This window comes from Hyaena hyaena, unplaced genomic scaffold (genome assembly GCF_003009895.1).
Source record: "Hyaena hyaena isolate Hyena2069 unplaced genomic scaffold, ASM300989v1 scaffold_759, whole genome shotgun sequence".
NCBI classification, from domain to species: Eukaryota; Metazoa; Chordata; class Mammalia; order Carnivora; family Hyaenidae; genus Hyaena; species Hyaena hyaena.
The window spans coordinates 529,939-602,027 of NW_024081389.1; positions in this window are offsets into that span (position 1 = coordinate 529,939).

The window sequence follows — 72,089 nt, forward strand, 5'->3', positions numbered from 1 at the left end:
TCACTAAGCAAGCCATGGAGACCAACAAAGCAACTAAATCCTTAGGGGTACCCCGCCTGGGATTCCCCCTTTGGGCTGGAGTTTAAGGGTAGGCATAACCCTGAATGAGTACATCTCATTTACTGCTGCATATCTGCATGTGTTTGTTTATTGGTCTCCTTCATATTTGTTCATAACCACTTCTCTGAATTTGCCTTGAAGTTCACCTCCCGCAGAATGATGATCTTGGCTGGATGTGCATATGGAAAAATTTAGCCAGTAAATACTTTATCAAACCTCCTTCCTTCAGGTACAAGAAAAAAGTTCAACATGAGTACCAGTTTTCTTTAATACAAAATGGAGCAATTTCTTTAACTTTATAATGAACGAAAAAGAACTTAAGGAATCTCTTATAAGAAGCCCAGTAACGTTTAAATGGAAACGTGTACTGTGCAATTCTAATATTTCATTTTGGTCTGGGAACCTGAGAGCGTTGTACTTTATTTATATACCTTGTACTAACTAGCTGATAGTTACTCTGGTAGTGACAGATCTGTATCATATTCTCCCTTGCTACCCCCTAACGACCAAAGACATTTACTTTTACCTGTCCAGTTGGGTGCAAGTTCCGAATGGTACAGCAAAGTCAACAAGACAAGATATTTGAATTGGTTTTGCTTGAATACTCCTGGAGCAAGAAGTGAATTGCTAGTCCTTGCTAGAAAAAAAAATGCATATAATACTGCAATCAGGAAATTTAATGAATGCTACTGTGGCTGTTGGCACTCTGTACAGGGTTCTCCTAGGGATTTTTCTAAATGCAGGACATGCCCTAAATAGATAACGACATGATGAACTGGATTAGCTCAGATGAAGTCATTACTGTCTATTTGTAAATAATAAACCTTTTAAAGAAGCATATGAATGAAAGCATATTTAACCAATAGACTACAATGGCTCCTAAGGGGCTTTTTGGTTTGATTGGGAAAATAAATAAAACATGCTTTCTAAAATTGCCAAAACATATATTGACCTGCTAGACCACAAGGAAAAATTACAAGGTTCAGAAAACTTGTATTTAAAAATAAACAAAGGAGGGGCGCCTGGGTGGCTCAGTTGGTTAAGCGTCCGACTTCCGCTCAGGTTGATCTCACGGTTCTGGGTTCGAGCCCCGCTCCGGGCTATGTGCTGAGTGCTAGCTCAGAGCCTGGAACCTACTTCGGATTCTGTGTCTCCCTCTCTCTCTCTCTCTCTGACCCTCCCCTGCTCACACAGTCTCTCTCTCTGTCTCTGAAATAAATAAAACATTTAAAAAAATGTTTTTAAAAATAAACAAAGAAAAAAAAAGTAAACCTGAATGCAAATCCTCCCTAACCAGCAGCTCTTGGGAAAGGAGCTTTAGAAGTTTTCACATTTTATAACACTGAAAACATGTTCTCTTTTGACTTGCTGAATGGATTTTTGCTGGAGATGGGAGTAATCTATAGCAGGCTGTCCTCAAAACAGTCAATGCCCCTCTCTTGCTGTTTCTCTTGCCATAAGTTAACGTGAGCCAACAAAGAACTCCTTATTTTTGCTCACCTCTCACTTTTCGATTCCCGAAACAATGTTTTATTGCCGGTACTGAAAGCAAGACCGAAGGACTCCTCCGTGTGAGTTGACATTACCCCTCCCCCCAGCAACACACCTGGTCCTCCTTCTTTGAGGCATTTAGAAGAGGTAAGGCTCAGTTCATAGTCCTGATTTTGTTGGAGGATCGCAGACTAACGGTGGTCCTGTGGCACTATCTAGTAACCTTTCGGCAGGCTGTCATGAGCCTGCTTCTGGGAGGATGAGGTGAGTCTAAAATTCTACTGACTTTCATTTGGCCCAGATCCCACCTTGTCATGTCATGGCCGACTCTGGTCACAGCCTTCTCGTTTCTGGCTATATGAATATCATCTCTTCCCTTCAGTCAGCCTACAATGTTTAAACACCCTGTCCCTTTTTTCGCTCTCACATCATACCTTCTAAAATCTTCTCTGACTTTTCTTTGTATTCGTTAGTGATTTTAAAATTGCTCACCTGGATGGGGCCCATATTATTCTTTTGTTGTCATGATATGTGCCTTCCGTACTTCTCTCTTCCCATTCTTTTTAACCTCTCTCACATTCTCAGTGAAGTGGCTGGAAATTACTTGTGCTGAGAAACCAGAAGGTAATACTGCACCGTGGGCTCATTTGTATGCAAGTCAGTGGGGAAATCTGAAAACTGTGTTATATGTTTCTCTCTGATGTGCACCACTGGATATATCATTCCCATATAGACTTCCTCAGTAATTTTTTTTCTTTATTCCTATTTCAGTACCGTCTCTTAAAGCAGTCCTTGAACCTCCTAAAAAAAGTTAGCTGCTCCTAAAAGTCCTTACACTTCCTTCTTAGAAGTGATACTAACAGGTACAGCTGGGGGGCTTGGTCCCTTAAGCATCCGGATCTTGATCTCAGCTCAAGTCATGATCTCACAGTTCCTGATCAAGCCCCGTGCTGGGCTCTGTCCTGACAGTATGGTGCTTGCTTCAGATTCTCTTTCTCCCTTTCTCAAAGTAAATTAATAAACTTCAAAAAAAGTAATACTAAGATGTACTAATGTACTTCTTGTACTTCTGCATGTGCTTTTGGCTGAATGCTTTTAAGTAGGCTAATGTGTAATATGGCCCGTTCGACACATTTTTTCCTCCTCTAGAAATACAACCCCATTTTCAAGAAATTCTTCATGAAAACCAAATTTTGTAACCAATACATTATTGAGGCTATGGCAGGGTTTGGAAACACCACCTATTGGTCTCTTCACAGCCTCTCCAGCAATGCTCCTTAGACATCCCCACTGAGCCCTAGGTCTTCCAGAATAGTGTTTGGAAAATGCTGCTCTGAACCATAGAATGACTGTGGATTGGTCCAGTGGAGAATTACTCAAACTCTAGGATTAATGAAATACAATTTTACCACCAGTCACTCCCGTACCCACGCCTGCTGCCATCGGTTCTTAGCAGCTCTCACCTTGATACTGTCACCTTTCCATGGGGAGTAAGGTACAAAAGCTTCCACTGCTGTCCTAGATCCAGGTCACTGACCCATGAAGGCTCTCTCACAAGTCATTCATGACGCACCAGCCATTGGTTACCACATATTCGGTTCCTTTGTTTGTAGAGTATTCAACAAATGATATCTTAATGATTTGAAATGCTGAATATAGTTTCTGAATTGCCACAAGGAACTTAGTTTTGGGAAAAGCTACCTCACCCAATTATGAAAATAACCATATTTGTACCTCCTCACTGGATATTCTCTGTGAGGTTACTCTTTGACTGAGTTTACTCAGTGAAAAGGCAGGAAGAGAAATATAGTACAGAGAGGGAAACAGTACATTAAAATCCAGGCATCTGTAGATACATTTATTTTCTGGCTTTATATTCTTATTGATCCTTTTTTTTATTGATTAATTTATTTTTAAGTCTCATACACTACAATGACTTCTTGATGTACAGTGCTACAAATTTTTAACACATGCATATGTTTGTGTAACCAACACCACAATCAGGACATAGAACAATCCCATCATCCCATAAAACTCCTGCATACCCTGTCTTTATTTCCCCTTTATTTCTGATCTAGAATTCTGAGTTGACAGTTCTTTTCTGCCAGCACTCTAAAAGTATTTTGCCACTTCTTTTTCATCTTCATGGTTTCTGATGGGAACTCCGTTGTCATTTGAATGTTTTTCCCGTACAAATAATCCATCATTTTTCTCTGGATGTGTTCAAGAATGTTTTGTCTTTCAATGGTTTTCATAGGTTTGGTTATGATATATGTACACAGAGATTTCCTTGGACTTTTACTGAATGAAGTTTGTTGAGCTACCCCCAACTGTAGATTTGTATCTTTAACAAAACGTGTTAAATTTTTAATCATTATTTATTCAAATATTTTTAAAGCACCATACTCCTTCTTCTCTCCTTCTAAGAGCCTGATGACACACATATTAGACCTTTTATATTGTCCCATAGGTCCTCAAGGGTTGGCTTATATATATTTTTAAATCTCTTTTTCTCTATTCATAATTTCTATTCATCATTCAAGCTTACTCAAGTTGAGACTCAATTTTGTTTTCATTCTGCTATTGAGCTCATCCAGTGAGACTTTTACTTATTGTATTTTGAGTTCTATGATTTCCATTTGATTCTTCTATATAACTCCTACTTCTTTGTGAAAACTTTCTCTTTTTCCATTCATTTCAAGAGTGTTTGTGATTGCTTATTGGAACATTTATATAATAACTGCTTCAAAGTATTTGTCAGATAATTCCAACATCTGTGTCTTCTTCGCATTGGTATCTATTGTTTGTCTATTCCAGTTAGAGTTGATGTTTTCCTTGTGTCTCCATATCTTGAATAACACTGGATAGTGTCCTGGACATTTTGAGTATTATGAGACTATGAGCCTGTTTAAATTTTTGATGGAGAATATTAATATTTTTAACAGGTAATCGGCATGATGAGATTTAGTCTGCAGGTTCCATCTAGCTTTGCTTCTGTGGGCTGTGGTTGCCATGTCTGTTCAGTGTTCAAAACTTTTGTAGTGTTATTCAGATCTCTGGGTAGCAATCTACCTGTTGGTTCAGTTCTCAAACTCTTTGCATGGTGGTTTGATTCATACATGCACAGCTTAAGTGGCCCCAGGTGTTCATAAACAACTTAATGAAGTAGGTTTCTTGAGGTTCTCCCTCTCTGCCATCTCTCTGTGACTTTCCTCTTCCTTGGGGCTCCCCTTTCTGGTACTCCAGGCAGAAATATGAGCCTATAATTCTTTTATCCTGCCATGTATGTCCATGACTGCATTGGGAGCCCCAAAACAGAAGGACAGAGAGAGAGTGAGAGAGAGAAAAAAAGCAACAAAGGTTCATTTCACTTTTTGGGATCACAGCACTGTCAACTTGGAGAGGGCGGTTCCACTCCTTTTGGTTTCTGTGGTCTTCCTTTACATTGCAGACAAGGTGGAGTGTGCTTTCCCCATCATTTCCAAGACATAGGAAATCCCAACCTGCTACAATCCCGATTGTAGCAATCGTACTTCTGTCCATGCTCTCCTCTCTTTCTTTCTTTTTTATTTATTTCTAGGAGAGAAATAATGTTTTATTTATTTCTAGGAGAGAGAGAGAGACAGCGTGAGCAGGGGAGGGTCAGAGAGAGAGGGAGTCACAGACTGAAACAGGCTCCAGGCTCTGAGCTGGCAGTCAGCACAGAGCCCGACACGGGGCTTGAACCCACGAACCGCGAGATCATGACCTAAGCAAAAGTCGGACGCTTAACCGACTAAGCCACCCAGGTGCCCCTCTCCTCTCTTTCTTTATGTGCCTTCTCTCGGTGGTCATGTCAGTGTTTATAGCTTTATTCTGCCTTTGAATCTCAGATGTACTATGTCTACCTCCAGCCTCACATTCAGCTCTTATCTCATATTTTCAATCACCTGATGAATATTTCTATCTAGACACCTGTTTCCTTCACATACAACACATAGAACACCGATCCTGTCATCTTTCCCACAACAGATCTTCCTAACTTCACTATTTCTGTTTGGAGCACGATCACTTGTCTTCTGTTCACCAAACTGAAAATCACCTTTCACTTATTTCCCCTCACTTTGCAAATACAACTAGTTGCCAAGTCCTATTTATTATTTCTTTGGCATTTTTTATTCATTTGTTTATTTCCATCCTCTGAATATTAGTGTAAGCCCTTAATATCCCATGTCAAAATAACAGTGGTAGACATTACAACTAATATTACTGCTACTGCTACTGTTCACTATCACCAACACCACCATCATGATTCATTGCACATAAGTCCTAATCACAATCCTGAAGGGTAGGAATTGATATTCTCAGGTCACAGATAAGAGAACCAGGATTCTGTATCTGGCTAAGTGGAGAGTGAGAGCTAAAACTCAACCCAAGTTACACTCAATATGTCCCCCTCAACACATCATATTGCAAAAATCTACTTACAGACCAGGAAGAAGGTTTTTTTCTTTGAACAAAGGTACTGTCTGCTTCTTAAACAGGATAGTGTGCTCAAGGGCTCCAGCTGCCCAATGGGGTCCCTTTTCTAACTTACATAAAGGCATATTTATGCTGGTAGTAGACGAAATTTCAGAAAGGAGGGGAGGATCTTTTCCAGGGCAACATAAATAGTGCATTTATTGAGATGGGTTTGGAATTCTGGTCTGTCTGTCTCTCGTATGAACTCCCTAGACCCAGTTTCCCACAAAACTCACCAGCACATTCGCATCAGAATAATCTTCCTATAGTATGGCTTTAATTGTGTAATTTTGCTGCATAAAGACCTTCAATGAATTCCCATGGCCTTTACGATGAAGGTTGAATTACTGGCTTAAAACGTGATGATATGATCTCAATAAAACTGCCTCATATTTCTCCCTAACTTGTCTAGTGTTGTAATCCAAAAAGAAGAATCTAGTATTCCTAGATGTGGCATAATTTTGTTTGTTTGTTGCTTTTGTTTTTATTATTTTCTGTATGAGAAAGTCTTCTCTCTCCATTCTTGTCCACTGCAACTGTCTCATTCATTCTTTTCTCTACTTTCACTAGAATCATTCCATCATTGCCTCATCAGAATTGATGCTCTCTGGTCTTCCAGTAGATTGTGTGTATGTGTGTGCACTTCTCTTATATCACTGTAGTCACGCTGTGTTATCTATGACTATAGTATATTAGCTCTTTCCTAAGAAATTCAGATTCAGGTTGCATCCATATTTATCACTGAATTACTATCATACCTAGCAGAGTACTAGGTATATAGAGGTGTCAATAAATATCTCTCGAGTAGTAGGCTGTATTAAAACTAAACTAGGATTTCAGAAACTGTGGCAAAGGTAATATAAGGGCCCTGAAAATGCCACCTTGTGAATTTTAAAGAATAGTAGTTGGACTACATTTTTTCAAAAGTTGTTGTTGACTTAATAGAACCTCAGGGATGGGCATAATTTTATGTTACTTAGTTCAATTGTGAAAATAGTACAGGTAGACAGATTCCTAGAAGTGGTACTACTAAGATCAAAAATGTTAATACATATATTTAAAGCATTCGAGATTTCAGTACATACAAAGTCTCTTTTGTTTTACAAAAATTGCTCAGAAATATAGTTGCTTTGTTTTTATCCATTAAATTAAAATTGAAAGTGCAGCTGTTCTGACTCTATGTTCTATGATATTGATAAGACTTATTTATTTAGCAGTGTTCCTATTTGTGGCCATATAGGATCTTGCAAAAGGTTATTATGATACTAATTCTGAAATGGACATTTTGATATATAAGCTTTTTTTTTTAAACCACACTTCTTTTTATTTCCCAAGACAGGTTTCTAGAAGTGAAGTTGCTAAGTTTAACAATAAAGACTTTCTTAAAGCCCTTAACATACAAAATGCTTTATAGAAACCAAGTACCGATTTACACTCTTCCTAACAGTATATCATAGTGCCCACCTTACTGCATCTTCTCCATCACTAACTATGCCCACATTACTGCATCTTCTCCATCACTAACTATGGTACTGAGGAAAAATCACTGCCAATGTAACAAGTTTATTAATCTTGTTATTTAATTATGTACTTTTAGTAATTACGGATGGGTCTCTTTCAAACACCCATGGCCCATATTTTACCTAAAATTTGATCCCGTGATTTTAATAAATGATAGTCACAACCCAATTTTTGTTCTGCCAGTGGATTTTGGTCCTCGTGGACCACTGTTATGCTGAATTAGAAAAGGGTATTGAGTAATACATCGATAGCTAATTTTGGAATTTGTGAAGCATTTCAATGTATTATATCATTTAATTTTTCAACAATTCTAGGAGCAGGGAAAGTAAGACAATTCTCATTAATAAGCAAGGACATTCATATAAAGTTGTTTAGGCTGTTAGTGGTAGGACCACATCACAACATTTGTACATACCTAGGACACAGACCCAAATCCAAATCTTATGACCCTTAAGCTGGCATCCTTTCTTCAAACTACAGTAACACCTGCGTTCAACAACAGAGGAGCAGCATGGGCATTACCTGGGAGCTTTTCAGAGCTGTAACCTCTCTGGTCTGGCAGCTGTGTATGCACATTGGTATCTGTGAAGTGCTCCTTTAGACCATGCTGACAGCACATAAGTAGTCAAGTGCAGATAAATAGGCAGTATCTGTATGTAAAAGCAACAAGGAGGAAGTAAATTATGTGTCTCAAGATTCTTCAAACAATTTATAAACTAGTCATGGAATATTAAAGGAAAAGATATTTTTCTCAGCCTTTTTAAAGAAAAAAATTTCATCTTATTTTTTAAGTTTATTTATTTTTGAGACAGAGAGAGAGAGAGAGAGAGAGCGAGCAGGCACACATGGGAGCGTGAGTGGGGGAGGGACAGCGAGGGAGAGAGAGAGTCCAAGAAGGCTCCGTGTTGCCAGCACAGAGCCTGACATGTGGCTCGAATCCACAACTCTGAACTGTGAGATCATGACCTGACTGAAATCAGGAGTCATTCGCGTAAATGACAGTCACCCAGGTGCCCCTAAACAAGAAAATCTTGGATTAAAAAGACTTCCATAGTGTCCATTAAGTAGTCTTTTTCTCCAGAAAAATATAGGCATTAACCAAGAGTTTTGCCTACACTTTGAAATTTTGGTGAGCCCATATGAAGTATTTTTCCTTCCATGTATAGGAATTACTGGTAGATTTTTTTTTTTTTCCAAACACAAAGATCACTTTTCTAGACTTGCACATTAAGCTCCATCTGACCCCAAACACACACACAGAACAAGTATAACTGCTGCTGTCTCCAGTTTCACCATCATCAATACAGACTCGGGCTTAATGGTTTACCTGCTACTAATAAAAGTAATCGTAGGGGGAGGACATATTGCATCTTATCAGTCAAGAAAGGAGGAGTTCTATTTTAGAACCTGCTATGAAGTGTTTGAGTGATGTTGAGCAATTCAGCTAACATGCCAGGTTCTCCTCCCTTATGATAAATAGTAGTGTGGAGACCAAGTTATAATAAGGGCATTTCCAAACCCAATAGGCTGTTATTTTTTCTTCTAAGGAAAGTGAGCACCCCAGACGAATGGGTGTGGGATGGAGGAGATGAAGTAGCCAGTGGGGAAAAAGAATAGAAATGCAAGGCATGGACGAAAAAGATAAATTTTGTTTGAGTTATAATTTTGCCCAGAACCAGACCTCAGTTATGGGCAATAGGTTATAATTTGTCATCACACTGGGCACTAAACTTTATGGTGAAGTTTGTCACTATTATATATATTCTAGGAATCTAACTTTAATGTCCATTTGATGTTCCTCCAAATACAGAAATTAGTAGATACTCACATCTCATACAGAAATGCTGTATATGTATTTTTTGCTTTTGATGGACAGTATTTATTTAAATGTGTCCTTTTTAGAACTCAGACAGAGTGCTTGATACTGTTGCATTCTGTGCCTACGAATCTAAGTAACACGTCTCAAGAGGCCCATGCACAGGAATTTCTTGTCTGTAAAAACAATGCCTCATGCGATTCTGGTAGATTTATAGCTGTACAGTACCCTGGTCAAATTTGGCTTATTGCTCTGAATCCATTTCAGTAATAATGATGCTGGTAATGCCGTAATATATTAATTTAATAGGATAGCATATTGAACCCTAATTTCTAAGAAATAAATACATTATCCAGCCTTGGCATCAATGAGCATATTATGCCCAAAAGAAGAGGAAACTAAAAAGATGTCTCACTAGAATTATGTGTAATTGTCAATTATGGCAAAGTGGATAAAGATAGTTGGAATATTTGTAATAGTAAATTGAGCAGCTGCCTACTTTTGATCTCTGATTCTCTCAGTATTGTATTTACCAGCTTTAGAATTTGCATTTTAAGTTTTTTTTATTTCTGAGAGAGAGGGAGACAGCGTGAGCAGGGGAGGGTCAAAGAGAGAGGGAGATACAGAATCTGAAGCAGGCTCCAGGCTCTGAGCTAGCTGTCAGCAAAGCCCGACGCAGGGCTCGAACCCACAAACCGTGAGATCATGACCTGAGCCAAAGTCAGGCACTTAACCGACTGAGCCACCCAGGCGCCCCTAGAATTTGTATTTTAGCAAACCATAACGGACCAGAGCAATAGCGAGGCTAACTGCAGGATCTAACATGCAGTGTATACCTTCTCTATGTTTAGAAAACTTTATTTTTAGAGTAAATAAGTGTGTATGATGTGCCAAGAACTACAGTCATGAGATGCACAAATGTTCTGACAACTCCCCTTCTAAACTGTTTCTAGTAAGTCTTGCCAGGTGAAACTCACCCAAACAAAAAACATTGTCAAAGACTCTGGTAGATCTTAGACTTTATCTCTTTTATGTTATGTGTCTGCACAGCTAGAATGAATGGGGATTGTGTATGTGTGTACGAGCCGTGTGTGTTATCATTTTTAATTATATTGTGAGTAAAATTGCCAGCAGGCAAATGGTACTACCTGACTAATTATCTTATTTTGAAGAGGTATTGGCTTCAAAAAGGTACTTGAACCTACTCTGTCTTTCGTATGATTAAAATGTGTAAAATATAGTATGCTCTTTCATGCGATTTTATGCTATCAAAAATTATATTCTACCTACTAAAATGCATGAGTACAAAACTCAGTATTCATAATGTTTTTCAAATTTTAGATACCAAAGAAGAATTTAAAGAACAACTATCACCTTAACATGGCTCTTAACCTTTGTATAACTCAGACCTGATCCTACCTCCATTTCAGATGCCTTAGATAACAACAAAAACAAGTTAACACAAAATGAAATCTTTTACAAAGAAAAATTGGTGCAGCCTCTATTTTCTTTTTTTTTTTTTTGAGGTTTTAGAATTTATTATCTTTGGTATTAATATAATTTATTTATTTATTTATTTATTTTACAAATAGTTTATTGTCAAATTAGTTTCCACATAACACTCAGTGCTCATCCCCACAAGTGCCCTCCTCCATGCCCATCCCCCCTCCCCCCCACATCCATCAGTCCTCAGTTTTTGTCAGCATTCAAGAGTCTCTCATGGTTTGCCTCTCTCCCTTTCCCCCACCATTTCCGCCCTTCTTCTCCCCCTTGTTCCTCCGTCAAGTTCCTCCTAATCCTACTATACGTGCAAACATATGATATTTGTCCTTCTCTGCCTGACTTATTTCGCTCAGCATAACCCCCTCCAGGTCCATCCATGTTGCTACACATGGCCAGATTTCACTCCTTCTCATTGCCATGTAGTATTCCATGGTATAGATAAACCACATCTTCTTGATCCATTCATCTGTTGATGGACACTTAGGCTCTTTCCATGTTTTAGCTATTGTGGAGAGTGCTGCTATGAACATTGGGGTCCATGTGCTCCTATGCCTCAGCATTTCTGTATCCCTTGGGTAAATTCCTAGCAGTGCTATTGCTGGGTCCTAGGGGAGTTCTATTGCTAGTTTCCTGAGGAACCTCCACATTGTTTTCCAGAGGGGCTGTACCCGTTTACATTCCCACCAACAGTGTAGGAGGGTGCCCGTTTCTCCACATCCTCGCCAGCATCTAGAGTTCTCTGATTTGCTCATTTTAGCCACTCTCACTGGCGTGACGTGGTATCTCAGTGTGGTTTTGATTTGTATTTCCCTGAGGAGGAGGGATGCTGAGCATCGTTTCATGTGTCTGTTGGCCATCTGGATGTCCTCTTTGGAGAAGTGTCTGTTCATGTCTTCTGCCCATTTCTTCACTGGGTTGTTTGTTTTTCGGGTGTGGAGTTTGGTGAGTTCCTTATAGATTCTGGATATTAACCCTTTATCTGATATGTCATTTGCAACTATCTTTTCCCATTCCGTTGGTTGCCTATTAGTTTTGTGGGTTGTTACCTTGGCTGTGCAGAAGCTTTTAATCTTGATGAGGTCCCAACAGTTTATTTTTGCTCTTGATTCCCTTGCTTTTGGGGATGTGTCAAGTAAGAAGTTGCTGCGGTGGAGGTCAAGGAGGTTGTTTCCTGCTTTCTCCTCTACGATGTTGATAGTTTCCTGTCTCATGTTCAGGTCCTTTATCCATTTAGAGTTGATTTTTGTGCAAGGTGTGAGAAAATGATCTAGTTTCATTCTTCTGCATGTTGCTGTCCAGTTCTCCCAACACCATCTGTTAAAAAGGCTGTCTTTTTTCCATTGGATATTCTTTCCTGCTTTGTCAAAGATCAGTTGGCTGTATACTTTTGGGTCCACTTCTGAGTTCTCAATTCTGTTCCATTGGTCTATGTGTCTGTTTTTGTGCCAGTACCATACTGTCTTGATGATAACAGCTTTGTAGTAAAGGCTAAAGTCTGGGATGGTGATACCTCCCGTTTTGGTTTTATTTTTCAGCTATTGGTTTTATTTTTGGCTATTCGGGGTCTTTTGTGGTTCCATACAAATTTTTGGATAGTTTGTTCTAGTTTTGAGAAGTATGCTGGTGCAATTTTGATTGGAATTGCATTGAATGTGTAGAGGAGCAGCCTCTATTTTCATGTTTCTTTAGATGAAAATAATCATAAATTTATTGATCCTCCATATAGAAATTTTGCCAAAAATGAGGAAATATATTGTAGATGCTTATGATATAACACTGTTTTCTTTATAATTTCTTTTTAGAGAAACACCATTATATTCATCCACAAAGAAAAATTTAGGTCAACTAAACTCAGTAAATATAAGGTTATTTTAGTAAATATAATTCAGTAAATATTAGGTTCAGTATAAGGCTTGGGTTTCATTCCCCATGTCCTTGGGGGTGTTTTCAGGCTTCTGCTTGAGAGTCATTTTCTTCCATCTCTGCTCTGTGTCCTTGCTTCCCTGCCCAGCCATTATTCTCAATTAGCAGTAGCTATGGGCAGTCATTATCTATCGAACCCATTTAGAAACTTGGCCACAGACTTCATCAACTCCAACCTTTCAAGGATACTGAATTTGCTGGCAAGAAGCATGGCCTTTGAATAAACAAGTCAGGTTTGCTCATAAGTATCACATTTTCAGTTCCAGCCAATATTCTTCTTTTCTCTGGGAGTTAGCACCTGATTAGAGCTGTTCTTTTTGCTAATTCAGCTCTCTGGATAATAAATATTTTATCTTATCAATAAACATGAATGTCTGTGATCCAAAGATATTTAGATCCTTAATGAGATAGTACATCTAAATTGGTTAATCAGAGTGTTTTCTGGCAATTTCTGAGTCAAAGTTACACTTCATCTCTGGTTAGCCTTTGTAATATTCAAGCTGAACAACTTAAAATTCTTAGTTCAAACTACTTACAATCTGTGTTAATCAAAATGCTGTAATTAAATTGGGCATGGACTTATTCTGTAACCTTATCCACTTTGCATTTAAGTTGTCTCTACATGAATGTTTGACACTAGTACAGTCTTTAAATATTAATGCACAGGGGGAAAAAAAGAAGATGAAAGGAACAGTTGGAGCCAAGAGAAAGTAAAAGATAGCAAGGGGCAGTTATAATAAAAAACCTTCAGAAAGTTAGGAGAATATGCAAGGAAAAAATAAACTTGTCAAAGCAGTTACCAGCCGAAAGTAGCACAATTTATACACAATCTAAAGCTCGAAGGAATGAGTAGCCATAACAAGCTTTTGTGCAATGAAGATTAGAATCTCTGTGAAGCAGTTTCCTGTGTTGTTTTCCTCTGCTTTTGAATTTTACTTTTAAATGGTTGCAGAGCGACAACAGGTTAAAAACGAAACAAAGCAAACAAACGGAAAACATGTTTTTTTTTTCTTTTATGCACGGGAAAACAAAACACACCTGAAAAGTCTGGCTTTGTACCTCTCACATCAGGTTCTCCGGAATTTGAGGAGAAAATAGTGTAGCACCGAACAACATCACCAAATCACGTCTATTTGTGCTCCACACACAATGAAAGACTTCTTAGCATAATCTGCAAAAGTTTCAAGTGGGTGCATCGCCAAATACTTTGGCTTTTCCTGTGAAAAAAAGGAAGAAGGAGAGTGTATGAAACTAACCGCATAGCTAGTGTCTCTCCTTGCACCAGATGGAGAAATTATATTTGTTGAGACACTGCACTGTTGAGATTCGAGGAGAGAGTATGCCCTCAATTTCACTGCACTATGCTAGTGTTCATTCAACTGATGAAGTTCTCAACTCAAAGGGCAACATCCACTTTGTTCTAAGTTCCTGCTGGAATGGAAAAGCTGACAAGGGAAAACTTACACAAAGGATATTGTGCTGTTAAAGTTTGTTCAAAGCCACACTTGTCAGATCTCTTTGAAATGAAATTGAAAAGGAAAAACCAATTTTCTTTGAGGACAAAGTTCATCTCATTTGGTGTGCTGCACCTGTCTAATTTTCTTCTCTGAGAAAGAAATCTTGACTACGAAAATTTGAAAAAATAGTTTATACTTGCGCAGGTATGTATCATAATGTTTAATTCAGACTCGTGTTACATTCTGAGAAAATAAATATACGTGAATTACTGCCTGTTTGAAGCTGTGATAAATGCCTAGGTTGGCTGAAATTATTAGACACATTATTCTGTCTCCAAAGTGTCTCTGAGAGGCAACAGTCCGAACTACCCGGAAATGAGAGCTCTCTAACGTTTTCCTTTGTTAGTGATGCGTACATGTACTGTATGATGCCGACTGAGTACATTATCAAACTAGAAACTAAGATCCCCCAGAGGTATTCCAGGGAAATATCTCACGTGCTTCCAAATTTGGGGGGAGAGAACAACATCTATTTTTAGGGTGGCGTGTTTGTGAATATTACAATTCACAATTGATTTTTTCAATGCCACCAAATAAGTTTGTATCAACGTCAAACAAGACAATTTTGCATGTTTGAAGTTATAATTCCCTGTAAATAGGAATGTTACATGGTTGTAGGTCAACACAAAATAAAATATAAAATATGAGTGAATATTTTCTGGAAAGAAATATAGCTGTGACCTCAGACAAGAACTTGGGTTCAACATTTAAATAACTCAAATGTTATTTTAGTCTACTGGGGGCAAAAACGCAAATGTAATCCTCTCCTTGAATGGATCTTGTCTTCTACTTATTTGCCTGTAGTTTTCGCTCATCTCTGTTTTTATGTCCACTTTCCTTATTCAGCCTTACCGATGTTGTAGGCTACATGTTTAAATATAAATCCCACGTATAAAAAATAAATGTATGATTAAAAATGAGGGAGAATGGGAAGGAAAGGAAAATTATAACTTATCTGTTAGATCATGGGAAACAGACAATCTTGGCTATTGCCAAATTCTCCTCAGAAATTTGTATTCCCTAGCTTCCTTCTCTATGACTGTTTTCCATTTGGAACTACAGCCAATACCTTTATATTTGCTCTGTGTCCAAATGTGGAACCAGCTGGGTTTCTGCGATTTTGTTTTTCTTCTGTTTGTATATCTCTAGAAAGTTGTTTCACATATCCACACCCTTTATGTAAAATTTAAAACCTTTTAAATGCAGCCTTCCCATGACCTTGAGAAACAAAGACCAGCTACTGAAACTTCTGGACAGCAGCTACCTTCCTTGTCTAATCAAAACTCAAACAACCAACATCCTGATAATCAAAGGAGAATCTTCTTAGAGTAGAAATTATTCAACTAAGTGAAAAGCAAGCTTACTGATTCTAGTCCCTCTTTTGTTTAATTTTTATTTCCTTTGTGCTCCATCTGTTATAGAGTAAATGTGTTTCACTTTAGTGAAAATATCTTCAGAAATTAACCATGCCTCTTACAGTTTAAAAGTTGCATGTTATTTGTATTCAATATTTGTCAGTAACATAATTTATTATGTGCTTGTGTATAAATTAATCCTCTGTGGGGTTGCCTTCCAAATCCATGCGATGAAGGGAATGTCTTCTGGAGAACAGCATCCAAGCCTCACACAAGGTGCACTTCCCTCAGTGCTTACTTATACGCTCAATAAATATTTGTTGCAAAAATGAACGGCTGTGGCTTTCCCTCTTCTCCTTGAATGTCACTCTTTTTGGTTTCTCCCTTTATCATGCCCATGATGCTAAAGTCATGTCACAGGAAAGAGTGTTATGTCCTCCTTCACAGTCCACATGACTAATTAGATACTCTTCCGCCTCCAGGGATAGTGACATGAAGCACACGCTCTTCCTGAATTCTAATCCCTTCCCTATTCTGGGACACTGTGAATAGTCTATGTGCTTATTTCACTAATGAGCTTTCTCTTTGTACATTTTCCATCTTTAGAGTGGGTATTAAAGGATTTCTAGCAGAAAGGGAACCAGCAGTAGCTGCGCTGTATTTCGTGTTTCTATAATGGAACTGGTCACCACGATGTCTGCTTCCGATCCTCCTCCTTCTAGGAAGGTTTATGACTTCGGATCAAAGTGGAGGCCCCCATTTACTGCATATATCATCATATCAAAGCATTGGTACAAGAGCCATTCTCCTGCCCAAACTCTTATGTACAACCACTCATTCAATAGATATTTCTAGCCCCTACTGTGGGTTTGATACAATACTATGAGAACTTCAAAGAGGCATCAACAAAGTAGTTCCTCTACCCTCAAAAGCAGAGAGATTTTGTGTTTTCTAGAGGACTTCCACCTTAATTATCTCATTTGATTTCCTACAACAGCCCAAGAGGGGGAAGCAAGATAATTATTACTATACACATTTTCCAAATGAGGAACCTGTAGCCTGGAAATTGAAGCCACCCTACCAGTTATGTCAGGACCTCAATAAAGCACCTAGGGGTTTGATTATACCATTTAACAACTCTCCCTTTCTACATCATAGAGAACTAAACATTTTCAGTGGCGAATTGCCTCTCAGGTTGTACAAGAATATTTATTCCAAACGTTTCTTCCTTATAGAAGGTAAGGCAGGCCAATAATTAAAAGTACTTTGGACCTAAATGGAACCATTCAATTCCCAAGGGTTGCAGTTTCTAAGCCAGCCATACTTCAAAGCACAATGTATTATGTGAGGATTGGCAATAGCAATTCTCAAGGCTGTGGAGTTTGGAAGACAGCTGTGATACACATTCCCACTTCCACTGTCCCAGCCCAGGTCATTATCCTCTTACTTCACTAACCTTTTACATCTATCATCTATCTTTCAGTCTCCCTTCCCACACACATTTACATGCCGTTGCCAGGTAAGTCTTCCTAGAATACAATTAAATTCCAGTAATTATGCTTCTCAGAAGACATAGATGGCTTCATGTAACCTACTGAATTAAGTCCCACCTCTCAGCTGACCACACCTTCCCTTTCCACCTTTCACCTCACCTAGAAGGAAAATACATAATTTATTGCTTCTGTACATATTCATCTCTTTTCTGCCTGGTGTGACTTTTTGTTTTGTTTTGTTTTGTTTTGTTTTGTTTTGTTTTGCCATTCCTCCTGCCTGGAATACTTACTTTCTTCCAGACCCTTCACTAACTTTTAACAAATACCACATAAGCCTTTCCCTGTGGCTCCAACTGGGAACAAATACAACTTATTTTGAACACACACAAAACCTCTCTGGAGTCTCTTCCCAGAAACTAAGGAAACAGCACAGGTTTTATGGACAAACAAGAAGATGGATTTAGGTTTAATCCTGACCTGGTCAAACTTGAGCAAATTATTTAGTCTCCGAGCATCCATTTCTTTAGGAGGAAAACCATTCCATGCTTTTTGGGTGAATATTAGTGATTATCCATACACATATTTTTGGTCAATCCTTAGCATATATTAAGACTCAGTAAACGGCTGCTTTTATTTTTAGATTTGGTTTTATATGGCAGTTATGTCTGTACATATTATGTAAACGCCCATATGTTGTCTGCTTTCTGAAAAGGCTGAGACCATAATTGTTCCTTTTGTTTTTCATCTTTGTGATGACGTGGGGCTTGACACACAAAAACACTTCGTAGTGATGGTCATTATCCCCTATGCACACCTACTTAATCCTAGCAGAATTATAGACAATATTCACCATTTGTGAATTGTGAGTCCCTAGTAACCCTAACAATGCCATGGAATATACTCTTGTTTTCAGTTTCAGAATAAGAAAAACAGTTGGCTGAGTTTATGAATCTTCTCATTATAGCTTCTTAGTTAAAATTTGATCATATAAGGAATTTAAGAAAGCTTACAAGCAATTAATACAGTCCAGGAAGTCAAGCTCTCAGTGTTGTGGCCTCTAAAAATGGATCAGGGCCAGAAAATTATGTGCTGTATTTCTTCAGAGTATCACTAGGTCTGCTTTTATGTCATCTAGGCTATGCCAACCAGGGAGAGCATGAAGTGGTAAACCACAAAGGTTATAAAGTTGACTGCACCCAAAGTAAATTGGAACAAGTTCCATCAGAAATATGCCCTTTGTTGGATTGAAAAGAAATGGGATGTCACGAAGACTTATGGAGGAGATTAGATGGTATAATTGTAACCCTCTCTGTGAAGGAACTAAGAGAACATCAATGATAGTAACAATAATAATAATAACAATAATAATAATAATAATAAGGTGCCATTAAAAGAATCTTTTCATTCTTTTCCTCTTAGATTTTGAATTGATATATCTAACAGAACAAAGCTATTCATCTGTTGGGATAAAGTGTTTAGGAAGTAAGTGTGCAGTATCTGGCCCTGATTTCTAAGTGAGGACAAGTGTTTTATAATGCGGTGGGAAAAAACATTCTGATATTTAATGGACACTTATGCATCTAGAATTTTTGTTACCAGCAAGTAAGTGAGAAGTAACTAAACATTTCTATTTGGGGAAAAGATTTCACAGGTAAAAACCTCTAAAATGTTTATAATCAGTCATTCTCATACTTATGGATCAAGCTAATTACAATATGAGTAGACTAGAGGTAGGAACTTAGAGGTGGACATACTTGTTAGGAGGCTGTTATGGTGATCCATAGGACAAGTATGGTGGTCAGATCTGTGTAAGGGGTAGTGAATGGGACAAAAGTATGGAGTATCTGAGCCATTCGATTTTACATCAAGCCTCAAAGAGTCTCAAATTTGGGCTGCTGTTTTGTGTTCATCTTCCAAATGTGTGCAGGGAAATCAGTGCCTCATGAACAACTGTGTAGCCAATTTGGAAGTATTTAATACCCTTCTTCTAATCCTAAAGAAATAGGAAAGTGATAGATATATATTTGATAGATATCAGAGTGAGGGGCTTCAAGGTCTCCACTTTTCCTGGGTCATATGAATGCTTACATAGGCCTAAAGTTAAAGCCAAAAAGAAGAGAGACTAGAGACTAATTCAGGTAGAAAAATCAAAGAGCGTTGATACTTTTTGGGACATGGGACAGGGAGGGAAAAGGCATACTCTAAGAATTCACCAAGTTGCTGGATTGGACAGCCACGTGGATAATGGAACCATTTATTGAGAAGAGGAACAGAAGAGGAAGAAAAGATTTTGGAGTTGGTAAACATGTTAAACTTGCTTCTGGTCATGTTGTTTGAAGTAGGGGCAGAAAGAAAGGGAGATAGAGAATCCAAACCAGGTTCCAGGCCAGATCTGAGTTGTCAGCACAGAGCCTGATGCAGGGTTTGAACCCATGGACCATGAGATCATGACCTGAGTCAAAGTTGGATGCTTAACCAACTGAGCTATCCATACACGCTGGGAAGAGTTTTTGCTGGATTCGGAATCATCAGCATATAATGTTAAATGAGATTTTCCAGTAGAAAATCACATAACTCAAGAAGAGAATGGAACCCTCAGTAAACCATCTGATCTTCAAGCAAAGAAATGAATGTCTATAGAAGGAACAACCAGAGGTGAGGGTGTCACTGAAGTCAAAAGAAGAGACTCTATATGCTGGCAAGGATGTGGAGAAACAGGCACCCCCCCTACACTTTTGGTGGGAATGTAAACTGGTACAGCCCCTCTGGAAAACAGTGTGGAGGTTCCTCAGGAAACTAACAATAGAACTCCCCTATGACCCAGCAATAATACTGCTAGGAATTTACCCAAGGGATACAGGAGTGCTGATGCATAAGGGCACATGGACCCCAATCTTCATAGCAGCACTCTCAACAACAGCCAAAACATGGAAAGAGCCTAAATGTCCATCAACTGACAAATGGATCAAGAAGATGTGGTTTATCTATACAATGGAATACTACATGGCAATGAGAAAGAATGAAACCTGGCCATGTGTAGCAACATGGATGGAACTCGAGGGTGTTATGCTGAGCGAAATAAGTCTGGCAGAGAAGGATAGATACCATATACTTCCACTTATAGGAGGATTGGGAGGAACTTAACGGAGGACCATGGAGGAGAAGAAGGGGAAAAATAGTGGGGGAGAGGGAGGGAGGCGAACAATGAGAGATCCTTGAATGTTGAGAACAAACTGAGGACTGATGGGGGTGGGGGAGAGGGGAAGGGGGGTGAGGGGCATGGAGGAGGGCACTTGTTGGGATGAGCACAGGGTGTTATATGGAAACCAACTTGATAATAAACTATAAAAAAATAAATAAATAAAAACAATAAAATTCATTTTTTTCTGGTTATATAAAAAAGAAAAGAAGAAACTCTTTCAAAAAGGAGCCCAGTAAGTGTTAAATGTTGCGATTTCAAGTAAGTTAAGTTCCATGAAGTTTCCATTTATTTTACTTAAGAAAAAAAAGCATGGATGACTTTAGCTTAAGAAGCTTTAGTGGTGTGAAGGGGTCTGCAGGCCAGCTTTCTGTATAATACAAAGCATCTCATTAAATTTAATCTTCTATAATTAAGAAGTTTGTGCAGGGCCGGATAAAGGACTTGAAGGAGAAGAAACTTTTTTCAATTTCCTCTGTTTCCAGTATAGTCTATGTTCTTTTATTTGTTTCACCGATAAAGGAATGGTTGGTTTGCACTGGCAAATAAGAACTTTTTATACACATTTTTTTATACATTAACTTGTAGTAGTTATAGTTCTGGGATTTTATGCTAGGCCTCCAGTGACCACAAACAAAAAAGTTTTTATGTAACTCCGATGTTTACTTCTCAGGATTAAAAAATTCAAAACTCATATATAGTAAAACCTTGGATGGCAAGTAACTTATTCTATGAGTGTTCCTTCAGACGAGCAAACATTTCTAATAAATTTTAACTTGATAAACAAGCAATGTCTTGCAACATGAGGTGTACATGACACCGAACATCAGGTGATCACCCCTGAGCCAATGGTTCTTGAAATTCACTTTGATATGCAAAGTGCCTTGGATTATAAACATGTTTCTGGAAAGAATTATGCTCACAAACCAAGGTTTTACTATATTTTCCTTCCTTTTGCTATACTATACTCAGCAAATCTAGTCATTGGAATTTGCCTCCACACACCTATGGGCAATGAAGAGATTCTTTAACAGATTTCTACATTAAGGGTCATAGATATTTTATTACTTTCAGAAGCTAAAAAGTAGGAAACAGGAATGTTAGCCATGAAAACAAGAATGGTTTTGGGGCACCTGGGTGGCTCAATTAGCTAAGTATATGACTTTGGTTCAGATAATGATCTCGCAGTTCATGGGTTTGAACCCCGCATCGGGTTCTGTACTGACAGCTCAGAGCCTGGAACCTGCTTCAGATTCTGTATCTCCCTCTCTCTCTCTCTGTTCCTTCCCCACTTGGGCTGTCTTTCTCTCTCTCTCTCAAAATGAAATAAACATTAAAAACATTTTTTTAAATATACAAAAAAAGAAAATTGTAATGTTTTAATTCCAGTTTTTCAGTTTTTCAAAATATAGGTTGGAAAAGATTTTGAAAAATACTAGTGTATCAACTCCTACCTTTATAGAAACTTTTATGAGTCTGGATAATGAACTATAAGAAATATGCTGCTCGAAGGAAAGAAATGTTTTCTGCTTCAGAGAATAAAGTGGGTTCTATCTCATCAATATGAAACACTATATAAAATTAAATTTTCAATTCTCAGGGTCTATAAGCTACAATTAGAATTACATGAAGTACTTTAGAAACTGCTTACTTTTTATGTCATGAATAAAATATGACTTCGAAGGACCGAAAGTTTGGCTACAGAACTCATTAAAGTAATACCATATAAAGAAAAACTACTTTGAGGTGTCAGCTGTCACAATAATGATATTTAATTTTTGTATAGGGGCTTTACAATTTATGAAGAACTTAGAGATCTGATATCTCATGTAAATCTCAGAATGATCTTATGAATTGGGAAAGGCAAATAAAATTACCATCACTTAATAGAAAAAGAAACGGAAATTCCATCTTATTGTGCAATTTGTCTAATTACGCTGAGTTTAGTAAGTGATAAAGTTGGACTAGGATTCAGGTCTCCAAATTCCTAAACCAATATTTTCTACTAGACATCAATAGCAACATCAAATGCTGAGTTAAAAACAGTAAAAGAAATAAACTTTTCTCTTGAGGTGTTTATGACTGGGTTCGGGAGGCCAGATATGTAAACATGAGAGATCAATATAAACAATACACAATCAAATGCTAAATATGCTTCAGATATAAATGAATGAATGAATGAATGAATGAATAAATAGGCAAGCTTTATTCTACAAACATCTGACTTAAGTGGTGTCATAGTTTGTAACATATCTTTCTTAGAAGTGTTGTAAGTAATGGCTCCTGTGATAGTTCATTTCATGTTTCAACTTAACTGGGCTACAGGATACTCAGCGGGTAAAAAATTATTTTGGGGTGTGTTTGTGAGGATGTTTCTGGAAGAGGTTAACACTTAGACTGGGTAGTAAAGACTGAGAAAAGCAGATGGCTTTCACCAGCGTGGGTAGGTATCATTCATTTAGAACAAAAGGTAGAGAAGGATGAATTTGCTTTTTTTGCTTGAGTTCAGAGACCCATCTTCTCACCCTTAGATGTCATTTTCCCTGGTTTTCAGGCCTTCAGACTCAGGGTGAATTCACCTCAGGGTGAACTTTCCTGGGTCTCCAGCTTGCAGACAGCAGATCCTGGGACATCTCTGTATCCATGATCACGTGAGTCAATTCCTATAATAAATCTCCTTTTATACCTATCCATCTCTCTACCTATTATCTCTAGTTTATTTGTTCTGTTTTTCTGCAGAACACTAATCCAATTCCCAGTACCTTCTACTACCAAATATTTCTTAAAAGCAAAACAAAACAAAACAAAGCAAAACAGAAGGAGAGGTCCTGACATCATGAATCAGATTCTTTGAATTTCATTGCATTTGAAAACATATATCCTCTGTAAGAAGAAATCAAAATATGGATCTATGATGTCAAATGGAGAATTGAATCAGGGCCTCTGTGTGTGTGTGTGTTCTCAAAGCCAGAGTGTTTGAAATGTCTTAAAAATATGAAAAATAAACTTCATTCAATTGTCTGTTTTTGCTGTAGCTTATCTACTAATCTATGATGTCCAAGGTGCTTCTCTATCTAATCTAGAAACATCTTGTCATATTCTTGTCATATTACAAAAGTTTATATTTATTGATGGTTTAATCCAAATAGTATTCAGAACGACATGACCACTGGATAATGTCTTAAGCTTATTCATGATAACCATGTTTTAATAAGGCTTATCTCTTAATTAAATAGGAGATTATAGACCATGATAACATGCTAAATATTTCAGGGGGGTTGTAAGGAAGATGAGATACGTGAAAAGTACACGCCATCGCCACCAAGCAGGAAATAAAACATGACTCAGCTAGAGATGCAGAGAAAGTAATGGTAACAGAAGTGCAGAGAAGGAACAGAGATACATCACAGAGTGATGGAGCAGCAAGAGAATGCCTCATGGAGGAAGGAGGTTGTAGTTTGAGTCTTAACACATAAACAGGGCTTACTTAAACACAGGTGAAGAGGGAAAACATTCCAGTTGCACAGAAATGGATGGATAAATCTTAAAGTGTGGGAGGTCATGTAATAGAACTTTCTGAGTAGAGAAAAACCCCATAATGATAAACATTTTGATTATAATTATTTGCACACCTGCAGCATGACAGAAGCTTTAGACCCATCATTTAGACCCTCTCAAACCATGCAAACTCTTTTCTTTTTTTTAAATGTTATTTATTTATTTTGAGAGAGACACAGAGAGACAGAGACAGAAAGAAAGAACATGCAGGGGTGGGTCAGAGAGAGAGGAAGAGAGAAAATCCCATGCAGGCAAGCACCGCCAGCACAGAGTCCCGGCAGAGCTCGATCTCACAAAACGTGAGATCACGGCCTGAGCTGAAATCAAGGGTCAGATGCTTAGCCAAGTGAACCGCCCAGGTGTCCCTATTATACCTTTTTCTGTATGTGTGTGTTTTTCCTATGAAGTATGCATGACCCAGAGATGTTCGACAAACTAATCAACATCCTATCGTAAGTGGTACTACAAGGACTTGCATACAAGTCTAGGTGATGCCATAGTCCAGTTCAGTTCTTCCTGCTATATAATGCTGTCTCCCCCATGACACAAAAAGAGCGCCCTAAGCTTACAGAACTTCACAACTCTAGCCCCATAAATCAGAACCAGAAATATATTAACACAAAAGCAGAATAAAATCTCAGGATAGATTTCCTTTTTGCTTTTGTTAAATGGGGCTTCAGTGGAAAGAGAAAGGCTAGGAATGCAGATGCCTTATAGTCATACACTGGGCCAAAGCAAGCATAATTCCAACTGCAGTTGGGCCATCAGAAATCAGATTAGGAACAGAGTTAAGAATACTCGAATTTTATCAAGGTGCAAACCTTTTTTGTTTACCCTGAATCACCTCACCCACACACCGTGGAGGGCCCTTGGTATGGTCACACAATTAAATGTCAGGAGACCAGTCTCCCTGAACCTCATTAACCTTCACCATTTCCTATCTTCTATACATAGTAGATGTCTACATTAGTCATTTCTCAGATTTTCTGTTTCCAGACTTCATAAAAGAAGAATTTGCAAATAAGTTTTTATCATCATTAACAATACTATTGCTAAAGGGCATATGTGAAGTTTTATGATGGTTTAGCACATTAATATTTTACAATCAGGCTTTAACATGCTTTTATCGTTTTTACACAAGATTAATATCCTGCCTGAATTAGTTTTATTACATGCATTTTCAATTCTCACTAAGCTGATTTTCCTGCACAAGAATTTAAGATTTTTTTCTTATAACTTTTTTCTTTCTCATTTGTAGGATTTAATATGTTTTATCCATCTTAATTTTTTTTTGCCACAGTATTGCAAGGATTTTCCTGTTGTGCCGCCATTTGCAATGCAGTTCCATTAGCTAATCACACACTTTCAGTGTTAAATCTTTCATTCTATGGAACATTTACAGTTTTGTTCTCTCTGAAGCCTATACAATTACTGTCATGTTTGCAAGTCTAGGCAAGAATGTGGATTTAGTAAATAACTGACAAATTTGATAAATACCGATGATCTAATCAGGTGATTCAGTATCATATTTTTACTTCAGGGCAGATTAGGCCTTTTGTTGGGAGAGTACCAAAATGGGCACATTGTATCATATCTGGAACTACTCTAAAATCCTAAGAAACCTTTTTAAAGTAAAAAAATAAATAATTAAAATGTGAAATTAGCACCTCTCATTCTGAAGTTGTGAGACCTAAATCTAACTGACTCCATTTTAGAAAAAACCTCCATCTTGAAGATGAACTAGATCTGAACCCAGATCCAGGAAACACCGCAGGAAGTACTTAGGCAGCCTGCCCTTAGTTACTCCCCTAGCAACACCAACAGCCCATCAGTTTAAAGGAGGCGCCTATGTCCCAAGACGTTCCTGTTGGCAGTTTGCGGTCAGGCCAGATGGGCCGAGCCAGTCGGGTACTGACAAGACAGCCTGTGCTAAAAATCAACCTATCAGGAGACTGCCAAGCTGGACAGCCCCGAATTCCACTGTAACACAGTGAAAGCCCCTTGACCCTGAGTTCGGGGCTCCATACCATCTAGTCCCTGCTGGAGCTTGAATAGAGACCCTCATGTGCTTGCATCGGAATCGGCTCCTCGGTGGTCTTTGGGGTTCTCACGATCTGGGCATAACAAAGTCTTGTTTGGGCAATCTGACATCTCCCCACTATCCATATTATTGAATAGCATAGGATAGACATTGCCTTTCAGTCTGTTCTACATTTTGCACATCAGAATGTGAAAATCAATGTCTGGGGCAGGGGAGGTCCCAAAGGGGACTAAGTTTACTCATGGTTGAATTCTAGCTTAGTCTGGACATAAAATAATTGACTAGATGGGAGGATTTAGCAAGAGTCAAGTAACAAAATGGCAGAGAACAACATCTACAACCATGGAGTTATAACAGTACGGATACAAAGTTGATTTTGAAAAAAATCAACCAGTTATGTTCATGCCTATCTTCTCCTCAGTTGCTATGATCTTCTCTTATACTGACCTCTGAAGCAGTGCTTCACAAAATACACCCCTTCACCAAAGCCTTCCACATCCTGTCTTAGGATTACTGGATCACCTGCTGGATGTCTGGAGACACAATATAATTAATATTCATGGCTAAGGTTTTAATACTTGAGAATTACCTCATATCCCCCACCCTCAAAGGGAAATTACTGCATAAATGAAACTCTCATCACCTTGATCCAAAGCATTCAGTCTATCATTTTTTTGCTGGCCAATGAAGTTACACTGACAAGGAACAAGAGTAATTTCAGATGACAAATTATGCACACGTAGACAAAGAGGTGAGTGAGGCTACAGGTCAGTTCCACAGACAGTGTTTCCTATTATCATCTTTGTTTGTTCTCCCCCTTCCCCACCCCAGCAATTAATTTACTAATTGGCCTTCGGTTAAACTCAGTTAATACCTCCCCCCCCACCTTTTTTTTTCTGGAGCTGTTCAAGCAGAACAATGAGAGAAATAGGATTTCAGCCAACAAATTCCTCACTCCTTGAATCCACTCTTCCCACTGGCTAATGCTAAAACAAAACAGAAAACTGGTCCATACAGTCAAGGTTGGAAAGAATTCAGCTACTGTAGAAATCATCTTTCATTATACTCCTCCACCCAAAGGGAAAGGATGACAATCAGAGGCAGAAATAATTAGATCGGCTGGAAAACCTGGGTTAAAACCTGGGTTCTCTTCTCTACGAAATGAAGCCAAGAAGTATACTAAAACTATACCATAGAGAAATTTTATAGCAAAAATCCACTTTCAGCTAGGATATCCCTACGTGTTCTGTATGAACAATAGGCAGTAGATGGGATCATGAAGGCACACGTAAAAGAGAAAACTTACTTATGGAAAGCCAAATAATTTTGGCGACGGAGTTGACAAGAATCAAGACCAAGATTTTCTCTCAGCTAGAGGAAATAGGATCGTCTGACTTATATACAAAGCAGAAATCTTTGTTCTTTTCATGAAGCAGGAAGGGAAAGTCCCCTATGGCAGTTGGTATACATGTTAGCTGTTTCTTGTGCGCTAGAGAAATGAATGTCATTTTTATGAGGAATGGAATAACTACTTTCTGAACCCCATTAGGATAGCTGGTTGCTTCCTGATGCATACTAACTAATTTGCTCACAAACAAGATGGTGGATGAGAGGCATAATTAATATCATGTGGACTGAGAGAAAACACTGTGGGGAGTTTTGAATTGTGGCAATGCAGATAAGGTAACTCCTAAGTGCCAATTCAATTACTATTAGAATTCATCTGAACTCTCCACTCCACTTCATATTTAATTATTTCAATAAAGAAGTGTGAGTGATTTTTATCATTTCCCTTCAATTCCCCAATGCACTTATTTCTTCCCTGGACACATTTATTCTACTGTATTCTCGACTGCCTTAGTGTATAGATTTGGAAAATGAACTCAAAAGACCAGAAAGCAGAGGATAGTTGGTATCACATGTCTTTGCCCTGTAAATTAAAAAAAATGTTTTGCCAGTTGGGGTTGCTTCTTTCAAAATGTAATTCTTTAACTGGGCAACGCAGCCTTGGCTTTTGTTTCTCAGCTCTTTGTCTGGAACCCTGTGCATTTGCTTTTGGAAAGTCAGCCTCTGCTTAGCAAAGGTTTCTCCCGGCTTCTGTTTTTGAACACTGTATTAATTTATGGCACCTCCATGTATTATTTTTCATGAAAAAGAAAAATAAGAAATCAAACATTCAGCAGCGTCTTACCTCTTAAAGTCTGTACCGATTATCTACTTATTCTCAGACTCCCCATGATATGACCAGGCGCAGATGTGCTTGATTTCATGGTGATAAACGCATCCTCGACAAACAAGGAGTGAGCCCCTGTTGCTGAAGAACTCTCCATCTAAATGCACTGGCACCTGGAGGGAAAGGGGATGGTACATATAGTCCTAGTCCATATTTTTTAACTAACTCATAATCAACACAGAGTTGTTAGTTTTCAAAATGGCCTCTTCTCTGAATTCTTGGTCTATGAAATCAACAACTAAACAGTTTAACTTTGCAATCTGTTCCACAGAGCATTAAGAAAACAGAGCATCTTCTAGTTCCCAGACTCTAGAGCCAGTGATACCCAGTTTTCACCAGCACTGACTCCCTGGTCAAATGATCAATGAAATTCAAAGTCTTAAAAGAAAGGATCCAAAAGTGCCTCCTCCCCTAAAGCTGAAACTGCCACTAACATATCAGGGCAATTGTTCTGAACCCTCTTTGAGTCACTAGAGAGAGTGGATGGTGCTTTTCAGGTATAAGAACAGAGCTCTAGGGTCAGACTACCTAGGGCCAAATCTTGGCTCCTACACTTACTGAGGGTGCAAATATGAATTAAATGAACTAAGGGTTAATGTTCTAAAATAGACCAAACCATACAGAACAGTAACTGCATGGAATAAGTGTTAAATAAACATTGGCTGCTATTATTGTTCACAAGACTTGCCTTTTGGTGACTTGTTTTTTCTTCACTGGCAGCTCTCTGTGCTCACTTCATTCTGTGAAATCCATTGAGGGTAGGGTAAAGGAGCACTGAATGGATGTATCTTGCATGTAACTTTCTACTTTCTGTGGTTTATCTTATCTAGTCCTATCATTGCTCTGATAGGGGACAAAAAAATGCAAGAAGCAGGAATGCCTTCAAGATTTCTGTGTAAGACACACTTATGGACCAAATTCAATTGGAGGAGGAGGAAGTAGAAGAATTGTATGGACACTTTGTATACAAATACATTTTTACTCAGTATGTTTATTTGAGGTCACTGAGAGGACATGGATGTAAATTACCCAAAGCTAAAAATTCCTCCAACTCAGTCACTCTCTGGTGTTGCCAATAGTAGGAATGAGGTTGAATACAAAGAGCTCTGGAAAGAGACATACAACAATGTTTTGGTGAATCAGTATTGCTACTTCTGCTGAGACATAATAAAATATGATCCACTGTCCTAAGTCTCCGGAACCCTATGAGTCCTCTTCTATCTTTTCTTTTCCTCCTGTGCATCCTCTTTCAAGTCTCCTCTCCCTAAAAGGCCTTGTAAGGAATGGAAACCCACAATGGTTCTAGCCCTGTCTTGGCAACACTTAGCTTTCCCAGGTGAGATGGAATTCTGCAAAAGAGCCCCTGGCAAATAGAATTTGTATCTTATTCATTAGGATTGTTCCCCCAGTTCCAGGATGTGCATGCAATAGCTACAAGATTCTATAACTTGTACTGGACTGTCCATTGACTTTATACCATCGTTTCTTTCCTAGTCCCTGACACATACAGCTCATTAAGAATGTGTTAAATGATGGGGCACCAGGGTGGCTCAGTCAGTTGGGCGTCCGACTTCAGCTCAGGTCATGATCTCACAGTTTGTGGGTTCAAGCCCCACAGTGAGCTCTGTGCTGACAGCTCAGGGCCTGGAGCCTGCCTCGGATTCTGTGTCTCCCTCTCTCTCTGCACCTCCCCTGCTCATGCATTGTCTCTCTCTGTCTCAAAAATAAATAAACATTAAAAATTAAAAAAAAAAAAACAAGAATGTGTTAAGTGAAGAAGTGAATAAAAACAATAGCAGATTTCCAACTTTGAATATGTTTTTCCTGGTAGCCTACTGCAATTTCAATCCCAGATTTCTTTCTAAAAAAGCCTTTTAAGGTAATTTGACCTAAGATTCCCCAGCTTTTATTGGTTTCTCTCTGTCAAAAGTCGCCTGACAATAATCCAAAGAAGAAAACACTACATCCTCATGCTGGAAAAAAGAAGCTTGATCAGAATCAAAAGATCCGTTTCTTCCCAGAGAGGCTATACAATGCTGGCACAGTGATCAAAAAGGGAAAATTTCCTAAAATACTTTCCGGTAATGAGCCTCTAAAACTGTCTCAAATGACTGATAAAGGAATGAAAGTTTTAAAATCCTTACCCATGCATCAATCCTGCATTTTAGAGTGTCCCATTTTATTGTTCTGATTAATCATATGCTCAGAGGAAGTTGGCAAAAGCTATCAAAAGCCAACCAGTATAACTTGAATGCCAACTTCACAAAATAATCAGGGTCTGGTGGGATGTGTCATAAAATATGCCAAGATGGGTCATTCTAATGCACTCTTGAAAGAATTATACATATTCATCCTCCTCGTTTAGCACCTGAATGACAACAAGCAGGTGAAAGCATCAGAACCAATGTATCAAGCCAGACAGTTGCCATTATGAACAAAACATAAAAAGAGAGTGACGGTGTTGAAAAACGGTAAAAGTCTTCTACTCAGACTTTGCAGGCACTGCTCTCTTTTGATAGGGAAATGAAGCTTGCTGGTGGGGGGAGAGAGAGAGAGAGAGAGAGCGAGAGCGAGAGCTATGTCTTATTGTCATGGCTGCTTACAGTTTATGGGAAATTTACATGAAATATACATTTCTTAGTAGAATTCACCATAACTTTTTAGTTTGTTTTACAGACATTGTAAGGGTAGAAAAACTGTCAATCTGAACTAAACGCTTTCCTTAAATATCTAAGATCATCTCTGGGCAATGGAGGGCTCTATTAATCACTAATGAACTCTTAAATGCCACCTTCAGCTGAAATAATGATAGGTAAAATTATACCATGACACACTGACTGACAAAAAACAGCCCCCTTACCTAGTTTCATAGTGTGTTATTGGATTGCAAGTCACTGTTTTAAAGGAACAAAATAAATAGCTCATGGGCTCTAGTGGAATCACTTGTATTTCACTATGTGTCTATGTATTTGTATGTGCAAGGTGTGTGTGTGTGTGTTTTAGCACACTTTTGACAGAGTTGTCTATAATCCTTCAAGCCACTGTCACTAACTTCTGCCTCCTCTCTTGCCATGTCTCAATGAAGGGAGCCCTTTTTTCTGTAATTAAAACTCCACTACTTATAACTAGAACTATGTAGAATCACAGATAAGCTAAGCAAAAATAAGTACTTAAACTCTGCAAAGCATAATATTTTCACAGGCCTCCAAGTGTTCTTTTAAATACTCTACATAGCTTTTGGGAATTGGACTGATTGAGAGAGAATCCCACTCCCCATTATGACTTTGGTATTATAAAATATATAATGAAAAAGTGGGGTGCCCCTTTCAGCTGAATTTGAAAATGTTACTCCAGCACCTTAAGAGAGTGCTAGTGTCTGTAGATTAGGGAGAATGCTCTAGACTAGACTTGCACGACCTGAATTCCTGCCCGGCCAGTTTTTGTTCTAAGAAGCCTTCACTTACTGTCAAGGGTAGTGTGCCTCACGTATTTGACTTCTAGGATTCTGGTATCTCTTCTTGGCTTCCTGGCCATGGACTCTAAGATCTCTCTGCCCCAGAACTGGACTTGGGATTCAACTATTTCCTTGTAGACCCTTCAGTTGTGACCTAGCCATGGTCCAGCAATGGATGTCTGACACTGTCCTCAAGGAGACAACACTAACACCGCACTGATAATCAGAGCAAAGAAACCAAGAAGCAGGCTAAACTGGAGGGCCCATCTAACACGACCAATGCACTTCAATGGAGACCGTTCTCAAAGAAGAAAACACCTGTGTGCTACAGAGACTAGGGAAAGCTCTTTGGAGATATTTCACTTCAGCCATTTGTTTGTTTATCTTTTGCTTTCAGCATTTTTTATGGTCTAACTACTGGTAACTAAAGCTAATCTTTTTCTTTCCCTCTTACTATTAACTTGAAGGCATTTAGAGCTGCAATAGAAGGCTCTGAAGTTGGAACCATTGCCTCTAAACCATCGGGGCTACTTGGCTCCTCCCTGTGCTCCTCACCCCCTTTTTTCCTGCCTGCTTTTCCAGTTATTATGGCTCCTTTAAAATAACATATAATTTTGAAAACACAGGTATTATAAAAGTACCTTGCCTGCTGCCTAAGTTGAGACAGGAAGGAAGGAAAGTGGTTTATGTAAACCACCCCTCCCCTTCCTTGGTCCACTGCAAAGCTGTAGAGGATTATAATACAGGGTTTTCCTGCCACCCCTCACAACAGGTTCAGAGATGAGCGCTATTTGAATCAGGGAAGCTTTATCATGGCACTTACTGGTTCTATCAGTCTCCTATTGAGGTTCAAACCAACCTAGTAACTCATTCTTTCTTCTGAGCAGCCCATAATTGTGTAGCAGGTGCATAACCACAGGTGGCCTTCAACCATTCCTTCCTGTATTCAACTAGAAGTCTCATTACTGCGGGGGCAGCTGAGAGCAGTAGAGGGCAGCAAATAAGAGAACAAATCAAGTGAAGGCTTGGTCTATGAATCTGCAGCTTTTTCTTATCTCCATATTTTGCTGCCCTTCTAGCAAGAAATATTTCCCCCCATGTCTTTTCTTTTTTATCTCCTTGCTTACAACTCTGGCCTTAAAAGTCTATGCCACTGTATCTGCTTCTTGAAGAGCTACCATTTATTCATTCATTCATTTCACACGTATTTGTTGAGTATTAATATTTACCAGGTATTATTTTAGATATTGCAGAGGAACAATAAACAAAGTCCCTGTTCTTATGAAACATATGCTAGTGGTGGAAGATAAAAAATAAACAAAGATAGGTTTGTTGAATCTTCTATTACATCCATATATTGAGTTCTTATAGTTATTGCAATTTTCAATTCTATAACCATTTGATTCCTTTTCATAGATTCCCCATCTTGTTATCTATATTCTTTTTTTAATGTTTATTTTTTTATTTTTGAGAGAGAGAGAGAAAGAGAGTACAAGAGGGGCGGAGAGAGGAGGGGGATAGAGGATCTGAGCAGGCTCTGTGCTGACAGCAGAGAGCCCAACACGGGGCTTGAACCCATGAACTGTGAGAACATGACTTGAGCTGAAAACGGACGCTTAACTGACTGAACCACCCAGGCACCTCCTATCTATAGTCTTGAACATACTTGTCATTGTTATTTACAAGCCTGTGTTCAAGGGTGTCTGAGTGGCTCAGGTAAGCATCTGACTCTTGATTTCGGCTTGGGTCTGATCTTGTGGTTTGTGAGTTCGAGCCCCAAGTCGGGCTCTATACTGACAATGTGAAGCCTGCTTGGGATTCTCTCCTCTCTCTCTCTCTCTCTCTCTCTCTCTCTCTCTCTCTCCCCCCTCTCTTTCTCTCTCTCAAAACAAATAATTAAATTTTCTTTTTAAAAAATCTGTGTTAAGTAACTGTAAAATCTGCATCTCCTGTGGCTCTCTTCCTACCGTCACTTACAGTTTTATAACTTTGTCATTTGGTGATGTCTCTTGGCAAGTACAGTAACTGTGCACTAAATGATAATAAGTATGTGTGAGAAAAATTGTAGAAGGATTTTGAGAGCCTTAAGGATTTCGTTATCTTCTATCAAGGATTTTTTGTTGTTTGTTTGTTTGTTTGTTTTTGACATGATTTTAGGCTAGGAATAAAATGGTTCAACCCAATCTGTGATTGAGCTGATTCAAGGCTAATTTCAGTTTCATGAAGACTGATATATTTTCTGATTTGCCCTTGTCTCATAAGACGTCACTCTTGCTCTCAGAAGTACTCTTAGAAATTCCAGTGACAGGCCAGGGTATCCCATTTTGACAGCTCCTAACTCTAGTTTTTGTGTCTCAAGCTTTAGGAGACTGAATAAAGCCTTAACTTTCCATGGCTCAGCCACCATTTATGAATAAATAAACATTTGGAAGGAAAAAGCAGAGCTGAATATTAGGCTCACTTCTCAGTTATTCCCTTCTTTCCAGTATTTCTCTGAGATCTTGGCTTCTCTATTCCTTGCTGACTTTGTATTTTTGCCAATGCATCCAAATGGATTTTCATTTTTCACTTCATCTTATCCAGCCTTCCTAATTCTTATAGGAGGAACGGCTAGTCTTTACAAATTAATCCACCAGAGCCAGAAATATGTCTCTTACTATAAGAGTTTTTAATATAGTCAATGTTCATTTTATCATAGAAGGGACTGGTAGCTTTATCCTTTTCTCTGGCCAAAGACTATAACTCTCCTCACAATCACTCATCTTATATATAAAAGCCATTATACTAAGGAACAACTAGTGAGATGATGTGGATGGATAATCTGTCTTCACTGCTGAAATAAAAATGCAGAATACCTCCACTATTGAATAGGCATCGGTAACAACTTTACATAAAGACAAACATTTATTTTAGCTTTTAGGTCCCTACAAATATTTCCAGACTACCAAAATGGAGCATTTTGTGTTTAATACATCAAGTGATTTTATGGCTTTTGAAAAATGACTATAGATAAGCAATTTAGTCACTAGAGGGATTTCAAATGCTGAAATATGTTCTGCTTTGCTTTACCTGACAGTAATGTACAAATAAGACTCGGGACAGCTTAGTAGACCTTTCACAGTGTTCTAGTACCTATGTAAGTGAGCTAGGTTCATCTTGAAATTGAAGTTCACTTGTCTTCTCTGATATATATATGATTTTTCATTTTAAATCACATACACATATGCACACATATTCTTTTTTTTCTGTTTGTCTCTAAATTTCAAATAGCCATTATATTTAGCGATCTTTTTTAATTTGTTTAAGCCAGAGGGATCCTAGGTGAACTATCAGCTAGGAGTACATTTCCAACACAATCCATTAAAGTAAAGAAATTACTATTTCAATATTCAGAATACTCTCCTTTGGGTCATTCACTTTTTGGGGATGGGTAATAATTATCAGAACTTTTTTCAGTAGTAGATCCAGGAATGTGATTTGTGTGACTACAATAGATACTGTTCAGAGTTCCCAAAAGCCAGACAACTAAGCCCCCACCCCTCACCATCACCTAATGAAAGAACTAGGTAAGAGGTATGTGATACAGGGTACCATAACATTAAATAATCTGATTAGTTAGCTCCCTTTTTCTGGCTAAAATAAAATGTAGTATGGAAAGTGAAATATTACAGGATTACTGTGGGTTTATATTTCACAGCACTTAGAGTATAGAATTAAACTACTCCCTGTACTCAAGAGTAGGTCCAACATAAGTATGGATATAGTACAGAGTATTGGATCAAGCCATTCTAATCTCTGTAAGTATTAACATACTACAGTGGTCACCAAGGCACCATGCTAAGTGCTGGGGTAGCAGCAGGGGGTAAATGAGAACCTTACAGTCTACTGGTAAGACCAGACCAAAGGAATTGAAAAGTAATTAAAAATTCAAGAAGTCAGTATAATCAGAGATGATATTTCATAATGCAGGGCATGGAAGAGTTCAAAAAAAATACTGCAGAAACTAGGAGAGACAGTTAAGAGAAGAAATAGAATAAAAAGGGTCAGGAAATGCTTCACTAACAGAGAGACTTTAAACCGTGTAAAGAGCAGGTTAGATATTATTTTTAAAAGCAGTTTTCAAATACTGTTTTCCATTTTTGATTCCTAAAAAAGACCTTAAGAGCAACAGAAAAGTCAGATGGACTAGAGGATGGGCACCTAGACCTCCCATCCTCCACTTCAATCATTGGATGTTTTTGTTTGTATTGCATTTTAAATTTTATAAGATTGTGGGGGCAGGGGGGAAGGGTTCCATGGCTTTTTCACTCTTAAATCTTGCTGTCTCACTTTCCCTCTGTATGTATACATTTACACATAAAATCAGAATCTGAACTTTAGAACCCTAAGACTCTGCCTTTCATGCCAGTTCTCTTTCCGCCTCTCCCTATGGTCATTTTTCTAAGTTTATTTATTTATTTTGAGAGAGAAAGAGAGAGAGAGAGCATGTGCAAGGGAGAGAGAGAGAGAGCACGCATGAGGTGAGCAGGGGTAGAGATAGAGGAAGAGAAAGAATCCCCAGCAAGCTCCAACTGATAGTGTGGAGCCTGATGTGGGGCTCAAACTCACAACCCAAACTCAGGTCATGAGACCATGACCTGAGCCAAAATCAGTTGTTTAAATGACTGAGGCCCCTAGGCATGCTTCCCTTCGGTAATTCTGAATATCACTTACTGCTAATCACCTTTTCTCAGAACCACCTGTTATGAAGGAAGACCTATCACCTGTCTATCCATCTATCATCTGTCTATAAGAGCAAGCATGCTTTAAAATACATATATCTCTCATTCATATTAGATTTACTATAGATGAGAAACCACCAACCTGTCCTTTCTTCTCTATAGTTGAAGAAACCAAAGCTCAGAGAGGGGAGTTGAAACACCTTTCCAAGGTTAAAGGAAAAGCCGAATCTGAACTTCCACTTTCTCCCTGTAATCACCATGAGTAACACGCACTATGATAAACTATTCTCACAGCCAACTTTTACAAGGGAAGACAATCACGACTCTAGTATGGTTTCTAACCCCAGACTTTAGGAACTTTTTGTTCATTCAGTACCCACTGCTTTTGTTCACTAATCATTTCTAGAAGCTTCCTAAAGGAGGAGTGGATGTTTGTCAGAGACTCACTGTATAAATAGATAGGTGGCTTCAAAGTAACTGGATTAATACCTCCTTTAATTTTAACTCAGACATCCATCTCAGTGGAATAGTGGGAATTTTCTAGTGATTAAAGCACTGAAGCTTAATGAGAATAATAGATATTGTGACTAGAATTTATAAATATTTTATTGAACCAAATATCTAATACAATTTAAATACAAAATGAATAAATACACAGTAAATTTAAAACTGAAAACACAGAGGTACCTGGGTGGCTCTGCCGGCTGGTCATCCAACTTCAGCCCAGGTCATGATCTCATGGTTTGTGAGTTCAAGCCCCGCGTGAGGCTCTGTGCTGACAGCTCAGAGTCTGGAGCCTGCTTTGGATTCTGGGTCTCCATTCTCTATCTCTGCCCCTTCTTCACTCATGTTCTGTCTCTCTTTCTCTCAAAAGTAAACACTAAAATTTTTTTGAATGAAAACACAAATGTATAATATGTTAAAATATGTTATCTTTCTGATATAATTTTTAGCAGATAAAATAATTAATGTATTCCTCAAAGAACAAGATAAGTACTATCTAAAATGAAAAGAATTTAATCAGTCATTATAATTGAAAATAAAATAATATTCTTTGATCTTTTTCTAAAGTGTGAGATTAAAAATGAAGGGAGGCAAACATGTCATCATTCAATTAAGAGAGCATTTTTGTGCAAATTTTTCTAGATGCTGATAAACCTCTTCCTTTACACTAAGAGAGCATTTTTGTGCAAATTTTTCTAGATGCTGATAAATCTCTTCCTTTACACTACTGGTGGTATGATGAGGAGAGTTATTCCTGTAGTACAGAGGTCAGCAAAATTTTTCTATTAAGGGCCAGATAATATATATATTTAGATATGCAGGGCATATTACTTAATTCTGCTATTATTATGCTTAAAAGGCAATATGTAAAGGCAGTCATAGGCAAAATATAAGTGAAGAGATGTGGCTCTGTTCCAATAAAACTTTATTTACAACACAGCCTATTGGCAAGATTTGTTGTGTTGACCATAGCTGCCCAACCAGGGCTCTAGTTCCAAATATTTTCTTTTGACTCTATCTTTAAATAATCTCTCTTGCTTTATAACTTGAATAACATATTCACTGAAAAAAAAATTTTTTTAAACTCATAATGGACTATACATTTTATTTAAGGAATCCAACTTTCTTCATTTTCTTTAGTTCTCTCTTATGTAGAGGGAATTCAATTTAAATACCAGTTTTGGAAGCCTTCAAATTCAAGAAAGAATTACTCTTCTGGATAAGCTTTTAGTAATGAAACTTTACAGGGATTGCTCTATCTAAACTTGTAATCTTTGCAAATGTGTGTTCTTTTGCATAATTCAGATGAGTCATGGAGCTTTATTTTAAGATGTAAATAACTAAGTCAACAGATTTTTGCTTAAATACCTAAACACAGGGATTTGTGGCAGGACTAGCTAGCTGGGTACAGAAGATCTACGATCCTGTTTCAAGCTGTAGAGTCACAGAGAAGCAGGTACTTGGACAGAGAGTACATTTCCTGAGACCCTGAAACTTAAAGGGGTCGTGTAACCCATCTTCACTGTTTGTGTCAGTTCTGGGTAAGAACACTGAAGAAGCTTGTCTCCATGTCTCTCTTCTAATCAGCAGGCTTGATATCAAAGCCTACATTGAACTTAGAAGACAGTCTTACTGTCAAATGGGTTTTATCTAAGTAAGAAATAAACTTGTATTGAATCCAGTCACCTAGACTCGGACTGTGTTGGTCCTACATAAACTAATAAAATATTAGACAGCCACACACACAAAAAATTGTCTGATATATTTGATAATATATTCCTACTATTTTATTATTGAAAAATAGCAGATGTGAAATATTAACATTCTGAGAATGAATGCTATAATCACTAATCCTATCAATGAATGTTTAATATAATATACTATAATATAATGAAATGTTTCATTGTTTAATGAATGCAAAAAGATTTAGATATTATAGTTGATGACAGATATAGAATAACTGCACAAAATATCATTACTTCAGAATAGAGAATTCCTCTATATTGACAGAATTAGGAATGTCTCTAAGTCTAGTAGACTTCTTATCCTTAAATGGAGCCATCCAGGTACATGCTGACCAATTTAGTTTCTGTAAATGCCTTTCCTTAGGCTTAGTTTGAGTATTTAACCCATATACATAAACACAAATAGAGAAGCTTGGCATCTGTACTGAGTGCCTAGAATGCTATGTCCATCCTGATTCTCACAATAAAAATTAGTAATTTAACAAAGAAAATTCTCTGGTTACAATACAAAAATGTTTGAGGAGGTAGGTGAACAAAACAACAGAAATAGATGTTTCTCTGAATTCTATGTTTTCTCCCATGACTAGCTGTGATATCAATTGGTGCTATGAGGGACATTAGCGATCCTAGATTTTTCTCTTGACTAAGCATAACAGGTAGCTGATTTTTCTACCCTCTCTTTGCTTGCAGGCAAGTTTACTAGTAACTGCATCTCATATTCATGTGATTGGACTGACCAGTGAATAAATTTCTAGAAGTCATTTTGCAAGATATGTAGATATATAGTATCTATAGATCTATATCTGAAATAAACAGATAAACAGTTACTTTTGACTTAGGTAGTGGCAGACATTGGAAGTAAATCCAAGTGGAATGGGGACAGCAAAAAGATTAAATACTAACAGCTGATCTAACGGAGACCATGAAAAGACCAGGAATGGAGATACTCCCTTTTTTTCTTTAACTCTTTGTTTTTGTTAATAACACTCATGTCACTGTAAAACCATCATTCCACTACATAGGGCCACATTCTTCTCTTGTCACTATTTTTCTTACTTAATTATTACTACTTCAAGAATTTTCCAAGCATCCCAAGTGGATAAAAACAATAGAGTCTTGGGGCACCTGGGTGGCCCAGGCAGTTAAGCATCTGACTTTAGATTTTGGCTCAGGTCATTATCTCACTGTTTCTGAATTTGAGTCCCACATCAGGCTCTGTGCTGACAGCATGGAGTCTGCTTGGGATTCACTCTCTCTGCTCTATCTCTGCCCCTCACTCCCCTGTTTGTTCTCTCTCTCTCTCTCTCAAAATAAATAAACATTTAAAAAAACCAATAGAATGGTTCTGGCACAAAAACAGACTCTCAGATCAATGGAACAGAATGGAAAACCCAGAAATGGACCCACAAACATATGGCCAACTAATCTTTGACAAAACAGGAAAGAATATCCAATGGAATAAAGACAGTTTTTTCAGCAAATGGCCTCTTCAGCTCAGAAAACTTGACAGTGACATGCAGAAAAATGAACCTGGACCACATTCTTACACCATACACAAAAGAAAACTCGAAATGAATGAAAGACCTAAATGTAAGACAGGAAGCCATTAAAATCCTTGAGGAGAAAGCAGGCAAAAACCTCTTTGGCTTCAGCCACAGCAACTTGTTACTTAACACGTCTCCAGAGGCAAGGGAAGCAAAAGCAAAAATGAACTATTGGGACCTCATCAAAATAAAAAGCTTCTGCACAGCAAAGGAAACAATCAGCAAAACTAAAAGGCAACCAAAAGAATTAGAGGAGATATTTGCAAACAACATATCAGATAAAGGGTTAGTATCCAAAATATATAAAGAACTTATCAAACTCAATAGCCAAAAAAACAAATAATCCAGCAAAGAAATGGGCAAAAGACATGAATAGATACTTCTCCAAAGAAGACATCCAGATGGCCAACAGATACATGAGAAAATGCTCAACATCACTCATCATCAGGGAAATACAAATCAAAACCACAATGAGATACCACCTCACACCAGTCAGAATGGCAAACATTAACAACTCAGGCAACAACAGATGTTGGTGAGGGGGAAGAGAAATGATCTCCTTTGCACTGCTGTTGGGAATGCAAACTGGTACAGCCACTCTGGGAAATAGTATGGAGGTTGCTCAAAGAATTAAAAATAGAACTACCCGATGTCCCAGCAATTGCACTACTAAGTATTTATCTAAGGGATAAAGGTATGCTGTTTGGAAGGGGCACAAGCACCCCAATATTTGTAGCAATGCAATTGACAATAGCCAAAGTATGGAAAGAGCCAGACTGTCCATAGATAGATGAATAGATAAAGAAGATTTGGTGTATATATATATATATTTATTATATATATATAATAATATACATAATATATACATAATATATATATTATGTATATGTATATATATATACATATACATAAAATATATGGAGTATTACTCAGCAATAAAAAGAATGAACTCTTGCCATCTGCCACTACATGGATGGAACTAGAGGGTATTATGCCAGGCAAAATTACTCAGAGCAAGACAGATATCATATGACTTCACTCACATGAGGACTTTAAGATACAAAACAGATGAAGATAAGGGAAAGGAAGCAAAAAACAGGAAGGGGACAAAACATAAGAGACTCTTAAATATAGAAAATAAACAGAGAGTTGCTGGAGGAGTTGTGGGAGGCGGGATGGGCTAAATGGGTAAGGGGCATTAAGAATCTACTCGTGAAATCAGTGTTGCACTATATGTAACTAAACTGAATGTAAACTGAAAAATTAATTAATTTTTAAAAATAAATAAAGATTTTTAAAAATTAAAAAAACAATAGAGTCTTTTATGTGATTATGCAGTCTTACTATCATGAGCATTAAGAAATATTTCTAGGAGCATCTGGGTAGCTCAGTCATTTAAGCATCTGACTCTTGATCTTGGCTCAAGTCATGATCTAACAGTTCATGGGTTTGAGCCTCACATCAGGCTATGCACTGTGCATTGACAGCAGAGCTTCCTTAGGACTCTTTCTCCTCTGCCACTTTCCATCCCACTCTCTCTCTCTTTCTCTCTCTCTCGAAATAAATAAATAAATAAATAAATAAACTTAAAAAAAAGACAAATATTTCTAACTCTAGAACAGACACTATTATGACTATGTATACAATGAACAGTCATTGAAAATTTTGTAGAATAGGGTTGTGCTTTAAGAGTATTTTAGGAAAATTGCCAGAGAACCAATTTGAGAAGGAAAGATTGCAGGTAGGAAAAGTGGTTAAAATGGCATTCAGTTAATAAAAGTAGTGCCAGTAAAAATAAGAAAATAATGAATGTAAGAATTCTTTCAAAACAAAAAAAGAGTAGTTGCAAATCAAAACCACAATGTGATACCATCTTACAAACTGCTAAGATGTCTTATTATCAGAAACACAAAAAATAACAAGTGTGGGTGATGATGTGGAGAAAAGGGAACCGTTGTGCACTGTTGACAGAAATGTCAGCTGGTACACCCACTGTGGACAAGAGTATAGAGATTTCTCAAAACTTCCTGTATGACCCAGCACCTAAAATAATGAAATTATGAAATCTTGAAGAAATGTCTGTACCTCCATGTTCACTGCAGCATTATTTTCAATAGCCAAGACATGGAAACAATATTAAGTGTCTATTGATGGAAAAATAGTTAAAGAAATGTGGTGTGTGTGTGTGTGTGTTTGTGTATAAAATATTATTCAACTATTAAAAATAAAAAAGAAAATCCTGCCGTTTGGGACAATATGGATGGACCTTGAGGGCATTATGCTTAGTGAAATAAGTCAGGCACAGAAAGACAAATACTATGTGATCTCACTGTTATGTAGAATCTTTAACAAACAAACAACCTGGAGTCACAAATACAAAGAAAAAGAGATCAGTTATTGTCAGAAGTGGAGGATGGAGAATACACAACATGGGTGAGGGTAGACAAAAGGTACAAACTTCCAGTTACAAGATAAATAAGTCCTGATGATCAGAATGTATAGCATGGTGACTATACCGTAGTCAGTACTGTCATAACAATACTGTACTATATATTTGAAAGTTGCTGAGAGGGTAAATAAAAATTCACATCACGAGAAAAAAATGTGTAACTATGTGGTGATGGACATTAAGTAAACTCGCGGTGATCATTTCACAGTACATACGTATATCCAATCATTATGTTGTGCACCTAAAACTAATACATAGTGTTTTATATCAATTACATCTCAATTTTAAAAAAGATAATATTTGGTTTTAAACATGAAGAGTTGGATGTGAACATGTGGTACTCAAGGGGAGGTATTCAGCAGGTGACCAAGGACACAGGATCAGAGCTTGTCAAGGACATCAGGTCTGAACATCCAAATGCAGAAGGTGACCTGATAAATGCATCTGACCAAGACGCCCTTAATGTTCTCTTCAGTTTGACCAAACTCTAGATGGATTTCTTGCAGTCTAAAGCTCTGACCTCCATTTTCTTAGTGCATTTACTTAAGAAATGCACTAAGTAAATTGCAATTCTAAATTCTTTCTCTGCTCTTTTGAGATGTAAATCTTCTCCCAGTCTTTTGCCAGTTTTATAACCCAGGAATGTCTTTCTCAAGGACCTGGGAACCATCCCTTTGAAATGTAATCATCAAGCAAGAGGGCTTTTATCTCTCAATCTCTATGGAAGGGTATGAGCCTAACTTCAATAAGTACCAATTAGCAAACTCAGATGGGCTAATCATATTGATCAACCTTCCCACTAATACTCTCAAGTATTTTCCACTAGATCACCCCAGTGCTTACAAAGCTCTTGACTTTAGTTTCTGTAGGGGTGAGTTCAATAGTTCTTCTCTATTGCAATGGTTTTTAATAGTCTTTCTTATCAGTTGAACTTATCTCATGCAATTTTTCTTTGATATACCATTGGGCTCATGGAGGTATTTGAAATACCCAAGAAAGACAGTGAGAAAGGGACAGAAGACAATTATGTAGATTGTGGAAACTCAACTTTTTAATTAGAGGACTAGAGAAGGAATTAGACAAGTCAAAGGAAAACCACAATATGTAACATAGAATTTAAAGGACAAGAGAATTTCAAGAAGGGAGATTGTCAACAGCATCAGTTCTGCATTAAGATATGGAAAAGTGATACCTGAAAAACATAAATAAAAAGTAACTGGACAAAACAAGTGGGAGTAAGTGCTGCTATTTACTCTAACATCTTTTCTTCATGTATACTGTGTGCCAGGCCATTTTCAAAGCCTGGGTTTCAAAGGTGAGGAAGACTGGGTGGCTCAGTCAGTTAAGCATCCGACTTTGCTTCAGGTCATGATCTCATGGTTCGTGGGTTTGAGCCCTGCGTCCGGCTCTGTGCTGACAGCTAGCTCAAAGCCTGGAGCCTGTTTCAGATTCTGTGTCTGTTTCCCTCTCTCTCTGGACCTCCCTTGCTCATGCTGTCTTTCTCTCTCTCAGAAATAAATAAAATATTAAAGAATTTTTTTAAAAAGTGAGGAAGACAAACAAGATACCTGATCTCATGCAACTTACAGTGGGTTGGAGAAGATGAAAAATAAAATTGCAAAACAAATAAATAAAAGAAATACCAGAAGTTATAGATGCCATCAAGGAATTTGAAGAGAATGTTGCAATAGAAAGTGACTGGATAGATATTTTTGATCAGAATGGCCTCCCTGCAGAAGAGATAATTTGGCTGCAATCTGATGGGCTAGAAGGAGCGAGCCATACAAAGCAGATAAACTGGCAGAGACCCTACTGAAGGAACAGACTGGTTGAGTTCAAAGACACAGAGCCTGGCTGAAGCACAGTGAACGAGAATTGTATGAGACAATATCGGCAGAGACCAGAAAACCGTAGGCCAGTACAAAATGTCTGCATTTTATTTTCAGTGTGACGTAAAGCCATTGGAGAGTTTTAAGCACAAGAGTGACATGGTTAGATTTATGTTTTAAAAGGATAACTTTTAGCTTTATTTAGAATAAACTCTAAAGATGCACGACACGACGGGAAGCAGAAAGGCCCTTTGGGACCCTGTAAGGCTAGAGACTGTCATGGCTTGGACCAGGGTTCATGTAGAAAACCGCTTCCACAAAAAAGAGAGGCTGGGAATCAGATTTGTGTTGGGAGGAAGAATACGGCTGATGTGGGAGCAGGAACCGCAGACATCGTGTTTGCTTACATGTTGTGAATGTGAGATTTGGAGGCCAGAAGTGAGGAGCATTAAAAATCTTCACATAGAAGGGTGCCTGGGTGGCTCAGTCGGTAAAGTGACAGGCTCTTGGCTTAGGTCATGATTTCACAGTTTGTGCGATCGAGCCCTGTGTAGGGCTCTGAGCTGAGTGTGGAGCCTGCTTTGGATTCTCTCTCTCTCTCTCTCTCTCTCTCCCTCTCCCTGCCTCTACCCTGCACACATGCTCTTTCTAAATAAATAAATAAATAAATAAATAAATAAACAAACTAAATAAATACACTAAAAATTATTCATGTAGAGGAATACTAAGATTTTTCTAAGGAGAAGAATGGATGTAGAAGAGAAAGTGAGTTCGCTGTGGAAGGAAAGAGTTTAACATTTGAAACAGAAAAGAGCAAGAATAAAGAAAGCAGTTCCAAGAAACTAGATGGTCCTTGGAATGTTGTAAACCTTTACACAGCTTAATAAATGAACAAGCAATTTCTTCCTTTCTTTCCTTTCTCCTTTGGAAGAAGAGAATACACAGTTGTCAAGTAACAATGGAACATAAAGCCTAGGAAATGTTAATTTGTACCACTGAGCCTCATTCATTCTGGAACGTGAGGATCAACGTCGGTGAATACTTGTTCTATCAGCTGTCACCAGATTTTCTCTGGGTCTCAGAGGAACTGAACAGGAAAGTCACAATGCAAGAAGTCTAAGCAAAATCAAAGTAAGACAAAACTATTAATAATAACAATAACAATAAATATTTCTCCTAAGAAGGACGCTTCAGGATAGGGATGGTTAAGAACAAAAGGTCTAAGAAGACTGTACACACAGGCAGGAGACCAGTGAAACTTCTCGAAGGCACTTCTATAAAATTCATGCCGGACAGTAATAATTTGGAGCTCCTGACCCAGCTTCTCACTAATGTGTTCTTCTAGCTTCTCCACAACTGTGCTCATATGGGTAAAGACCATGAATACAACAGTCAGAGGGGAATTCCTTTCTGGTTAAAAAAAAAAAAATTCCAGAAGTGTTTTTGCAATTACAAAATCCATTATTATAACCCACCAGAGTTATATAAAAGAAACATTTTTTTGCCTTTGCACCCCAAGGAGACAAGCCAAGGTGAGCCTGTACAGTATATGTTTTTTATTTTTTCTTTCCTAGCGGATGTTCCCTCAAGCAGAAACTGATCTCTCAATGTTCTTTCTTGCTGCCCTAATGGATACTTTCTGGGAAACCAGGTTCAAAAGTATTTTGGTGACATTTTATGACTATATTGTCATCCATTCTAAATTTTGTCATCATCATGATTTTTTTTTTAATTTCAGGATCACTAAATTCTGCTAAATTTCTGGTGGTAGGAATGATCATCATGTTGATGACAAGAAATAGAGATGTTCCTAGGAGCTTGGAAGTTCGACCAGGATATCACCGATGTCTCTTAACAGATCTAAGAGCAGATGAAGCCCATCTTTCCTGTGAGAAGCAGAGGGCTGTGAGTCTGTCATCCCGGCTCCAGAGCTAAACCCACAAAGCCTGACCCCTTGGAAGATGTAAGTGTAAGTGGAGGGAAAAATGTTTGGAAATATTCCAAGCACAGCCTGCTGCTGGTTTCTTGATGCTCCCAAGGCTTCTAGATGATTATTTTCCCCCCATAATAAGCATATGAAGGTGCATTTTTATGGTCTGGGGATTGGTGTGAGTTTCATCCATGGTCTGCTTTGCTGTACTCTCTTTAAGAGTTGAAAGTGTATATGTCATCTCTAATTGGAACTCCCAGGCAGAAATGATGCCATCAGGGAACTTAAAATATGTGGCCGTATGAATCACCCTGCAGACCAGCCATATTGCTATAAAGCAAATAATTTACATTTAAATAACTTATCTGCATTCACCTAATTTAAAAGGAATCTTTATTCTTTCTCAACTAATCCCCAAACTTATGGACTAGTTTGATCATATTTGTGCAATAAAATTGAAATTTTCAGATACGGTAGGTAATCAATTTTAGTCACCTCATCTGCGTTTCCAATCTCATTACAGATTGCAATTTTCAGTGCAGATTACATGATGACCCATCAGTGGCTTTGTTGTTTCTGAATTACCGATTCCTTGCCTACTGCCAGATAAGAACAAAGCCTATGCATCAGCCTGACAGCTTGCAAACAGAAAATGGGCTTGTAGGATTGGATTTAAATCCCAGGTGTAGGGGATAATTACCACATCACTCATGCAGTAACTGAAAAATGGTATTTCAACAAGAAAAATTACATTCCTTTTATAGTGCCAACAGAAATCATTATTTGAGGCTTCACACTGATTCACTGTATCATTACATGTGCACTGTACTCATTAAATGTAATGTTTGTTGCAACATAAAAAAGTTATTGTTTTAGGTACTTCGGTAGGGCAGGTAGCTTAAATTTAAGGTTTGTGGAACCTTGATGGTATAGAGGTCGTTTGGACTCTAATATATACCGTGCAGGAGAAATGACAACCCGGACACAGAGCTTTCCAACCGGCTCCTATTACAGAAGGCGTGGATGGATAGCACAAAGAAAATGGAGTATAAATCTTTTGTTTCAAAACCCCGGCCGTTTAACCCTACAGTCTGTCCAGAGGAAGAGGACAAATAATGACTCAGATCTCTTCGGCGGAGCGGTGCCGCGTAGTGCATATTTTACCGTTAGCTTTGAAATCATCGAAGCCCAACGCACGCATTCTAAAGGACGGAAGGACAGAGACCATATTCATTGGAAAAATCATTAACGAAAGCAGTGGGCAGACACACTCGAAATGCGCTCCCCACCCCTGGCGTCTGGTCCGTCACCCACAAGCACGCAGTTGTTTCCGGTGACAGTGTGAGCAGCACCACCGTGAACGCAACAGCGCGGAGTCTGTAGGTGCAGAGGGTTATGCGCCGGCTGCCGAGAGCAACAGTTCACGCTGTACGCACCGCGCCCTACTTAGGTTTATGGCCAACTGGCTCTCTCATCAGGGTGATCAGAACAGTGCAAAGGCAGTCGGCGCCCTCAGCGTTGCTGGACTCTCGCATGGCCTCCAAGGGGAGGCACCGACTACTGATAGATGATAGATAGAGAGACAGATGCGATGATGGATAGACAGAATTTTAGGTGTCAGCTCAGAGCTTCTTTGCCTTGAACTCCTAATGTAATAGAATGAACCTCACTCTCTTTCCACGTGTGGAGGATGAGATCTTTTATGGAGAGGCTTAACGTACAAGCGTGAAGAGCTGAAATACGTCTTTCCTAATCCTGTCCTCCCCTCGCCTCTGTAGCCTTTCTGTCTTGACAGTCTCCCCAGGATGGCTCAGACCTTCCCAGGGCTGAAGCAGGCTGAGTGTGTGGAAGGGATGCAAGTGCTCTAATTTCTTTCTATGCTCAGGAAGGTCCTGGCAGCCGCAAACCTATTCTGCTAAGAGCTAGTTCCTATCCTCCTCTATCCTAAGAGAAAATTCACCCAAAAGGCTTTGAAGCGAGGGATACGGATACGGATAAGGACGGATACGGACAGGCTGTCTGCTCTCAAAGAGCTTAGACTCTAGTTGGGAAAAAGAGACTTGGAGGAAAAAAATAGATACATGCGGTAACAAAAGGTTACAAGTATTAGGGGCTGAATGAGTTGCTGGGGCATAGATCCTACAGAAGAGGCTGAAGGAAGCTGTGTGCAGAAGGAGGGGAAAGAAGGGAAGGTGGCCTTTCAAGAAACCAGCGAAAGGGCTGAGGGAAGGTCAACAGTAACATCTTCTGTACTCATAGGACCACAGGAGGATGTGCTGATCTCGATGTAAGCTTTGCAAAGACAGGGACTGGCACCGCTCCTGGTACCTACCGGGCACTCGATCATATTCAGCTGAACTTTAATCATAAGAGAAATAAACATTTATGTGCACGTTTTATGGAAGGCACAGTGTTTAGCACTTAAGATGGCTTATCTTGGTTAATTCTTATGCCATTCCCAAGAGGTGATGACCACCTCAGTTCAAATAGGTGGAAATGGAGGCAGAGAGAGGAGAAGTCATCCACCAAGTGAGGGAGGCAGGATTTAACCCAGTCTGTCGTTTTACAGAACCTTTTTTCTTAATCGCTGCGCTAGTGATGATGCCTTCACAGTAAAGAAGAAACCTAAAGTTTAGGAAAAAAAGTGTTTTTTTCCTCCCTTGTGCAAAGCTAACACTGCCTCACCCCAGTCATTTACCAACTAAACTCCATCGCAGTCACTAAGCAAATATGAGTTGTGTTGATAGTCATTTTAGAACAATGACTTGGGGATCCAATTAATAGTCCTAGCAACACTCATCTCAGGTGCGGGTCAAATCGCACATTTTCTTTGAAGAGCGTACTCTGAGCTCCCGCTATGCCACTATTTAAATTCTGTGTTGTTGGTGGCATTTTGTTCTATTTCTTGAAATGCAAAGCATAACCTATTCCACCCACTCAGAAACTCAGCAAACTTAAAGAGATAAGTCCCTTTGAAAGATGCCTTAGAGGAATTTTTCCCCCCCGGCTAATCAGGGAGAACAATGTGGGTTTGCTTCTGGATCAGGCGGTCATATTAGGAAATGCATTAAAATGCAGGCTGACAAATAAGACCAACCGCAAAATTATCTTTCTGTCCTGCTCCTAACAGCACTGTGGAGAATGAGATTTCTCTGTATTCGTGCCATTGGGGCTGTCCATGGCATGGTTTAATTGGGGGTCAACCTGTGGTTGAACTAGATCTTGGAAACTGTGTTCAGAAATTAAAACTGACCAGACACAAATGTCGCTTCCCACCTGCGTGGTCCTTGCAGTCCGCAGGCCAGATTTTCCACATGAAAATCCCTGCACCTTCGCAGCACCCAGTCTCTGGTCACACTTGCTCTACAACTCCTCTTGTAGTCAGAAACAGAGCAGCCACATTCACGTAAGAATCCCTATGCTGGGAGGCTGATCAAAAGCCTCTCCTATGTGAATAAATTGGCTGTACCCAGAGTAAGAAAATCTGCTGTGTATTCTTAAAAGGAATGCGATCAGAGCGTGTATGATTTACAAACTACCCAGTATTTTCGTTGCGACATGAAAATAAATGGATTTGGTCCCCACTGCAGCTCAACTCTTCCTCCTGGGGCTGGAGGAGCTGCCTGTTTGGCCCTTGGCATGCCCTTGTGAGGGCAGTGAGAAAGCAGCTGCTTAAATTACCTGGGAGAACTCTCTTTAAAAGCCTCTGTTGCTCTAAAGAGCTTTGCTGCTTAATTTTGTTTTTCCTGAACATGTTAGATGTCGCCCGTTGGTGCTGCCTCCTGCCGCCTCATTGTTCACTGCTGGGTTGTGCAACGTCTCCATGCTTGGGAAAGGTGCTGTACAAATTGCACAGAGGATGTCTCATTGTGTGGGAGTCTGAGCCAGGCCAGGAAGGTCTCACAGCATTAGCAACTGGCGTGCCTCAAGCCTGGGAGGCAGGAGAAGGAGGTGGGGAGGTGGTACACTCCTCGTGCTGTGTGCAAATAAGTGAAATGACTAGCCTGAAATCAAACAGGAAGGAAAAGGCATGCACAGAGCTAAAAGAAAGGCATGTGTGGAGTTAACTGGATCAAAAATCATTTGTGTGCCTTCCACATTGCAACAATGCATCTGTCCTTCCTTCGTTAACGTGGCAAAATAAGATGCCTTTGCATTGTTCATGATATCCAGGAGGGTTTCCTTCCCTGTTTGTGATCCCATGGTTAACAGACACTTCCATTCATGATGCCCATTAACTTGGCCTCATGAAACACTGTTGGGAGGAAAGGGAAGATGAAGTTTGTCCCCTCTGGGCAAGACCGAATGTAGCAATGGAGACAGAGAAGTTAACTGCCTGTTCCTGTTTGCATTTGGCAAATTTTGCCATGCACCTTCTCAGAATGTGAATTGAGCTTTGATTTGCTCAGTGGTCTGAATGTGAGTAAACTGTTAGATCTTTGAATGTGAAACACAAATCCATTGTGGTCTTTGGAACTCTGGGGCAGCCGATACGGCCATATTGGACATATTATTCCTTAACCCAAAGCATGAAATTCACATTTTTATAGTGTCGTTAAGTCAGATACTTCATAGGACTGAATCTGGAGATGATCTATGGCCCGTGACCTTATTTCTGAGCTTTCCCCAACTGTTCTTAAACCCAAAGTCTCAGTAGAATTGCTTGAGGGCTGCTCTTTCCCTCAATTAATATTTATTCATCACCTACCAGCAATAAAACTTTATGCTGGGTGCTTAGCAGGAAGACGAACAGTACATGATTCTGCTTTCAATCATTTGATAATCTTGTAGAGGTTATCAGCCTCCCAAACTGGCTACAATATTAAACGGAAAAAGGTCTCAATTACATACCCTGGAAGACTGCGTTCCTTTGAGCAGGAGTGACTGTAGAAAGATTCCTATAGAACATGCCTTTGAGTCAAGTCTTAATGAAAGCATAGAATTTTGAAGAGAAGAGATGAGGAAAAGAACTGTAGGTGGGTGGGAAGGACGGGCTGGAGTAGCAGAGGGAGGCCTCATGCCAGCTTATATTTCATCTGATGGTTGATAGGCATGGAGGATACCGGCTACTGCTCAGGATAGTGCTATAAGCAAGTAGTATTTTAGAAAGATCCATCTGGAACTAGAGGCAGGGGGACCGACTCAGGGGCACTTGATACTCCAGATAAAAATGATAGCTCAAATGAGAGTGAGCGCTGCAAAAGGAAGAGAAGTAAACATGAGAAACAGGGGAAGTTTGCTGGCCTCTGTGCCAGATGTACAGACAGCCAATGGACTCTGAGCCTGAGTGGATGGCCATACTCAACAGAGAGCAGATGGAGGATGAACAAAAAAGGAAGACAGAGAAAGAACAGAAAGAGAGGATTCAAATCCGCATTGAGTATATAAAGGAAAAAGAAGGATTTTTTTTCAAATTCTTTCAAGGTCAATAATATCAAATGCTGGAAGGTCAATGATAAGAATGAAAAATAGCCACTGGGATTCAAAATCGGGAAGTCCTTGTTCACTGACAAGAGAAGAGTTTCAGATTACAAGCATTAAGCAGTGAGAGATGGTAGGGAAGTAGACTCACAGCTCTGCCTTTAAGAGATTTTATAGTGTAACTTGGTGGGGATGTTGGGAAAACAGACACTTATGTATGGATGACAGCACTGTACAACCAGCCAACTCTTCTGGAGAGCATTTTGGTCCTAAGAACTTGAAATGGGAACCCCCTTTGCTCCTGCAACTACCTTTTCTTTGAATTCAAGGAAATACATATTGTTGATCATTTAAAACATTATCTACTGGATGTTTATTACAAGTCTTTATACAGTGCTGAAAAATTGAAGTAAACTAAATTGATTCTGACATATCCATCATAGAACGTAGAACAATATATCCCTATGAAAATGTGTTGTGTTAAAAGGAAAAACTTGTGATACAGAAAAGAGTTTATAATTTTTTGATCTGTTATCAAGTGAGTTAAACAGGTAATAAAACAGTAAGCAAGGTGTGATTTTGTTCTTAAGTGTAATTATATATACCATAAGCATATCCTATACTTAAATGTGTATGTATGCAATAATCATATACACATGTGTACATATAGGTGTCTATATAGATGTATACAGTTATGATAGATGTAGCCAGATATCTTTGTTTATGTATTCAAACCCACTTTATTCACTTGTTCTACCTTGCTCTCTGCCTCCTGCTCTTTGACATGTTTTGGTCACCTCCATAGACTCTCCTGTGCTATAGTAGGGTTAGGACAATGGAAGAATAAGGCAGGAGAATAGAGGGAGGAAAGGGAGTGAGGGTCTGCCTATCTATTTCCTCAACTCTGTCCCAGTTTGGGTATCTTGGTGTCTTTGGATTCCCCAAACAAAATACTCAAATCCTATCTACATTGGGTTCTTCTCTACAAGGTTCTTTCCTTCTGGGATCTGGTACTGTCGTTTGCCTTGCTTTTTCAGGCCCGGAGCTAATCCCAGATCAGTAATAGTTATGACACATTATTCCTTATGGTTCCCCTCAATGTTGTCCAAGCTTTTAAAATGTCACTTTATTGAATTTGCTTTAGTCCAACTTGAGTTTGCCTACTTTGAGTGGGACATTTGTTCGGTCTCTGCTGCTAGAAGTTTATACAATTTTAGGGGGGCCCCTTTAAGGAAAATAATACAGGGGCACCTGGGTGGCTCAGTTAGTTACGTATCTGACTTCTGCTCAGGCCATGATCTTGTGGTCCATGGGTTTTAGCCCCGTATCAGGCTCTGTGCTGACAGCTCAGAGCCTGAAGTCTGCTTCAGATTCTGTGTCTCCCTCTCTTTCTCTCTGCCCTTCCCCATCTTGTGCTCTCAATCTCTCTCTCTCTCTCTCTCTCAAATAAATGAACATTAAAAAAATTTTAAAAAAGAAAAATAGTACAAATTTATAAATATAAATTTAGAATGAGAGAATAAACTGCAAGCTATACATTTTAAAATAATTTATATGAATTACAGTTTCCTGAATCAAAAAATAATACGATATTTTTATGAATTAACCTTATGATGGAGTTCTATAATACAATTTTTCCAATATTTTTTTGCCCACATATTCTGCTTCTTTATATGAAAACAATTTTGTAATCTTGTCATGAGTAGAGAGAATACAAAAATTAGTTGATCTTTCCTTCAGCATGGATGAAAAGTGTTTTAACTGATAGTTTTTAAAAAGTTCATTCAAGCTTTACAATTTATTACTGATAAGATCATGTGAATTTTTAAGAAGGTTGTTAAATTTGGGAAACATTTTTTTCTAGTATTGTTCATATAAATTTTCTTTTTTTGAGAGAGAGAGAGAGAGAGATAGAGAAAAGAGAGCAAACAGGGAAGAGGGGCTAAGCGGGAGAGAGAATATCTTAAGCAGGCTCCATACTCAGTGCAGAACCTGACATGGGGCTTGATCCTACAACCCTAAGATCATGACCTGAGCCCAAATCAAGGGCCAGATGCTCAACCAACTGAGCCACCTAGCGACCCTCATTTATTTAAGTTCTACAAGGCATTATTGACTATATTCCTTGCAGAAGAGGGCTTTCATTTTGACCACTCATCAATGAGATCAAATCCTCTTTTATTTATAATTTTATACATCAAATGCCTGGAAGAACTTTTCACAAATTAACTTCTGCTTCTGCATATTTTAAATCTTGGTTTTTCCTCCTCTATCTTGTTGTAGTGTCAGGCATCTAGGAAACATTCATACCAAGATATGACCTCTGACCCTGCACCTTTTTCTCCAAACCCTGTGTGAAGTGATACAGTATGTGAGAGGAATATCCTGGAATTCATGCCTCCATTAGGATGGCTGCAAGAGTTCCACATAGATGTGACTGTAGACCACTGAAGCGTATCTCATTAGCCCAAACTGTTTCCAAGTCAGCTTTCCCCTAATTACAGCCTTAAAAGGCCTATGTCTTCTCCAAGGCCACCTGAGCCAAGGCAAAGTATGATGAAGAGGATGTTGGAGTTGAAAGAGAAAATGGTCTTAAATAACAGGGCTTAAAATACCTTGCACAAAAACACGTGACCATAAGCACACATTGGAAGGGATCGTTTCAGGTGCAAGACCATGAATGTTAAGTTTCATCAGTAAATCCACTTCTGAATTTATTCAAGTTGCCTCATCGTAGATGCTCTACTTGCTTCTCTGATTTCTCAGGTCTCACTCCTTACACCCCATGCACTATAGGCAGAATGAACCCCCCCCCCATCTCCTCTTCTGTATTCTTACAAATCCTTGAAGAACCTTCTTTAAGTACTTTCTCATTATAGTATTGTTAATGGTTTAAAAGCTATTTATCTATAGATCTTCATTTTGTTTTAGTTATAAAAATATACAACCAGTCAATGAATGGAGCACACCTGCCAATAGGAGTTCAGTAAATGTTTTCTTTTGAATTATTGACTAATTAATAAGATAAATAATAGTGAAAAACAAAACAAAGCTGATAGATGAATTCTAAGCATGGTTATAGAATTGAAGAAAATTAAAAGAGGATAAAACAAACCCTCAAGAAACAGAAATAATGTCATGGAGAAGAGGAACAGTGAGTGTAAGTTCCCAAAAGATGCCTTCATTCTCTTCAGTAAAGTAAGAAGGTAAGTCATCAACTGAATAAGGGGATATAACTGAGATATGATGTGCAGGAGGCCCACCAGTTAGAAAAAAACACTAAACCGAAGTATATTATGAAATCAAAAAGATATAAGCAATAGGTTAAACAAGGAATAAACAGTAACTAAAACATCTATTGTTGAAACTCACAACCTGAGTTACAAGAGTTTGTGTGGTAACTCTTCAAAAACTGATTTTTTTTTTTTTTACAGAATTATGCCCTTTGTACAAATCCACTTTGCCAGTCCAGGCACTATTGTTAGAGATTCTCAGAATGTTTCAGTGGAGAGTTCAATCTCCTGAGCCATTGCCAGTTGAACCAAAGCTCTCCATCAACATTCTTGGCAACATTACATGGGCCAAACAAAATGTATGTGCAGACTCAATCCTGCCCACAGGCAACCAGCATGTAACCTTTCCTTCAGAGCCATTCAAAATCTATAAAAGCTATGAAAGATGCTATTTCTTCCCCATCACCTTTAATGAACTTCATTGCAAATCCACAGATGAAGCCAGGGAAAGCTTGGGAATTGCACTATTGTTAGTTTATTAAATATGTTAATTTGTTTATGTCAGGGTGATATATTTATTATTCTAAAACTAACATGATTAGCCCTCAATAAGGGTGACATGTGTCAATAGAGGGGATGCCAAACTAAGGACTGATGGTTTAAAAGAAAAACAATTAAGAATGCAGTCAATTGATCTGATTTGCACAGGGCCTCTGCCCAGCGAAGATGGAAAGCAAGGGGTATTAATGATAAGGCAAGTTCCTATACCAACACTTCTTACCTGTCTGATTGTAGATCTGATTACAAATCCCTTGACTGATAGACACCACCATTCTGCTAGAGGAATGCATCAAGCCTTACCCTGTGGGGAAGAGAGATTTGATTTCATTGTTACACTTATTAGAGTGCTAACTTCATTTAACAGCATTATCAACAGCAACTAAGTGCTAAGTGTGTCTGGACAACTCCATCAGGCCTTGTAAAACAGTCATAGACTAATAGCTTCAAAAAAATCCTTCAAAACAAATGTGTAATCCATGATTCAAAACAGATCTCATTTTAGTCATAAATTCGATGTTTCCAGCTTGTTCTCCAGAGTCAAGAGTAGATGCTTAAGAAGACGACAAGGGGACATTTTACATAGGATGGGCCATGAAATGTTTCCTTTCCATGTGGTATTAAGTCTCATGCCCAAGTAGTATGGACTCCTCTCATCTCTTATTAAGGGGAGGGTGACTCTCGCTGAGCTTCATTCAACTATGCTGAAGCACCCGCAATGAAGATATTCCCACATTCTCAAGGGAAACTGGTCCTGTGTCTAAGTGACCTGTTTTTAACACGTTTCTCCCAGTGTTTCAACTGAACCTCCTATTGTTTCAGTTTAATCCCATTTATCTTGGTTCACTCCCCAGTGGCCACACTGACTAAAGGTAACACTACCTCTGGGAATGAAATTGCAGTCCTGGATAGGCAGGTTTATCAAGGCTGCTAGTGAAGGAGTGGAAATAAAAGAAAATGCCTCAGGAGGCCACAAATGGTTCAAAATCCAGTATAAGTGACGTTACACATTCAGTATTTATAAGAAATGATCTAAATAAATAAAAACGCTAAATGTTTCAGTGTGGGTGAATAGGGGAATAAGGAAAGAGAAGTTATGAGAACACTTTACAATGATACCCTGAAAATTTCCTAGAATTGATGGTTTTTAAGTTCATGGGAAGGAGGTATAAGATGTAAGGGTCATAGAATTTTTCAGACATGATGAATCTATTTCCTTATTGTCTAGAGTTGCTAGACCAGTGGCCTAGAGAACTTCTGGATTATTCACCATTCTCTGGGCTCACTACTAGTTGGTGGATAACTGTGGGGATGGTGAAGACTGAAGGAAGAAGTTAAGAGGGAAATGAATAAATTAAATTTGAAATATTGTGAGCTACCCATGTAGAGATACTGGGTAGCTAATTGGCTGTAAAAATGTGGAGATCAGCAGACAAGTTTGGGTTAGAAAAATATATTTGGAAAAAGGTGGACGGGGAGGCAGGAGAATAAAGTAAATAGAGAGGTAAGAGAAAAATTTGGATCATGTGGTGTCACAGGAGTCAAGAAAAATATTTCAAGAAGGTTACGTTCTAACAAATGTGCTGAGTGTTGTTAACCAGTTGAGTAAGATGAAGAAATGCTTCCATTAGGTTTGGAAGATGTGGCAAGATCTAGTGAGAAGCTATGGAAAAAATAACTTTGATGCAGTTTTTCTTCCCCTTATTTGTAACTTCAGTTTCTTAGGTGTTACCTGCAATGACTGCAAATGTAGTTTTGTCAAAATTAATATTTGTTACAGAATATCCCCCAGTTGCCTGAGGTAAATTCTTGTCTTAATTATCCGGGGCATCTCCAAGGACGCTAACACTATCTATAAATCAGTACTGGCCATTCCTTGCCCATAGGAGGAATCAAAATCCTCCAGTCCACTGTCAATGAAACATGACTGGGGTGCACAAGACTCAAGTCCTGATTGCTGTTGTGATGTGTTTGTGGCTAGAGTCAGATAGACCCTTCTGTTGTATTCAGTTGGGAACACATCATAATAAAGCCACTTGAACACTAAAGTGTATATAAGGTAGTGAGAAAGTCCTATCAGCCCCCCCCCCCCAACACTTACTCCTTTCCTCGGAAAACACGTCTGTCTTCAGGATGGCCAGATTTAGCTTGAGCTCTGGTATCTTCTATTTCTATAGCTAGCAAATATTTTCCTTTATGCATCACCACCTGGATTCCCTCTTCCATTCTGGGAAGCTGCAGCTCAGGAGCTTCTCATTGTCTTTCCAGCTACCTGGCTTCTTTGACTACTTTGCAAGTGCATGAGACAAATATGAATATGGCAGAAGCTCAAGGGAGACAGGGATCATGCTCCCCAGGAAACCATTCAACAATTTGTGAACCAATGGATACAAATGGGGAGGGTGGAGCCTGCGTAATTTCACTAGCATAAGAGCTTGACCCCCAACCTAAGTCACCTTATGATGTACATTCACATCACTTCTGAGAAGTTTGAAAAGATTCTAATAAAATCATTTTAAAATAAAATTGATCCTCAAAGAGATTAAATAATTTGTCCAAAGGCACACACACAGCACATAAGTGAACAAGGTGTAACTTGAATCTAGACCTAACTGACTTCAAGGCTGTATTCATTTCTTTTTTAATGTCATATATAAGGTGCAATTGCCATGCAATATATCACACATATTTAATGTGTAAATTTTGATAACTTTGAACATATCATACATCCAAGAAAGTATCACCACAGTCAAGAAAATAAATATATATGCCACAAACATCTCTTCATGCTTTTTTGTAATATTTCCTCCTTCCTATCTCCGATACTCTAGTTCCTGGCAACCACACATCTATTTACTGTACTATAAATTAACTTTCATCTTCCATAATTTTATATAAGTGAACTTTTAAACTATGTACTCTTTCTCTCTAAATTTCAGCATAATTATTTTGAGGTTTGTTTTTACTGTTTTGTGCACTTCTGAATAGTATTCTATTTTACGGATATGCCAAAATTTATTTATTCATTCATCAATTGATGGATATTTGGGTTGTTTCCAATTTTGGATTATTACAAATAATCTAGACATTCACATGCAGTGTGAAATCTTTGTAGGACATATGTTTTCACTTATCTTAGCCAATACTATGTGTACATGCTTATTTTTTTTTTTTTTTAAGAAACTGCAAACCTTTTTCAGAGTCGTGCTACTATTCTGTTTACTCTGAGCACATTAGAATTCCAGTTCCTCCACATCCACACCGATACTTGGTATGATCAGTATTTTGACAATTTTGCTAGTCTTGCTGAGGTATCTCATTATGGTTTTAATTTGTGTTTCCCTAGTGACTAAGCTGTCGGTGTATCTTCTTTGAAGAAGTGTCAGTTCTTTTGTCCATTGTTTGAAGTGGGCTGTTTATTTTGTCATTGGACTTTAAGAGTTCTTCGTATCCTCTGAATACAGGTTCTCTTTATCAGATTATGATATACAAATATTTTCTACCAGTCGGTCTTACTTTTTCATTTATTTAACTAACACCTTTCAAGACTTTCATTTTTCTAATACTGTCTTTCAAAGAGTAGAATGGTGAATTTTAATAAGTCCAATTTATCAATGTGTTGTTTATTTCATGGGTTACACATTTGGTATCTAATCCATGAAATCAGCTTAACTTAAGGTCACAAAAATTTTCTCCCATGTGTTCTAAAGGTTTTATACTCTCAGGTTTTATGTTTAGATGTATGATCCATTTGGGTTTTGTTTACAATTTAAGGTATGGATTGATGTTTATTTGTTTGGCTTATAGGTATCTTTTTGTTCCAACATAATTTATTAAAAAGATTATTCCTACTCCACTGACTTGGCTTTGGCATTTTTCATCTATGTATGGGTCTATACTGGGCCTTCTATTCTGTTCCTTTGGTCTATTTGTCTATATTTAAGCCAGTTCTACATTGTCTTGATGACAGCTTTTGCTAACTCTTAAATTCTGGTATTGTTAGCCTTCTGATTTTGTTTTTTTATCCTTCAAAGTTTGGGCTACTTAAGGCATTCCTTCTACATTTCCATAGGACTTTTAGAATCAATTTATCAATTTTCTCAAAAAATCTGGTGGGATATTGATTGTGATAGTGTTGTATCTATACACCAATTTAAGAAGAACCGATATCTTAACAGTATTGAGACTTCCAACCCATAGAGATGGTTACCTTTTCATTCAGGTTCACTTTAATTCCACTATATAACATTTTATAGCTTTCAAATTAAAGATTTTACATACATTTTGTCAAATGTATCCCTAACTTTCTCATACTTTTGGCTGTTGTAATAAGTGATATTTTAAATTTTAATCTCCTATTGTTTGTTTCTGTGACATAGAAATATAAATGTGAATACTTGATCTTGTCTCCTGCAACCTTGCTAAGCTCACATATTATTTAGATATACTGTACATTTTCTACACAAATGATAATGTTGTCTGTAAATAGAGTTTTACTTCTTTTCAAAAAATTGGATGCCTGCTATGTCTTTTTCTTGCTTTATTGCACTGGCTAAAGCTGGTACTCCTGGTTCCTCATTTATTAATTTAACAAGTTTTTTTTGATTGCCTATCAGCCATGATTTGAAGTAGGATGAATGCAGTATGAATAAAGCAGGCAGGATATGTATTGCAATGGAGCTTACAACAATTGTGCAATTGCTTAAGGAAACAGATGTATTTGAACATAACTGATAATATCAGTGAGGAATCGTTAATGAAAATATGAATATTTAGTCTAAAAATTAACAGACAAAAGGGAAAGTAATTATGCCTTCAAATATGCAAGGGACTATTTTGCAGAAAAGGATTAATTTTTTCTTCTGTATAATTCCAGAGGACTTAACTAGGATTAATAGTGGAAAGTTGAGAAGGAGAGAAATTTAAGAACTTGCTGCCATGAAAAGCCATTTGATATCAAAGCAAACTGCCTCCTGAGAATCTTCCTGTGCAAAGTTTATCAAGAGGCTGGATAATCTTTTATTACGTATTCCATAGAGAAGTATCATCCTCAGGTAGAAGATATAGCTAGAGGATTACCAGAGTGATTTCCAATTTGAATAATCTGAAATCCAATAGATATAAAGATGAATCAGACATGGCCTTTGTTTGTCTTATGGTTACAATCTCTTTGGAACGAAAAGCAGATTTATGCTATAAACAACACAATTCAAATTGTGGTTCAAGATACCAGATGAAGATCTTTACAAAGTAGGGAGCAGTTAATGACTATACGAATGATACAAATTATGTACTCAATAAGAATTGTACAGACATGTGCTGTCACATCAAATATATAAATTGCAATTGTGATCCCATTGTTTTTTCACACATTCCAATTTCTTTCCACACTTCCTATTTGCCCTGTTTTGAGTATCCTTCCCATTTTTAATATATAGTTTCTAATTCCTAATTCCTCTTTCAGTATTTTCTTAAATACCTAGAACATCCTTCATGAAGATCCCCTCAAAATTCCAATCTTCTGTGGCCATTCTCTTTTCTCATCGATTGTTTACACTTCAGTTAGATCAACAGGGTAGAAAATAAGTCTTACATCACTAAGTATGTCTGATCTCTAGAATAACGTTCACAACATGCACTCAAAAAATGAGGCTAATATTAACAATGATAATAATGCAAAAAAAAAAAAAAGAAGAAGAGGGATAAAAACTATGATGATAACTTCAGGTGACACAGTCAGAAAATGTTTTTTTAGAAGAAGTAAGATTTTACCTCCTACTTTTCTCCTGATTCACTAATACATTTACTCATTTAATAAATATTCATCGGCAGAGTCTGGGACACAAAAAAAGAAAAAGGCAGATATAGTTCCCCCACTCTGGAACTTACATTTGTGTTATAAAAATAAAAAAAATGGCAAATACACACAGATAAATAAATGAATTACAAATTATAAAGGGACCGAACTAGAGGCTAGTTTTACATAGCATGATTAGCCTTTCTAAGGAACAGACATACAAAGAGTGTTGGGAGCAGGGAAGGAGGGAAAGGAAAAGAGCTTCTGCAAAACTTGTGATGTGAGAGTGACCTTAGTTTGTTCCAAGAATGAGCTGGAGCAAGAGGGAGGGCAGGCAGGACGAGGTGTGCTTAGCAAGGCATAGCTCCAGACCATGCAAGGTTTTGAGCACCATGGGGAGGGGTTCAAATTTCATTTTAAGGATAAGGGAAGATGGTAATGGATTTTAAGCAAGAGTGTGAGATGATAATATTATATGCTAGTTTATGTTTTCTCACAACCTTAGTTGCTCTGTGGAAACTGGATTGACAAGAGTATGGAGTTAGTAGACAGCTGGCAGCAACCCAGAAAAGAAATGATACGTGCTGGATAAGGTTAAAGTAGCAGAATTGGAGAGAGTTCAACAGTCTTCTATTTTGCAACCCGGTGTGGCCCCTTCAGCAGTCCTTTGAGCTTTAAGAGTATTGGAATTCTGCTCTTCTAAGCCTCGAATCAAAGTTGCAAGGAGTATTTTTTTTTCCCTAGGAAACACAATGTTCTCTATTTGGATGCTCTTTTATTTATGGTGGCTTGGAAGAGGGCTGCTGATGAATGGAGTTTATGAATGTCCCAGGTCTCCATCAGCCACACACTGGGGACACCTCAGGTGACCCTCCCCAACACAGCTGCTTGGTGCTCTGTCAGCAACGGCCCCTGCAATGTCAAGAAGCTCTAACTGCTTTAGGATCTAGTTTGGCATAACATTAGCTTTATTAAGAAAAACAATTTGTTAGTAAAGGTAAGCAATCTGGCCAAGGTAGTGACTCATCACATGCAGATGGACAGAAGACTAGATACTGTGGCATACCCAGATGGATTAAAAAAAAATGAATTCCACAGTTTGTGGTACATTTCCCCCTCTCTCAACAAGTTCAGGGATGTGAGCAGAGGCAATTCTCAAGGGGTAAGATGGCCACCTTAGCATCCAGGGCCCTCCTCCCACTTCCTTCACGTCCAACCTAATTTCCCAGAGTTCATTGGGCTGTCTTGGAACTATAATGGCCAGGGCTGGGCCCGTGTTTATCCTCATCCACTGCTACCAATGCTGCTCACAAAGTAAGTTAAGTGGTACCTAACCTGTGTCACTTGTGCCTAGGTTTCCGCTTATCAAAGAATTTAGATGCCAGTAGGCAGAGAAACTGCCCCATACCTTCCGTAAATTCTGCCAAGCCAGAGACCTTGTATTAAACCCAACAAACTGTGTGCAGATGTTTTTTAAAATAAGAGGCCCATTGTCCTAACAAAATCTTGCAGCAAAATTGTGTCTACTATAGCAGAAGGGAAAATCTACCTACCAAGCCTTTACTACAATTACTACAGCCACATGGGCCATGAATCAACAGAATGGGATCCTTTGCCTCTTCTGTTTTTCTCTAACGTGATGGGCACATTCCTGCTGAAGCAGGTGCTTCAAAGCTAGTCCCCAGGAGGTATATAAGATAGCTCCCACCAAAAGGAAGGCAAGTGGAAACTGGACTTTCAAAAAATTGATTCAAGTCAAAAACTAGTCTTTAGTGGACATGACAATATGTGAGGAGGAAGCTTCCTGGGTCTTTTAGGAAAGGTGTCTTCATTCTTAAAGTCATGAGAAAGGAGTAGACCTACATCTGCCTCTGGACATCCTGGCTGAACCTGATGCCTGGAATGGTTGTGGCAGCCTAGGGACTGAGAAGGAGGCAGGTTGGAGCGGATCAGAAAGGTAGACAGATGGTTCGGAGCATCTTCGAGCCTATCTAGGAGCAAGTAGGCTCCTTTTCTTTCAGATTCCCTTTCTGTGAGATAAGCTCTTTATTGTTGAAGCCAATTGTTATCTTAGCTTTAGGTTGGCTACCTGGTTGAGTAGATGAGGAAGATTCCCTTGGTGTTTTAGAAGGGCTTTGGGCTCCTGAGACTCTATTCAAAGAGTAACCTCAGTGTTTTACAAATGTAGAGGGACCAAGAGAGTTGAGGGATACTCCTAGTGACACTAACATGTCCTGATGCCACACGGCTCCTCATTTCTCAGCTGATTTGCAGGAGGCCTCGGACCTTTTCAAAGAAGTTCAGGGGGCACTTCTTTGAGGGTTCTCCAAGTCCCCTCTGACCTTGGATATGTTCTCTTACACACAATCTCCATTTCTGGGTACTTTATGTTTTCTGCTTGCACAAATTCCATTCATTAATGATCAAAAGATGCAAAAATATTCAAGAGTCACTTATAATCCTAGCATTCAGAAAATGTTTAGTGTAGTCATGGCATATACGCTATCTATGTGTATGTGTTTCTGACTCATATTTACCCTTTCAACAATTAGGTCATCATATTGTAACTCTAGTCTTGTATCCCATTATTTGAATTCCTGACTCTATTATGAGCACCTCTACATATTACTAAATATATTTTGAAAGTTTAAAAAAATACTCTGCTTTGAGCAATACTTTCAAGGTATTCCAGTGTGAGGTGAGGTACTTGAGATGAGATAGCTAATTCCCTAACTAAATTTTCTTTAGCGGTTCCTGGGTGGCTCAGTCACTTAAGTGTCCAACTTTGGCTCAGGTCATGATCTCACAGTTTGTGGGTTTGAGCCCCATGTCAGGCTCTGTGCTGAACGCTTGCTCAGAGCCTGCAGCCTGCTTCGGATTCTGTGTCTCCTTCTCTCTCTGCCCCTCCCCTGCTCATGCTCTGTCTCACTCTGTCTCTCAGAAATAAATAAATGTAAAAAAAAATTACAATCTATTTCTCAGTACCATTTCTAGATTTAATCTCCACAAAGGAATGAATGACTCTGAAGGCTGCGTTGCTAGGCCACACTCTCTCTACTTAGGAAGATAAAATTTTCTAGCCAATGGGCTGACAGTCTCTAAGGACTGAACACACAACTCTGTGGAGATGTGTACAGGGCAGTGTTTGCGAGCATTGCTACGTGCTTTCTGGACTCCCCCTCCCTTTGCCGGTTGCCTGTGAGATGAACTTAAGCATGCTATGTAGCCTCTCTAATTCTCCTTTTCCTTATTTGTAAAGTGAAAATAAAAATAGAAGCAATTCCATAAGGTAGTGGTGAGAATTCAGTAGCATAATTCTGAATAGAGAACACTCAGATGTTAGCTACTTTTATTATCATTATTATTATTATTATTAAAATTTTAGGGGTTTCACCATGAGTTTATATTTACCTTTTTAAATCTACCTTTTAGGGGCACCTGGGTGCTTATTCAGTAAGTGTCTAACTTCAGCTCAGGTCATGAACTCACCATTCCTGAGTTCGAGCCCCATGTCGGGCTCTGTGCTGACAGTTTGGAGACTACAGCCTGCTTTGGATTCTGTTTCCTCCTCTCTCTTTGCCCCTCCCCCACTCACATGCTGTCTCTCTCTCAAAAATAAATAAAGATAAAACAGTTTTAAAAATCGAACTATCTTTTCAAAAAAGGAGGAATTAAGGATTCAGTAGGGAGTTTTTTCATCTCTGCCCCACTCAACTGACCCTCTTCTAGAATGTCTTTATGCCCCAGACTCTCACTGTGTGTAAACCCTTAACATTCCCACAGTACAACAGACCTTTCCAGGCGTGATTTCATAATCATTGTCCACACGTGATTTCTTCTGCTAGAATGTCCACCCCCTCATTTCTTCACCCACCTGCCAAATGCTTGCTCTTCCTTTAATATCTCCTCCTCTGGGGAGCCCTTGCCCAAATCTCCAAAGAGGTGTTGTTCCACTCTTTGCGCCCCCACAACACCATTTTTAAACCAATATCCCCAACAGGGCACTTACCAGGGTGTATTTGTAACTGATCTGTTTGCATGATGATTCTTCCCCCACAGTGTATGTTTTCGGGGGTGGGGGGGAGGGGGTGTCCAAGAACATGTCTTTGTCATCTCCAAGGAGCACAATAAATGCTGAATGTGCAGAGAAAAAAAAAGTATAAGCCGTACACTTCTCTCAGGAGAAAAATACACGAGCTTTCAGGAGTCTGAAGGGCAGATCAGTTCCCCTGCTTTGCGCTCTCCATGTGTTCAGGACTAGAAAAGCCCCCAGTGGAGTCAAAAGGAAGGGTTCCATTCAACACACACCTAATTACAGTCCTCACTTGATTCCCTCTTATAAATGACAACCATCAGATGCCAAGTTGTGGCAGAATGACATCTGCCTCTTTGGCAGACACCCCCGGCAACGGCGGTAATGACTTTGGAGATGGCTCTGGATGGGTAATGCTGTTAAGTTTGTTGTCTGGATGGCATTATCCTCTTCAACATCTTTTTACATTGTCCTCTAACTCACTTCTGATTCCGATTCTGTGAAACCTGGACACATTTATCCAAATTTGCCCAATGCCCTTCATGGCCTTGACATGTCAGTCCTTTAATATATTTTCATCAGCTCCTGTGCGTTTTGCACAGAGTTGTGAATGTACTTCACAGCCAGTTTGTGTTCTCAGAGGCAACTCAAAGGGGAAGGGTTTTTGTCATCTGGGAAAAAGTTCTTTAGCACGCGACCAAATTACATTTTCTAAGATGACCACATTTGGGCTCCTTTTGAAATCACACTATATAAAGTAAAAATGCCTCAGTGGCTACATATGCTTTGAATTTGAAACCAATATGCAACGCTTCATTAGCTCCCAGGATGAACTATAAAAAGGCAGGGGTTGCAACCATAACAGTCTTGCCTCTGAGTGAGAAAAATATATACATTTTAATTTTTTCCTAGGCATTAAAAACAAAGCCTTTATCTGAAATTTCATCCAGTTTTCAGAAATGATGCATTTAAGTTCAGCACTGAGCTCTGCCAACCCTCCCCCCCTCAATTTTTTCCCCCTCTCTACCATGTAGAAATAGGAGGCCAAATTGGGACAACAGAATAGCTCAAGAAACAAAATTCCCAAAGCTTTGTCTTCTGTACCAGTTGATTATTGTGATTCGGAAGAGACCAAAATTAATCAAATAGGATATATATGAACATGCATACAATATTAAGAGAAATGTTAGGCTCCAAATGGTAAACCATTATGGCAAGCAATGATAATAAGAATTTCTTGTAATATAAATCAGCCCCTGGAATCAACGGGCTTAATGTTAACCTCATTCTATGGGTATTTTGACTATCTATTTCTGCTTGCAAAATAACTGCAATACTCACAACTGGAAAAAAAATCACATTATCTAGTGCTTTGACTTACTGGGGAAACATTTACATGTAGCACCAATGCATTTATCATGCTTAATTGGAAATTAATGAAACAGTATTTATATTACCTGTGTTTTTAATTTTTTAAATTTAGGCATGCCATCTTAAATTGTATTATATACATTTAAAATGCGATGGAAATCATACATAGAGGATTATAAAATGTCAAGTGCAAAATTAAAACAAAAAGGATAGTTTTTACAACTCTATCCAGTAATTGTCCATGATACCATGGTACCCTGCAATTCCTCAAAATTCTGGGGTGATTTATAAGAAATAGGAATGTCCATCATTCAAATCCTCTAAGTTTCAAATGTCATCTGTTTTGTCGCTTTTCATAGAAAAGACAACACAACAGACATCAGAACGTAATGTTCTAGAAACAACAACATGGTTTTTGTTTATTAAGTATAAGAAATAAGTAATGGGATCTTTCCAAAAGTTGTCAGTCTTTGGCCAAAGTATCCTGTGCATTGGTTAACAAAACTTCAATTCCCATAAATATATTGATGCCTCCAGAAAGGTGTGAACAGATGCTTTATCTCTACATTGTGTGCATAAATGTACGTTCTGAGATGTAAATTGATCAAACTGTAGAAACAAATCATTTAAGATTTGTGCAGTGATTAATAACAGAAGCCAGTAATCAAATCTCCCTGCCACTAGCACATCTGTTACGGAGAGTTTCTAGTTTGCCCTATTATGCAAATGTGCAATAAAACAAATACATTACTTAATTTAGCAGCTGGTTCAAAAACATTATTTTAGGGGATTTCTTTATGTTTTGTGTACTTTTGCCATTGATCATGTTTAATGTGAACTAATTCAATTTGTTTTGAGATGAGGGCTTCCACATAAAAAATAGCCCTTGGGAAAACCAGCCTTTGGGGAAGTCATTCTGACCCTTGTGTCTGAGAACCAAATACTACAGCAAATGCACAGAAGTCCTGGCTTCAGGACCTCCACTCAAACAGCAGGGGATACTCAAAGGATTTAAAATGGAAGCTCCCTTGAGTCCCACATTCTTGAGGGTGGAGAAAAATTCTGACCAGTTCTAAAACTTGCTGGATTGAGGATTTAATTAAAAAAAATAAAATAAAAACATTAAAAACAATCTTAAGGGGCACCTGGGGTGGCTCAGTCGGTTGAGCGTCCGACTTCGGTTTTTGTCATGATCTCATGATTTGTGGGTTCGAGCACTGCATCAGGCTCTGTGCTGACAGCTCAGAGCCTGGGGCCTGCTTTGGATTCTGTCTCTCTCTCTCTCTCTCAAAAATGAATAAAACATTAAAAATTTTTAAAAAAATCTGAAGTCCTTTTTTATATTAAAAAAGTCTGGACACAAAAATAAATTCTAATAGGAACATTGAACTTCATATTCTGGTGTTTTCCTGGCGAAAGATAGGATCTCATGGAATCAAGAAGAACCAGTTAAGTATCTGGTGTATACAAAAGCAGGAAACTTGTTTCTCATGAGCTTGAAAGTAACATGAAAATGCACAGGCAGGTGGGTTGGGCTCTTACTCAGTGCTCAGGGGTACCTTTTATGTAGGCAGTGACCAAACTTGCATTTGCTAGACCAGTGAAGGGAGGAGATGAGAAAAGGGAACAGGGGGCATCTAGTACAGTTTCCCACAGAGTTTTCAGCAGCTGGAAAGCAGGCAGGAAAAAAGTAGCCCTGATTGTTTAGCAGAGGAGCTCAGTAAAATGGTGACTAGAGACTAAGAAGTAATATGTTGCTGTAGAGTTTTAAATTGTTTGGAGACTGCCACCATGCTTAGGACAGTAGGTAGACAAAAGTAATATATATGCTCAGTTCATACTTAGGGTCTCTCAGTTAATATGTAGGTTCTCAAATCCCTTCCATTATGGGCCCATAGGACAGTTTCAAAAGGACCTTTTAGTTACTTGTTTATAAGCTCACCTTCACTTCAATGGCAGAAGACTATAGCATAAAGATGAGCAACTATGTACATGCTTACGTGCTTAGTAATACCTATAACAATCCAATAATCAATGTTTATTGAACACTGTGTTATTAGCACAGCCTTGTGAAACATCCTTACAGATATTATCTCTTCTGATCTTCCTATTTTACCAATGAGGACAGTGGGACTCAAAGTGACCTGCCCAAGGTCACAGAACATTGGGGCCGGAATAAATGACTGACTGCAAAGCCCATGGTCACAAGTATGTTGTTTCCTAAACCAAGGTTAAATTTCCAGAAGAGACTTGAAGAAAAAAAGAAATTGTGGAGGGTGTACTTAGCACCACTGAGGTAAGAGGGACAAATTCCAGTTTTCTAAATACATACTCTGTTGCATGTTCTGCTGAGTAAGTGGGACCATACTGAACTGAGAATCCAAATACATTAAGAAAGAAAAGACAGGTTTAGAGCATGGTGGAGGGCAGGCCTTTTGGAAATGTGGATTACCCAGCAGACAGACTGTATTATTCAAGGTTCTTCAGAGAAAAAGAACCAACAGGATATACATATGAATATATGGAGACAGACTTCTTAGAAAGGAATTGGCTCACATAGTTATGGAGGCTGGCACATCTGAATCTGTGGTGTGAGCTGGCAGCCTGGAGACCTAGGAGATACAGATGCTGGTGAAGTCCAAAGACAGTCTGCTCAAGAATTCCTTTTGGAACAGGAAGGACAGTCTTTTCGTGCTATTCACATCTTCAGTGATTGGATGGGGCGCACCCACATCATGGAGGGCAATCTGCTTTACTCACCGTTCACTGATTAAATGTTAATTTCATCCAAAAACACCCTGGAGGTTGACACATAAAATTAACCATTACACTGAGCCAAGTTTGTACTTCGGACACCAGCAAAATAAGGTACATCAAAAGAAACCATTTTTAAAATGCCTATCTATTATTTCAGAAAAAAAGCAATCATCATGGATAAAACTGTGATTCTGGCTACCTTATCCTTATTTTTCAGCTTAGCATTTTTTATTTTATTTTAATATTGATTTTATTTAAATTCAAGCTAGTTAACATATAGTGTAATAATGGTTTCAGGAGTAGAATTTAGTGATTCATCACTTCCATACAACACCCAGGGCTCATCCCAAGAAATGCTCTCCTTAACACCCATCACCCCTCTAGCCCATCCTCCACCCAACCCCCCCTCCAGCAACCCTGTTTGTTCTCTGTATTTAAGAGCCTCTTATGGTTCACCTCCCTCTCTGTTTTTCTCTTATGTTTCCTTCCCTTCCCGTGTTCATCTGTTTTGTTTCTTAAAGTCTACATATGAGTGAAATCATATGATATTTATCTTTCTCTGACTGACTTATTTTGCTTAGCACTCTAGTCCCATCCACGTTGTTTTGGAAATGGCAAGATTTCATTCTTTTGATCGCTGAATAATATTTCATTGTATATAATCTTTTGAATCCATTCATCAGTTGATGGACATTTGCAGTTTCCATAATTTGGCTATTTTCAATAGTGCTATTGTAAACAGTGGGGGAGGCGTCTGCCCCTTTGAATCAGCATTTTTGTATCCTTTAGATAAATACCAAGTAGCACAATTGCTAGGGCATATGGTAGCTCTATTTTCAATTTTTTAAAAAATATTTTTATTTATTTCTAGGAGAGAGAGAGAGACAGCTTGAGCAGGGGAGGGTCAGAGAGAGAGGGAGCGACAGACTCTGAAACAGGCTCTAGGCTCTGAGCTGGCAGTCAGCACAGAGCCCGACGCGGGGCTTGAACCCACGAACTGTGAGATCATGACCTAAGCGAAAGTAGGACGCTTAACTGACTAAGCCACCCAGGCGCCCCACTATTTTCAATTTTTTGAGGACCCTCCCTACTGTTGTCCAGAGTGGCTGCACCAGTTTGTATTCCCACCAGCAGTGTTTAGCATTTTTTATACTTTGATTAGATACAGGGTAGAGTGAGACAAAAATCTCCATAATCACCGAAGTAGTTTAGTGCTTGGGACGTATAAAGGCCTGCCTACTGGCCATCACTAGAAATTTCAAACCATCATTACATGAATTTTTTTTTCTGTCCACTCCTTTAGAAGTTATAATGAAAATGAACTGAATTCATTTGGCAAATATTAGACCTGCCAACAATATCTTTACTTTCTGTAGAGAATGAGAGGGCAACATACCATAATGGGCAAGAGCAAGGCACTGAAGTCAGAGAGGCTCATTTCTTAACCCTTTTTAATATTTTCTATCAGTCTGATTTTTGGCAAGTTACATAATTTTCTAAACCATAATTTCCCTATCTATAGACTAAAGATAATTGAGCCTATTTCCTAGTGCTAACCTGAGGATTAAAGAAGGTAAAGCATTTAGAACTCTGGGCACAGAGTCTGACATATGATAACTCAATAAACACTGGTCTTGTGATAGCCATAGGAAGAAAAAAAGGAGTCAGAGTAAAAGGCATAGCTGTTGGATGAAACTCATCCATGGACATTCTTCTACATTTTGCACAATGAATATTCTTGGCGAGGAGACCGGTGACTTGATAATAGAATCATTGCAGAACCATCATAAACTCTACACCCTCTATTTTTGGAGGCCATATTGCACACCGTTTCACTAAAATTAGCACTCAAATCCCACATTCAAGAGAAATTCAGAAGCTAAACAATTTTGAAAGTTTATTTTCTGTTTTCTAATTTTGATTTTGAAACTGTTTGGCTCTACACTAATTTGCTATTTAGTGACTTGGAATTTTAGGACTTGCTTCAAAGTAAGAAAATCTAATTTTTTTCTGATGAACTGGAAACTTTATGGAATTTGCACTTAGTGTTTAATGAAGCGGTCAACATTTTGTATCATAGACATCTTAATAGACATTTTAAAGTTTGGAGTTTTTGTTTATTTTGGAGTTAGTAAAGTTTATTCACACGTTGAAATATTCTTGAAAGGTTTTGAAAAATTTACAGATCTTATATATTATTCCCATACTTCATAATGTCTTACGTAAGTTTTAAGTTCTACAGAAAGAAAGAGAAAGAAAAATGGTGGGGGCAGAGGAAAGAGAGAGCGAATCAGAAAACCGTGTTTTCATCTTTAGTTTAAAAGTCTTTAAAGTTTTTATTTGTGATTATGAAATATATCAAATATACAGAAAAGGTTAAAAAATAATAAATTACATCCTATTGTTTATTACATCTTCTGCCTTACTGGTAAATTAATTTTCTTTCTTCTCGAAATATATTCATTAATTTAAGTTTGGGCTCAGGGTTGAATGTTAGGTTGAATATAAATTTCTAGTCTGAAAGAAAATTTTA